We start from the raw sequence: 72,089 nt of genomic DNA, 5'->3' as shown, positions 1-72,089 counted from the left end.
TCTATACGGGATCATATCCGAGTTTTAACCGACAACTCTTGGTTTTATTTATTTATTTATTATTATTATTATTATTATTATTATTATATATATATAGATATTTTTTCTTTTTAAATTATTAGAACAAGTGACACGTTACCCAAATATTTCTTCCAACTTTCACCTAATAAGCTAGATCAGGTCGATTGCCGGTATTGCTGTCCACTTTAAACCCATGCCCCTAATACTTACCGAGGCAAATAAGGCGTGACAATTCTATTAATTTGTATGACTAAGTGGAACCCACACCTAAAAGCCCTGCTGCCACTTCACCAATTCCATTATGGTTTTACCGGGCCGAGCCACCCCAACTTGACTTAAACCTTTTGCCACATGATTAAACGTTTCATTCATTATACAAACTATAAACTCTAGCTCTCTTTCAAGTGCACGCAATTACAAATGCATCTCTTTTATTTCTTTTTCTGCCTTTTGGCTTTTTGCAATTTATTTATTTTTTTACTCATATTACATGGCTTTGCATGAACAGAAACAAATACAAAAGATAAAACAACTAATATATACAGACGATCATGTGACTCGAGGCTTGAGTATGACCCGGCTTTTCATTCCAGTCCTGTCACGAGCTTAGTTAAGCAAACAAAACCCCTAAAATGTTTCCCACTATAGTCAGGCCATTTAAGAGGTTCAATTAGGTCAACAACCAAACCGCCCTTTCATTCTCAAAGGCTGAGCCTACCGACACACGATTACTGAGTCTAAACCGTTCGGTTTCCAAACATTACGTGTGGGTCTAATGGGCACTGTTCTTATTTATTATATATATATATATTTTTTGAAACCACCAAGAAGTTATAAAATAACCACTACTCGGTAATAATATCATCTCCTGTTTAACGTAGAGAAAACAAATTTCAAGGGACTATTTTTTAAAATTTTTCAAATTTTTATTTTATATTTTTTTTAATTATTTATAATTTTTTTTTAAAAAAAAATTTTTTCTACAACTAAGTAAAATAAACCCCATCCTTACACTTAGAACGAAATCGTCCTCGATGAGTATAAGGAAAAGAAATAAAATAAAATTAAAATAAAACAGAAAATAAAAATAAAGTATACAAGACTAAAACAAAGAACGGGTTACTCCCGTGGTTTGTGTGCATAATCTTCAACAGCTGAGTAGTATCCAAACGACCGTATAGCATTTCATTCGCGGCCGCAACCTCGGGAGAACCTGTTCCTAAACGCCACCATAACTACTATGCGCATAATGTAACCTGCAAAACTCAAACTCGCTCGCATGTAGCGGCGTACAACATGGAAAACAAAAACATAAAGAAATAGACATATTTTTGTGTTTTTGGTTTATATATATATATATATATATATATATATATATATATATATATAGGATACTCCTTAAATCGACCGACTCGAATGGAGATTGAGTACGAGCGGTTTCATCTTGGAACAACCTGAAATAGAAAAAACAAAGAAAACAGATAGCATCACACAAATACATAAATACAAACTCTACAACTCGGGCAGTCTCCCAAGTGTGCATCCATCGCGTCTAAGTCTCGGAGAGCGCGTCAAGGTAGAATACCTCAACCGTCTGGTCAGTCACCGACTCGCCAATGTAGTGCTTCAGTCTATGACCGTTCACCTTAAGCTTCCCACCTTTATCCTCTATTTCAACAGTGCCGTACGGGAAGACCTCATTGACCGTGAATGGTCCCGACCATCGGGATCTCAATTTTCCCGGGAATAACCTCAACCGGGAGTTATACAATAAAACCAAATCCCCACACTTGAACTGCTTGTTACCCTTTAGCTTCCTATCATGCAGTTCCTTCGTCCGCTCCTTATACCTGAACGACTGGGCGTAGGCGTGATCTCTCAGCTCCTCTAACTCATGCAACTGGTGGAACCGAGTGGCCTCCGCGGCGGACATATCAATATTGACCATCTGTAGGGCCCAAGAGGCACGGTGCTCCAACTCAACAAGCAGGTGGCAGGCCTTCCTATAAATCATCCGAAACGGTGTGGACCCGGTCGGAGTTTTGTAAGCTGTACGGAAGGCCCACAACGCATTATCTAACTTGTCGGACCAATCCCGACGATTCGAACCAACCGTTTTCTCAAGAATACGTTTGATCCCCCGGTTACTCACTTCTACCTGCCCACTAGTCTATGGGTGGTAGGCGGTTGCAAGCCGATGGGTGACCCCATAGCGACGCAACGCCTTGTCCATCTGCGCATTGCAGAAGTGAGTTCCTCTATCACTGATCAACGCCTTCGGGACACCAAAACGAGCAAAAAGGCTCTTGAGAAAATAGAGTACAACTTGGGCATCATTCGTGGGTAAGGCCTTGGCCTCAACCCACTTCGAAACGTGGTCGACCGCCACGAGTATGTACTTGTTTCCACATGAAGATGGAAATGGTCCCATGAAATCAATGCCCCAAACATCGAAAACCTCACAAACCTGAATAGCATTCTGGGGCATTTCATTTCGCGACGAGATGTTGCCGACCCGCTGGCAACGATCACAACTCCTCACAAACGCGTGCGCATCTTTAAAAATTGAAGGCCAATAAAAACCACAATCAAACACCTTCTTCGCCGTCAAACTCGCACCGTGGTGACCTCTTGTCGGTCCAACATGGCAATGGCTCAGAATCTGCCATCCCTCCTTATCGTCAACACACCTCCTGATCAAATAGTCAGCACCTATACGAAAAAGATACGGGTCGTCCCACAGTTAAAACTTAACATCAGCAAAGAATTTCTTCTTTTGCTGGTAAGACATATTCGGGTAATACCCGTCCGCAAGATAGTTCGCGAAGTCGGCGAACCATGGGAAACCTTCATCCTGAGCCGAAACAAACATATGACTCTCTGTCGGAAAGTGGTCATTAATCCTGACCCCCGGCTATCCTAACTCAGCTCCCTCAAGACGCGAAAGATGATCGGCCGCCACATTCTCGGCCCCCTTTTTATCACGGATTTCAATATCAAACTCTTGAAGCAATAGGATCCATCGGATAAGGCGTGGCTTAGCATCATGTTTGCTAAAGAGATAACGAATGGCAGAATGATCCATGTACACAATCGTCTTGGACAGAACAAGATAGGACCTGAATTTATCGAATGCGAACACCACAGCTAAAAGATCTTTCTCGGTGATGGTGTAACTCTCCTGTTCACCATTCAGGGTCCGACTAGCATAGTAAATCGGATGGAAGTGTTTATCCTTCTGCTGTCCAAGAACTACCCCGACTGCGAAGTCGCTCGCATCACACACAACTCAAAAGGAAGCGACCAGTCGGGAGCAATCATGATCGGGGCGTTAATGAGTTTGTCTTTTAAAAGAACAAACGCCTCGATACACTGCTCAGAAAACACAAATGGGGCATCCTTCTCCAAGAGTTGGTCATGGGTCTCGCAATCTTAGAAAAATCTTTAATGAACCGGCGATAGAACCCAGCATGACCCAGAAAACTCCGGATGGATCTCACGGAAGTGGGCAGGGGAAGATTAGAGATGGTATCGACCTTCGCTCGGTCGACCTGTATCCCCGCACTCGAAATACGATGCCCCAAAACAGTGCCCTCGCGTACCATGAAGTGGCACTTCTCCCAGTTAAGAACTAGGTTGGTGTCAACGCATCGGGCCAACATCCTCTCAAGGTTGGAGAGACACTTATTGAAAGAGCTCCCAAACACAGAAAAATCGTCCATGAACACCTCTATGGAGTCCTCGACCATGTCACGAAATATAGCCACCATGCACCTCTGAAATGTGGATGGAGCTTTACACAGTCCGAACGGCATACGTCGATAGGCAAACGTACCGTATGGCCAGGTAAACGTGGTTTTCTCTTGGTCATCGGGAGCAATAGGAATCTGAAAGTACCCGGAGAAACCATCTAAGAAGCAGTAGTACTGCTGACCTGCCAAACGCTCCAACATCTGATCAATGAAAGGTAGAGGAAAGTGGTCTTTCCTCATGGCATCATTCAGTCTGCGGTAATCGATGCAGACTCTCTAACCGGTCACAGTCCTAATGGGAATGAGTTCGTTCCTCTTATTGGTGACGACAGTCATGCCACCCTTTTTAGGAACCACTTGGACTGGACTAACCCACGAACTATCAGAAATGGGGAAAATGATCCCCGCATCAAGGAGTTTGATGATCTCCTTCTTCACGACCTCCTGCATCTTCGGATGAAGCTGCCGCTGCGGCTGAACAACAGTCCTATAATTATCCTCCATGAGGATTTTATGCGTGCAAAACGAAGGGTTGATACCCTTGATGTCGATAATCTTCCATGCAATGGCCTCCTTGTGCTCTCGAAGCACCCTCAACAGTCTCTCTCTCTCGACCTCCGTCAAAGCATATGCGACAATAACCGGCAACTTCCTCTCCTTGTCCAAAAACGCGTACTCCAGATGGGCAGGTAAATCCTTAAGCTCTAAGGAAGGAGGGGGGCTCTCGACAGAAGGTCGGTCCATCGGGTCGTCACGTACGATCCCAGCAGACACTTCAGACTCAGGGTGATGTGACTCGGCGTCATCTTCCGTTGACTGATCGGTCATGGCAACCATCTCAATCTCCGGAATGTCCCTATCGAGAATCTGAGTGTCGGAGGCGGATCCTCCACAGATCTCGCTGAAAAACTCCCCAACATGCTCCATGATGGTGTCGATAAAGTACAGGGAGTCATCAACAGACTTGGGGTGTTTCAGTGATTGTCGAACGTCAAAGGTGACGTTCTCATCCCCAACTCTCAAAATCAACTTACCCTCGCAGACGTCGATCAACGCCTGTGCAGTGTCAAGGAATGGTCGGCCTAAAATCAGAGGTACGCTATCATCGTCGTTCATGTCCAGAATGACAAAGTCCATCGGGAAGATGAACTTTTCGACACGAACCAGCATGTTCTCGACCACCCCTCGAGGGTATTTCACAGAACGATCAGCAAGCTGGATACTCATCCTGGTGTGCCTCGGTTCGCCTAGACCCAGATTGCGATACACGGAATACGACATGAGATTAATACTGGCACCGAGATCGGCCAGCGCATGAATAACCGTATCATCACTCAAGATGCAGGGAATCGTGAAACTCCCTGGATCGGCCATCTTTTCTGTTAATTTTCTCTGTAAGACAGCAGAACAACTATCACTCAATGGGATGGAAGCGACCTCAGCAAGCTTCTCCTTATTCGAAAGGATATCCTTGAGGAACTTCGCGTGTTTAGGCATCTGAGTCAGTGCCTCAAGGAATGGAATGTTAAGGTGAAGCTGCTTCAAAAGATCAAGAAATTTGGAATTCTGCTCCTCATCTCTATCTCTACGGAGTCTCCCGGGGTATGGTACTCTAGGCTTGTAGACTCTGGGTGGCTCGCTCGGTAGCTGCTGTCTCTCGGCCTGTGCTGAACTCCCTGGGCTGCTCCTCTGATGCACCTGGGCCGGTGGAGACTCCATCTGTATCTCCTCATCCACCTACTCCTCTACAACTACTGCAGGCTCCTCGACGACTCCTCTCTGTTGAATCCCGGGCTCCTCTCGTGCCCCTGCACCGCTCCTCGTTGTCACAGCTTTAGCGAATCCCTTCGGGTTTTGCTCGGTGTTACTTGGTAGTGAACCCTGCGGCCTCTCGTTCAACCTACTTGCTATCTCTCCCATCTGCCACTCGAGACTCTGAATTGACGCTCCCTGATTCCTCATGAACTGCTCGTTCTCGCGAAACTTCTCCTGCGTCTTCTTGTGTCGGGAATCCTCTCGTGACATAAGCTGTGACAGCATCTGTGTTTGTTGCGCCATCATCTCCTCCAAAGTGGGCTTCTTCTCCCCACTGCCCGTTCCCTCACCGGCATCCTAAAATAAACTCTGGCATTGTTGAAAACTGGACTGGTTGCCACTCCTCCAGTTGGAGTTCTGATTTCCCCTCCATCCCGAATTATAAGAATTGAAAGAATTTGGATTTCGGTTTGGATTTCCTACGAAGTCTACGGCCTCCTCTTGGTAACTGACTGGGCACTGAACGGTATCATGCCCACCTCTGCAGATCTCACACAACTTGCTATTCGTCTGCATGTCCTTTACCATCTTCACCAACGCCTCGACGTGTGCCGTCAGTGCGGTGGTGGTGTCCACCGAATGCATGCCTCGTGAGATGGAATCGATGGTCTTACCTCCTCTGGCGGGTGGTCTCTGGTACCCACTCATAGCTAGCCCATTAAATAAAGCGATACACTTATCGGGGTCCTTTGTTGTCAACAGATTTCCTCCCGCTGCCGTGTCGAGCATACTCTGTGTTGCGTACGTCACTCCATTATAGAACTTTTCGACGACCGCGCTATCTTGCAAGCCGTGGGTCGGGCACAACGTTAATAGATTCTTGAATCGCTCCCAGGTCTCGTAAAAGCTCTCTGTGTCCTCTATCTGGAAAGAATGTATCTGGTTACGCAAAAGAGCGGCCTTAGCCGGAGGATCGTATTTTTCAAGAAATTGGGTCTGCATAGCAGCCCGGGTAGCTATAGAGCCCTGTAGGAGGGACTCAAGCCACAGACTCGCTTGATCAGCTAATGAAAACGGAAAAACGCGGAGCTTAACGGCGTCTTCGGAAACGCCCGCAAGATGGAAAGTGTCGCAAATATGCACGATGCGAGTGAGATGAGAGTGCGGGTTCTCATGAAGCAACCCGTGAAACTGAGCAGAATGAGCAATGGTATTTAGAATGTTCGACGAAATCTGCCAGTTCGTAGCAACTCCGATGGCGGGTGGTGCGATGCTGGATCTCGAACCAGCATTGGCCGGTCGGGCCCGGTCCGCAACTATCCTCCTCGGTGGTGGAATGTCGCCCATGATCCTATCCTTATCGTCAGCGTCAATGGATGAAAAAGTGGATGAAGGTGAAACGGGACGACGTCTCTCACGGAACTCTCTTTCTGGCTCGGGAAATGCTTCCGTGTCGGGTGGTCCTAGAGATCGAGTCTGTCGCATAGAACTATAATTAGGAATAATATTATCTAAACTATTCTAACAAATAAGCAAAATAAAACAAAAATAATTACAAGTAGCACAAAAGGTAAGTCCTAACTCGGATTGCTCTCAAAACGCCTAAAATTGTGTCCCCGGCAACGGCGCCAAAAACTTGATGTGTGTCTAATAACTCTATAATAATGACCCTCACAACTAAGCTTTAAAAACGAAAATCCTAAAACCACACACAACCAGCAAGTGTACCGATCGCAAGTAGTATAGACCTAGGAAGTCCGAGTATCGAACACGTGGACACGTAAGACGCTAACGATTACTAACCCTAGACAAGACCTACCTTAGAATAATATTTAATTGATTTTTGATTTTTACTTACTTAACTGGACTAACTAACAAAAGTTACCTAAAATAGAAAACTTAACGGAAAACTAACTGTGTTAACTTAGGATGGAGAAAAACGTCTACCTATGTCTGAATCAAATTGTAGGCCTAACAAGCTAATGGATTGAATGACTTCAAGACACCGGTCCCTAAAGATGACACGAATAAGGATCGCTCGGGCTCAATGGATTACCTCTCGGTCTCACACAACAAGCCTAAACTACTCAAAAATGGCTAAAACGACCAAACCGAGAAATAATTGCTAACGTGTTCTAATGCTAGATCACCTCTCGGTCTCACCAACACTCGACCCTAATGGAAATGAATACTACACAACCAAGGATAGAGGAACAATTCAACTTAAACCAAAAATAGATCAACTAGTCGCTCAAAACACCTAAACCTGACAAGAAACGAACTCGCTCTCGCGCAATCCTTATTCTAGCATGCAAAGGCAATGAGACAACCCTAACTTCCTATCACCTCTCGGTCTCAAGGAAGGTGTTTAACCGCTGTACTTATTCCAATAAATCATGCAACAACACCCTACGGTTGTTCCTGCCGCAAACAAACCCTAAACACCAAGTCTAGAATCAAACAATGCACCGATCAATCAATACAAAACTAATCAATCAACACACGGGGTTTATGCAATGAATCACTAAAATTTTCAGCCACTAAACACAACCTATTTCATGTCTAAATCAAACTTTACAGTAACAATTAAGGTCTATTAATCAAACAATCCATAAAACCTATCAAAACCTAACAATTAACATCATCCCTAGGTAGAACTAACAAGATTAGCCTAGCATATTAATTGAACAGCCATGAACATTGAATAAAACCATTAATAAACTCATACCAATCATCTTAACAATTGTCCAACGATCAAAAAGAATCATAAACACTTCAATCTCTAACACAATTGCAAAACAAATTAACAATTAAGCAAGAAACTAAAAGTGTATGAACAATGAAAAATATGTAAGGATATGGATGTTTCCGGCTGCTCTTGCTGCTGTGAAACTGATGTTAAACGACCACCGAGGCTTGTTCTTGCTTGTTCTTCCTTCCCTAGCCGCCACAAGCTCCAAACCCTAGCACACAAAACTTTTTCTTCTTTTCTTCCCTTGTTGAAACTGCCGATCAGAACTACTGTTGCTAGCTTGGGGTTTTTTAATTTTTTTTTATGTTATAATATAATAGGGTCTTGGGCCTCCATGATGCATACGGGGGCCTTGAGTTGTTTACTTGAAAACGTATGCGTAAAATGCTCGTAAACTGCTCCAAAAGCTCGGTTTCTTTCTTTCTTTCACCCAAAACCTACAAGATTAATAAATGTATGTAAAACCTATCTAAAACGAGTTAAAACATAAAAAATATAATATAATACGTAGATAAAACGTGCGGAAAATACGTGTGTTTTACAACACATCAGTATGTTTGTATGTATGTATGTATGTATGTGTGTATGTATGTATGTATGTATGTACGTATGTATGTATGTATGTATGTAGAAGAATAGGTAACTAATTAATATGTATCTTCGGACGCGTATTAATAAGTAAGTGGATGAAACGTATGTTAATTAACTAGAACTCACTCAGCGTAGCTGACTTTTAGTATGCACGCAGGTGAGTAGAATGAGACAGGTTGCTTAGAGTGGGACACGTGGCAAATAAAAGAAGACTGGCATCATAGAAAAGAAGGGTCACGTGTTATTTATGTTTGATGTTTAGGACGTATGTTATTCCGTGTAAGAAAAAGTACTGATGCTATGTAAGAATGGTTGACTTTTATTCCGCGAAATGTTTTAATTAACTCTGATTTTCCGAATTATGTGAATGAGTAAATCCAACCAGCGAGAAATTAGGGTTCCCGGGATTGGGGCCTTACACTTGATATCTATACCGGTGTGTAGGTGTTACACACAATCTGGTCTCTGATACGCCTATTGTTACGTTGATGTTATGCCAAGTGATCGACACACCCTTCGATGGATGTGTTGTATCATACCCCGTGTATATTTATGTGTTCGGCTTCTATGTGCTTTGAGTTAGCAAGATAGTTGCTCGGAGCTGGTTTGTGGCATCTCATGGAGAATAGTTACTTCTTGTTTATTAAAAACAAGTCTGCTTATTTTTTAATCCTCGCTTAGCTATTGCTAATGTTTTATGATGTTAACATGCAGGTAAACTAATCATGATTAATGGTCGATGAGGTCCAGTCATATGAAACATGAGATGGCATAAATCTGGTGGTGATAAAAGAAGACGCAAAATCTTAATACGCGTGGTCTACGGCAAGTGTGATCAAGTCTTGGGAGAAGGTCAATTTGAGGGAGATTTTATGATGTTGTTTTTATCTATATGCGAAGTTTTCTAAATGGATCAAGTGGACTTACATGTTTGGCAGTTTGAATTTAGAGTATAACTCTAAGGTTGTACTAGCTAAAAGACTGTGTGTAATTGTAATTTTGTGTCAAGTTTCTTTTTAAGTGTCTTGGTCGTTAAACAGGTTATGCTTCGTAACGATTTCCGTGTGTGTAAAGGAGTCATGCCGAAATTTTTATGAAACCTGTGTTTTGAACTATAAGTTAAGAAGGTTTAAATGAGATGAGTAAGCATTCTGATAAACTTAAATTAGTATTAGTTGTTGAAGAGAAAAAATATATAGATTCTGGGCATACTTTGCTACAAAGTGCAAAATATTGTGTTTTAAAACTGTTGAGTGTAACAGCAACGGAATATGCCAATGATCGAACATGGTTCTGAAATAGCCTCTCATCTCTGTACCTATGAAACTCATCCCTGTAACCTCGTAACTCGTCATGCATCTGCAACTGGCGCTAAAAAACGTAGTCTAAGGTCACAGGCTGTGGGTGCTGCTGCTGTGCTGGTGGCGGACTCGGCTGTCGTTGCTGCCTCTGACGTGGTTGGGTAGGTGGCCTCTCCACACGCTGTCGGCCAGAACTACCCTGACGAATACCTCTCACCGCAACCCACTGCAGTGGCTCATCATATGTGCAGATGCCCGCCTTCTAGGCATCATCAAGACCAACAACACCCGTATCAGGCCCCTCATTAAAATACTCCACCAGGTACTTCCTAAACACCCCAAATACAAGCCATTCTTGTGATAATAGGCCCCAAAGGCAACCTCGTCGCAGCCGTGTCAGCCCTGCGACCACCTCTACCAAAAGATGTCAACAACTGTGTGGCCATGTTCACATCCCCACCTCCAACAGTCCCCAATAAACACATGTCCAAATTACTACACTTTTCGTGGCTCGAATGGCGGCCCATGAAAGTGGATGCATTAACATGGTGAATATACCTGTGAACCGGATCACGGATAGCAGAAGAAATGGCACTGCTCGAGTGCTCTCCATCAGCAATAGTACTCCAAAAGTTTCTCCAACAAAAAAGTAGTTGCATGTGATTCATCAAAGTCCCCAATCTTGTGTCGAAACTTCGAATAAAACTCTTAAACTAGTTCTTCATACTGAGTCTCATTAAAATGTAAAACATAAGCCCAACGTGCTCCCAAGTAATTTCTCACTCGCTCCACCTATCCCAGCGTGGCTAACAACCCCCAGACAAAAGTACGGTGTCGCAACAAATCCACATTACAAATCCGGTCATAGATTTCCCTCTCCGGGGTATTCATACAGAACCTCAAAATAATATGTGGATCGTCCTCTCCACCAGTAATGTCATCGACAGCTGCTCCAAAAACGGGGTTCTCCTTGACCTCATAGAAAATTGATGGCCTCGTGTATTGCTAAGAAGAATAATCAAAAGTCTGTTGCTTCTTTGATCGCTTCCTCGACATCTGCAATTAAATTTAAACAATTAGTCGATATCAAGACCAACATCTGGCAACAACCGTATAACATTTCGGTCGCGATTGTCCCCAACAATATTAAAATATACACTAAGAAATAAAATAAATAATAAAAATAAAAATATTTTTGTGATTTTTAATTCTTTTTTTTAGAACAGTGCTTAGACTCGACAAACTTTTTAAGAATTTCCCTCAAAACCGCACGTGCCAAAAACATTGAAAAATCGTTTCCAACCAACAAACAAACAAATCCTATGTCGGTGTAACCCGTCACAATTAAACAAAACAGTACATATAACTTTAAAAATTACCGAACTTCAAAACCCGACACACCGACACGAAAATTCTTTCCACAAACTTTCAAGATTCTTACAAAAATTTCGCCGAAAAATAATTCCGGCGACCCAAAACTCAAAAACAAAGCAATTCTTTTCGAATATCCGGTTCTAAACTCACATTACAACCCAAAACCCGGATAATCCTGACACCAATATTCCCAATAAACACAACAAACCCGTTAACCCGCACCACACGTTTAAACAATCCCACATCAACCAACTGATAACCACTGCAATCAAGCATAAACTAACTGAAATCAAACCCTACCATGCACTAACCAATTTAATTGAAAATACTAGCATGCCTTGGAATTGGAATAGAATGAGATGATGCAAAAAGATAAGGGTTAGTGGTGGTGGCGGCGGCCGGAAGGTGGTTACGGTTGTATACATCAATCTAAAAAGATCAATTGCACACACGAAACAAACACACGTCGTGTAAAACCAACGAAGAAAAGAAAATAAAATAAAAATTTAAACTAATTTAAATTAAACTAAACTAGCACTAAGCACGTTGAGTCCCCGGCAACTGCATCATTTTGACGTAGGCTGTCATGGTTTACTCAAACAATTGATTTTAATGACTTTAATACCTATAACTAGTACGGGTAAGTAAGGTCATCTCCACAGGAACTCAAGGAAAGTGCAAGTTATAGTTTTTAACTAATTAATTAACCTAAGCGGACAAACGATGTTAAGTGGTTTTGAAAGATTGATTATTAAAACGAAAACAATTTAATTGCAAAGTTGTAAAAAATAATAATAAAAGGTATTATTTATAGGTTCAGGTAATCTGATATTCAACTTAATCCCAGATTCACTTGACTTGATTGCGCAGTAATTACTAGACATATTAGTTTGATAAATGATAACTTAACCGGATTGTTGACACAACTGAACTCAATCTACTCAATTACCAATTTATGTTTTATGACAACTAATTGAGTAACAATAACCAATGATTATTAGTCCAATGACACAAGAGCCTAACCATAAGTGTTGATGAACAAAACCAAACAAGTGATGTATTAATTAATAATCGAAAACACAAATTGTTTAAACAATTAAGTAATAATCGAACAAGATCAAATTAATTAAACTTAATCCAATTCTTATTCATTAAGCATAATGAAAATGGTCTTAAGAAAGAATACACAAAACCCTAGCCTAGAATGAACACAAAGGTTTTAGCTGAGCATCAACATTACGTTAAAATCACTTATCTTGATGAACATGCAATCCCAAGATGAACCGGAAGCTTCGGGATGATCGGAAGTTGTCCTAGGGTCTCTCTTCTGCCTCTGGAAGTAATGATATGACGAATGGGAGCTTAGATGTGTTTATATATTGATTAGGCTTAATTTTGTTTGATTTAAGGTGGTTCGTGTCGCGCGTATGGTAAATGGGCCTATCCTTCGTCGGGCGCGATGGAAAAAATAGTTGGGCTAGATTCTGGTTTCTTCGCATCGCACGAAGAATAAGCAACAATCCTTCGTGTTGCGTGAAGGACAAAAACTTCAGCCAAAATATTTTCTTTTCTTTATTCTGCCTCGTGATGCATGCACTCCCATTCCCGCACTTCTAAGCCTTCATTCCAAGCTCGTAAATCAACCCTATTAGCCCCCATAGCGTCCAATGTCCTGAAACACTTAAAGATGCTTGAAGTACCAATGTTCATTCATTTATTTAACTAATTATAACTAATTATATGCTTTTTCCCAACCATCACCGCTAGATTATTTATTTTATTCTTAAAACTAGGGCTTATCGTCGAGATTCCTTGTGGAACTAACTAACTCGCTTTGGGGGCATTATTCATACTAAAAACTAGTATTATATATCATTTCATTCAAACACAATACCCTTATTTGTGTGGTTGTGATATTGCTCAATTAATTGTTGATTGCTATATGATTTATGTGTTACTGCTTTTATGGTTGGTTGGTATTTCATCATCATCCTCATAGTATGATCATACGTCGTCCGAGTAGACAGGTCCAAATCTAGTAGCATGTTTAAAAAGACACACTTATTGGTTGCGAACTTATCTGAATAAACATGTCCGAATCTAGTTGCATGTTAAAAAGACACATCTATTTGTTTTGTTAATTGATGCTATTCACTAACGCAAGGAATTGTTTTTTTCTCAATATTATTATTATTATTATTATTATTATTATTATTATTATTATTATTACACCAAACTTTGAATTACTCACTCAGCATGTGTTGCTGACAAATTATTTTTACGCATATTGTAGGGATGAGCAAAAATCGGTATGGTACCGATTGGTACGAGTACCGAAATCGGTACTGATTAGGTACCGTCGGTACCGAATCAATACCAAGGTTTTGAGTTTTCGGGACCGGTACGGTACCGGTACCGGTACGGTACCGGTATTTCCCGAATTTTACCATAAATATCGGTACTGTCCCGGTACCAAAAATTTGTGATTTTCGGGATTGAGATTTTCGGTACCGGTACTGGTACGGTACCGAGCTCATCCCTAGCATATTGCAGGTTGTTATTTCATATGATTTGAAGTGGAGAAATTAGGTTGGACTTTAGGATAATTAATAAAGATAGAACAATTGTTCTATTTTTCTTTTAATTTGAACACTTTGTTTACTTTAATTTTGAATGAATAAATTTAGGTATTTACACTTTATATTGTTAGTGTATTTGAGCTATGATACAAATATTGTCTTGCCCCGGCATCTTCCGTCGTTAGGTTGGGGTGTGGTAGTTTTTTTATAATTTTGTCCTCATAAGTCACTAGTTTGGCCGCAGCGTGGATCAAATTGAACGAAATGTTATCATACTTCGCTTGCTACTACTCATAAGCACGAGAACAATCAACGTTAAGTAGGTAGAAATCGAAGAAAGGGAGGCCCACCTCGGACAAGCGAATAGCTTCTTCAAAAACCAGCTTTTCTATCAATCTGAGTGACAGCACACAATAACTCTTCTACACGATCGTTGAGCTCTGGTCCACCCTTAACTTGTTCAACAACCTGAGACAGCAAATCTTAACAAGATGAAACCTATACATAAGCTAAGTTAATAAATCAAGGTATACTTACCCGCACACACCATCTGCCATAAGCTAAGTTCGAACCTCTAACAACGCCTTCTCCGCAAGATTGGGCATCTATAACTCCCTGTCTTTACCGGAAACCTTTTGAATGATCATCGCTTTAGGTCCCTAGAATAGATCGATACAAGAGATATCACAAAATCTAAGGGTGCGGAATCCCCTAAGTGTTTGATTACGAATATTAGTAAAAACAAGAACAATAGAACAATAACTGAACCAAAAGTTTACTTGTATTGAATAATAGCATAATATCTTTCAATACACGGTAAAGTACTTCACAAGTTCTTACGGCTGGATTGAAAAACTTATAAACCGTGGTCGAAGATGTGTTTATATACTACCCATTTTCGTCTGTTACATAATAGGCAAAATTATCACAACTTTGCTTAAACCTTAACTTCGCTTCTAAGCAACCGTTTAAACATAAAAAATAAAACAAAACATATTGTTTATTACAGACCATACTAACAATAAACCTATGAAGTACTAACACACTAAAATGCACCAACAGACTGCCCCCTTGGTCGTAGCTTCATTTGTTTCTTGTTTCTATTCAATCTGCAATCCAACTCCATCTTCAAGCGAAGCTTTCAGCATGCACTCCATGTCTCACAAAAACCAAGACAACTCTCTGGTGCTTCTTCCCCTCTAACATCCATGCAGGGAAGTAAAAAATCTTAATATCATTGAGTACCCGCAAATCAGATTTAGAGAGATTTACCAAGTGCATTGGATCATACACTCTCAACAACTCTTGCTCATCCTCATCCTCCATTACCACTTCAACCATCTCACTATCAATACCCCAAAGCTCAATATTCTTCAACACATCTTGAGGCATCTGATTCACTGGTATCTTTTTCAAGCATCGAACAGGTTCGTATTTTACCATCATCTATGGTATCCCGTTATATCTCACTCCCATTTCACCATCCTAAACAAACTTTCCTTACTGAGGCATGAGTAGAGTAATTTTTTTCTCCTTTACTACTTCCTTCCAAATGACCTTCTTGACCCAATCATCAAAATTATCTTTGCCCCGATTGATTAAGTTCATCCTTGCCAAATCCTTTACCACACATTCAGCTAAAGTATTGAACGACTTCAAGAACCTTGGAAAGTACTTAATCCCATCATATCTTTTCAACACAAACAATTTCAGCTTAGCATCATACAACCAACTGATAATACCTTTTTTCGATTCAACAAACCCCGTAATGTTATAATTTTTCTTGAACGAGGGTGGAACCGTCGGTTTCTTTCTCTTCACAAACCATTTAGCACACCCTTCTTCCATCTGGGTTGCTCTTCCCATTCAGACTCGCCTTTTTCTTCTTCAACAAGTTTACAAAACTTGTTCATGTCCACTGACTCAACACCATCAGTCTTAATCTAAATTTGTTTATGAATAGGAGACTATATAACATGCTCTACCCCCTCCTCTGCAATTTCACCTTCTTCCAAGGTATCATTAATCACAATCTTCTCACCAATTTCTTTGATTTGATTTCTCCCTCTTCTAACTCATCTCCTTCATCATACATCACATCAAAATCATCTAAGTCTTGAAGAGCACCAATCTCTTCATCAACAACAACTGTATCATCACCTCCAGCACCAGATCCCTACTTACCTGACTCCCCCTGAGTTGTAGCTTATGTACCAAGAACTTGTGAAGCGATTGGCATCTCACCACCTACACCTTTGGATGTATTAGGATCGTCGTCAGTATCATCACGTCTAACATTCCTCAACACGTCTTCTCTGCAGCTACTCTCCCCCTGAGATGCTAAGAACTTCTTAAGATCATCTATAATCTTGCCTTGCTCAACAATGAGAGCCTATTGGAGCTGATTTTCAGAGATCAGCGATGAATATCCTGATTCTGAACAAAATTAATGCTAGACTGCTTAGCCACCACTCATTCAAGTTCAACAAGTCTCTCATTATCAGAACGACAAGCATCAAATGTAACATGAACCTACGACACTGCATAAGTGTAAGCTAGAGGAAAATCAACACCTATAGACGGAATTGTCAAAGAAGTAGAAGCCGGTGATAGATTAGCAGGAACACCAGTTGTAGCCATAACGGTGGAATCAACAAACAAAGGCACAACTTCCGACGGTGTCAACATAACCTGTGGTAAAGATATAATAACCGGTGCAGCCATCGCTACTGTAGAAATACCACTAGTAACCACCTCAACTGACACATCAGCAACTGAGATACCAGCTACTGATGGAGCCATAGAAATGACTTGAACATAACCAGAACCCTCACCCACGTGAGCTTTCTTAGTACGTTTTACCAACTTGTATTGATACGCCTCTGATTCTTCACCACTATCAACATCAAAATCCGAATCATCATCATCTCCTACTCGATTCTTCTTTTTACCAGCCTGAATCCTCCGTTTTAAAGCCAAGTAACGAGTAGTTTCATCAACCCAATCAGATGAACTATCAAATTAAGTTACCTCAAATGAACGACGCGCAAAGGGTTCAGCGACAGCCCCTGAAGCAACAACGGCTTCTGAAACAATAGGAATATCCATGTCAAGAACAACATGAAGATCAATGTTTTCAAACACCCGAGGATCAGTAAACTCCTGTTGAATAACTGGCTCCTGCGAAGGAGGAACAACTTGCTCTTGAGGTGTTGTTGTGGAGCTGCCTCAGGTTGTGGAGCAACCACATGAGTAGGTGCATCGAGGAAACCATCATTCAGTGGAGGCATAAAGAACGGATGCAAAATAGCCCCAAACAAGGTTGTAGGTTGTGGTCTCAACTCAAGACTACATCTCAAACTTGACATGACATTGAGCATAAATCCTGTTACTAATGCTACCAAAAAAATTAATCGGCCGTCTCTAAGGTAAATTAGGAGCAACAAGATTCATAATCATCTATAAGAATCTAGGATATGACAAAAACCGTTCCCCCATAGTAGCGCTCCTCTAATTGTCAATCTCATAAAAGATCATACGGCTAAAGCTATAAGGCTTTTTATATACCAGCGAAGCCATAGCAGATTGCATAGCCGCCCCATACCATCTGAACCAACCATCCTACTCTACATACAAACAATCAACACATGCATCAAAAACCTCCATGACCCCAAAATAAAACCTTACGCCTCTGAGAATCACCAATAGGACCCGAGTACCCCATTCGCTGAAAAGCCCCATTTCTAAACAAGTTGGAGTATTCAGTAGGACCATTATCCTCAATCATTTTCCCCAATTGCAAGGCAGCACGGATGTCTTTAGCAGAAAAAGCAATATCTTGCTTATTCACCGTATCTCGAAACACCGGTGGTTCAACATGACAATCATAACCAACCGGCTCACAACAAGTTTGTAACTTTGGAACCAGATCAACGAGGAGTTGATGATTTTTGGGTTTAGGCACAAAGGAAGCGGTAGATATGGTACAAAACACTTGGAATCCAACCACCAAAAAACACATGCAAACAACCCAAAATAAAAACTTCACAAATCCAAAATTCCTCCCGCCGAAGGGCTGAAGCAGAAGAAACAAAGGACTAGGAAAACTTGAAGAGGAAGCTTGGCATCAAATTTCACGCACATTACATGTTTCTGGCACAATGGAAGTGGTAGATATATTTTGCTCAAATGAATGCGAAGACAGAGGAAGCCACGCATTCATTCCAAAACAAGAAGCACCTTTCCCTGTAAAAGTCGATTCCTCAACTTCCCTACCTCCTCAACAGGTAACGTACGAAGAGGAAATAACGTTTGAAAAGAATGAAGATTGGACCGGGGTCACCACACAAAAAATGAAACCACATGGCTTACATGAATGTGATGACACCGGGGCAGCCAATGTTCCTATCAAACAACCAATTGCTTCCTTCTACTATCAATAGCATAGTCGAAGGGTGGTGCCCACCCTCGACATGCTGAAACCAATTGTCTCTAACGAATGAAAAGAAGAGGATAGTGGGAATTTAAAGAAAAAGAAAAGAGGTTTAGAGAGAACGTGTGGAAAATGAAGAAGTCAAAAGACTAAATAGCCTATCTATACCCGCAACAGTAAATACAAAGGGTGAAAGTTGTCAACCACAAAGAGGGGGAGACCAATTAGACGATGGCGCAACAGGCGGGGAAAATTATTGTGACGTTTGTCAAAAGCAAGGGGACATCACTCGCCAACAAAGAATAGAAAAAGGGCATACCATGTCTGCCAGCATCACCACTGCACTAGTCAGACATCTTTTCACCGTTCTACCAAGTCATATCTATTGTTAACCAACACCACGTTGGCTAGGAAACATCTCCCGTCAAAGTTCGCACACCAACTCATTCCCGCATAGAACAGGAGAAATCACTTTTACATAAGAAGCAAACTAAAAACCCCCCATCCACTCCAAAAACATCAAGGTCCAAAATTCCACCTGCTAATTAACAACGAGGGAGAAACAATGCACTAGGTACTTAGAAGAGGAATGTCGTCCATGGGCTAACGCTAGTTGCCCACTGGTCAAGGAATGTCGTTTGTGGGTCGATTATAGTCACCCGTGGAGGCATCCTTAATGGATTACAAGAGACCCGCAGGAATCCCTCACTGACAAAAGACATGCCACTCATCAAAGGGACAAACTAATCTTAAACCAATCACAATCCAAGAATCCCCAAAGGACCACGACTGCATGATGAACCAATCATGGGACGCCAACATTGTACTCCCAGGTGGTAGCTGACTCCGTACACCAACTGTCACGTTGAATCATAAACCTTAAACGTGCTCATCCATAAGTATAGAAGGTTCCTCTATAGCACAGCTGGCCCAATCCTTTTAAATCTCTCCGTATATAAATATCTTACTCCACAAAAAGGATTCACACTCTCTCACTCTACATTTAATTTCTTAACACACATACTGATTGACACGTCGGAGGGTGGTTATGAGAAGAACCTCCTCTTCCCCTTCTTTCAACGAGCTCATGATGTTCTCTATTACAAGTTAGATAGACATCAATTCATAGATATTTGATTGCATTTAACCACCGCTGAGATATTAGACTAACCCTCCTAGGTTGGAACTTGTGTTTCTTCAAATATGAAAGGTATGCGTCGGTGTGGTATATCAAGCAAGATGTTTTTGCAAGTGTTAAAAATAAAAACAAAAATTACTAAGGATTTTAAAATATGGGAGCTTGAATACTACAATTAACAACTGATAGATCAGTAAAAAGAAAATAATTGATGTACGCCCACCATTAAAAACTTATGACTAAAATTTTTCTTTTTGATTCCTGTGAAAAAGTCACTGTAATGTACTAAGTTCATATGTCACAAGCAGGTAATGCATGGTATGGGCATTGATTGTCTTTGATCAGTTCGATTCGGTTAATTCGATTATGTGCCACACACCAAAACTAAATCTAAAACCAAACCGAAATTGATCCATAGTTTTCGATTAATCGGTTATGGCTATAATAACCCATTGGTTAACTAAGTTCAGTTATTTTGGTTATTTCTAACCCCTAGCTTAAGATGTAATTTTGCATAAATGTTAATAAAGGATAAGGTTAAAATACAAAGGGCCACAAAAATAAGAAGTGCGAGAAGTAATATAGTCCATTGATCTTATATTTGAATGGTTGTGATTAATTTAAGAGAAAAATTAATGAAAAGAGCATAAAAATAATAATACACATTTGTTGATTCTCTCTCTCTCTCTCTCTCTCTCTCTCTCTCTCTCTCTTCACATGCAAATAACATGTCAATTCCCCAACATTTTCAAATGTCCGTAACTTTTTCGTTCGACAAATTTTATTTTAAAAAATCACCATAATGACAAGTGCTTTTTATCTTTAATATAAATATCATATTGTTACTTAAAAAAAAATTTTAAAAATAGTGGGTTTTTATGCATTATGTTGTTGGTTGGTCATTGTGTTTTCTATTGGGTTTTCTATGCATTATGTTATAGGTTCTAGTCACTGTGTTTTTCAATTGGTGCTCATATTAAAGACAAAAATAAAAATAAAAGTTATGTCATTATGTCTTTTTGTTTATCATTGTGTCTTTCTACACATCATTTTCTTTTTGTTCGTCATTGTGTCTGTCTCCTCATTATTGTGTATTACATTTATTTTCTTTCGTTCAGGATTAACATATGGCATTCACATAATTTGAGAAAAAGAGTAATACATTCGTTAGGTATTACGTTTAGGACATTATATAATATGTATTCACCATTGTGTATTACATTTTAAATCATTGTGTAATATGTAATCACCATTGTGCTTCACGTTTCAAGTTATTGTGTAGTGTTTATTCATCATTCTATTATGTGTATTGATAATTTGTTGTTATTTTAACATTTTATTTACATATTAGGATTACACAATGGTGTTGTTAGTATTAAAAAAAATACACGGTGATGAGTGGAAAAACACAATGACAAATACAATGACGTAATTTTTTTTATTTATTTTTATATAACAAAGTCATACTCATATAAAAATAAAATAACGCTTGTTATTAAGGTGAAATTTTTTTCAAAAAAAATATCATATGAAAGAGTTATAGACGTTATAAAATGATTGCGAAATTGATATGTGCCTTGCATATGAAGAGAGAAAATATATGTTATTACTTTTATATGTTTCTCGTTTTGGTACCCATTTGATACATGTCAATTAATTATGGTTTCTCACACTTGTCATTTTTATAATGCTTTATAGAAAACTCTAACCCTAACCCTTTAATAAAATGTTGGTATATAGGGGGTGTTTGGGATTGCTTATTCTTTTAAAAAGTAATAAGTTGTTTGGGATTGCTTATATTGTGAGAGAAAAAGTTCCATGAGTTACAATTTTATAACTTATTAACTTATTGATAGTTATAAGAAGGTAAAATAAGGAATCCCAAACATCCCGATAGTACGAGATGGCTTCATTGAAAGGAAGCTTTCCAAAACCTAAATTGGATATTAGAAAACGACGACGTGGGATATATCAATTAAGACATTTATTTCAATACTTCTTTCCTGAAAAATTGATGGATGAAAACACGATTTTGACCGAAGAAGATATGGTCATTGGCTTCTTTGCAAGCCATATCTCAGCTATGAAAACCTACAGTAGCCAAGGATAAACGCAAACAATAATTTCCAAATTAACATGAATTCCAAGCGACCACTGATTTGTTTATCCACGTCGTGTCCAATTCATTTCTGGTTTTATGTTCTTTTTATCATTCTAACTTCAACCACCATCTCAGCTGATTCCTCCTCTATCGGGGGAAATGAGACCGATCTCCAAGCGTTGCTCAATATCAAGTCGATGATTCCGGGAGCACTGGCCACTTGGAACAACTCCTTTCATTTCTGTGATTGGACTGGTGTCACATGTGGAAAGCGACATAGAAGAGTGATCAGTGTAAAATTGCAATCACAAGGTCTAGAAGGCTCTTTATCCCCTCATGTTGGGAACCTCACCTTCCTTCGTTTTCTTAATCTCACACACAATAGCCTTGAAGGAGGCATCCCTCAGGAACTCGGTCGTCTTTCCAGGCTACGGTTCCTTTCTCTGTCCTATAACAAGTTCGAAGGGGTCATTCCGGCCAACATATCTGGTTGCTCCAACCTTAAAGAAGTTAGTCTTTCACATAACCAGCTAATCGGAAACATACCCAAGGAAATTAGTTTCATCTCCAAACTTGCTATTGTTCATCTTGGTGATAATAAGTTAACAGGCGGAATACCACCTTTCGTGGGAAATATTACTTCAATGGAAGTGTTGTCTTTTACAAGAAATCCTTTGGGAGGAAGCATTCCAGACACCATAGGTCAACTGAAACTTTTAAGGCAATTACACTGTGCTCAATGTAATTTATATGGAAACATCCCACGTTCCGTATATAACCTTTCACTCCTCAAAAATATTAGTTTGTCTGAGAATCAACTATCTGGTAGTCTTCCATTAGCCATTGGTGCAATGTTCCCTCGTCTTGCCTACTTTCGGTTATGGAGTAACCAACTAACTGGACCTCTTCCACCATCCATTTCTAATTGTTCTAGGTTAGAATTTCTTGATATGGGTGACAACAGTTTTAGTGGGAAGTTGACAATCAACTTTGCCAAACTAAGAGATATTAATTTCATACGCTTAGGCAATAACCTCTTTGGAACCAAAGAAGCTGACGAAATGAAGTTTATTGACTCTTTGCATAATTGCACTAAGTTAAAGGTGTTGCGTCTTTATAAGTGCAGGTTTCAAGGGGTGCTACCTACATCAATAGGTAATCTTTCTAATAACCTCCATTTTTTGGATTTAGATGGAAATCTGTTACATGGTAAGCTACCTAGATCAATAGGTAATCTAGTTGGCTTAGACCGTTTACAATTACAAGGAAACCAATTCACAGGAAGAATCCCCTCAACCATTGGTAAGCTTCAAAAGCTACAATTCGTTGATTTAACAAAAAACCAGCTTTCAGGAACCATTCCTTATGTCATTGGCAACTTATCATTGTTGACCAATCTTTTTTTATCGTCAAACAAGTTAGAAGGGGTCATTCCATCAAACCTTGGAAATTGCCATGGTCTGTTTGAGTTGCACCTTAATGACAATAAGCTTAACGGAAAAATACCTTCACAACTTCTTCAACTTTCATCTCTATCCAAAGAATTGGATCTTTCACGAAACAATCTTTTTGGTTCACTTCCACCTGAGGTTGGAGACCTCAAGGCATTGAGTGCCATGGATTTATCTCATAATAACTTATCAGGAAGCATTCCTAGTAGCCTTAGTGGGTGTGGTAGTCTTCAAAGGTTGTCCCTTAACAACAACAAATTTGAAGGTATGGTACCAACCTCATTAAGTTTGTTGAGAGGATTGGAAGAACTAGATATTTCTCAAAATAATTTAACAGGCAAAATTCCTCTTTACTTAGAGGGGTTTTCGTTAAAATATTTGACCCTTTCTTATAATGATTTTGAGGGTGAGGTGCCAATATGGGGAGTGTTCGCCAATGCAAGTGCATTCTCTATTTTGGGGAATAGTAGGCTTTGTGGTGGTATTGTTGGCCTTGGGTTACACAAATGCAAACATTCGAGACACATTAAAAAGAAGTACTTTGTGCTTGTAATAGTCATTTTGATTGCATTCACACTTTTTTCTATAACATTTTTAGCATGTTTCTGGTGTAAGAAAAAACGAACGAGCCAAGAGTCTCAATCATCAACTAGTGAAGATTTCCTAAGTTTCATACAAACAGCTTCTTGAAGCTACCAATGGGTTCTCTAAATCCAATTTAATTGGAAATGGCGGGGTTAGTTCTGTTTATAAAGGAACCCTTAAAGAAGATATTGGTAGAACTGTTGCAATCAAAGTTCTTCATCTTCAAAATCAAGGAGCTAAAAAAAGCTTTATAAGGGAGTGCGAAGCATGGCGAAATATTCGACATCGGAATCTGTTAAAGATAATATCATCATGTTCTAGTGTTGACTTTCATGGAAATGACTTCAACGCTTTGGTATATGAATTCATGCCTAAAGGGAGTTTATATGATTGGTTACATTAAAGTGGATGTAAACCGAGTCTAAACCTTCTTCAAATATTGAAAATTTTTATGGATATCGCATGTGCACTTGATTATATTCATAATCAGTGCCTACAGATCATTGTTCATGGTGACTTGAAACCTAGCAACATTTTACTCGATGATGATATGGTGGCTCATGTTGGAGATTATGGCTCAGCTCGATTTCTTGGAACTTCATATTCAAATAGCTCCACCGGGATTAGAGGAACAATTGGTTATGTTGCTCCAGGTAAAATAGAATTTCAAAATCTACGTTACTTACATAATTACCTTTTTCCAAAGTGATTATTTGTAAATTGCAGAGTATGGTCTAGGGAGTGAGATGACACGTAGTGGGGATGTCTACAGTTTTGGAATATTAATACTCGAGGTGATGACTAGGAAAAAGCCGACCGATGATATCTTTAGTGAAGGTCTTAGCTTGCATAAATTTGCTTCCATGGCTTTACCCAACCATGTAAGTAATGTTATTGACGTTAATATTCTAAATGCTTATCAAGATAACAAAAAGCAAATAGAGGAATGTGCTGCTTCAATTATTCAGATCGGCGTTTCGTGCTCCATGGATTCCCGAACAAAGCGGATGGATATAAAGGAAGTCGTACATGAGTTGCAACTTCTACTTGATACACTTCAAAAAAGTTGAGGTATGGGTGTTATTATTCTGGTTAAAGCACAACTTATTGACTATGTTTTGAATGGTCTTGTGCACTTCTTCAGGTCTCGCAACAAGCTTCTATGTGCGAGTTAATAAAGATGCGTGCATTTTGGAGATGGTGTGTATCATGTTTTGCCATATACGTTAAATTTCTAAAACATGTTTGTTATTTTCCTTATTTTTGTTTTGACATGAATATATTATAATTTATTGTCTAGTTTAAAAAACATTAGCTGGTTGTAGCGGTATAGGCCCGGGTGCCATTATAACACCCCTGCCGTGATGGGCTATGTCACGTCCAAAGGTAGACCTACGTATATGGTGCGAGGGTCGGCGGTCCCCTGTGAACAAAAAATTATTAGTGCTAATATATTGTTAAAATACTAACTGACCTCTGTGAAATTTTGATGACGACCATTGTGGAATTTCGAAATCCGATGGATGATGAAAGAAAAATAGAAGAAAGAAGGTAGTATTACCAGAAAATTTTATTCCAACTGGTGCTGCGGCGTTTCTTCCCATGTTGTCGTGATGTTTGGACGATATAGATGACGAAGAAAGATATATGGGCGCCCTATTTGTTATTTTAGTAATCTGGGCTTCTTAAAGGCCCAATTAAAAAGCCTACAAGAAAAACTTTTTACTCTTGAGAAAGTATTCGAAGGTGGACTGGTCACTGGTGGCATATTCTATCTTTATTTTCTTTTTTCTTTTTCAAACTTAGAACAAATGTATAAAATATCTAACCAATAGATTATTTGTCTATTATTTTGTTCTATCTACTATAAAACTATAAAATATTTTGGTTCTTTATTGTTTATATTTTATTTATTTCACTTTATCATCTTTTCTTTTTATTAAAGATTACTAGTTTTTATCCCCTGTATTGCAGGGTTCTTTTACATTATTCATTTCTAATATTTATATGTTATTTTGGATTTTTAGTTATATTTATTGTAAGGAGGTTCATAATATACTTGGATTTGATGATGAAAGTGTTTTACAAATAAGTGAGACGTTATAACCCTGTTTAAAAGCTATTTGGGTTTAGTGGGACCCAAGAACCGCTTTTTTTTTACTATAAAATTGTTTATTAGTTATAAATAATATTTTTTCAAAAAAATCATATATTAATTTTTAATGTATCCCTATTTTGTAGGATTTTCACATCATAAATTTGGTGAGATTAATTTTATTAATGAGATGTTATAACCCGTTTAAGGTGTATCTGGGTTTGGTGAGACTAATACCCGTGAATTCGGGTTAAAAGCATGAGAAGTCTCCATTTACAAATAAAGCAATCTGGTGACTTGAGAGAATGTAGCGAGCAATCAGAGAGCTTTTAAAGGTTTCGTTTATATATATTATAGCTATGTCTTTTTTATAAATAACTTTTAATAAAAAAAATCCCTTAAACAAATATTGATCGGTATAAATGTGTAGCCTAGAGTTAGCAACTTAAAATCGGTCAAGTGATTGTATATAAAATAGAAAATTATATATTTTAAGGACATTTATGCAAGTAGGAATTACATTGTAACAACCGGTCATAAAAATTTGGTTCCGCAAATGACAAAGTAAATAATGTTTTGGTTAGGTTGAAAAAATAAAGAACCAGTAGAAACCAATTTTAAATAAATTGTATTTTAAGTATTCATTTCTAATGATATTTTGTTTGATTATGTATATTTTGTTTAGGTGACCCGACCCGGTTCGATCCAACCATATGGTTGAGGCGGATAAAAAAAGTTATATAACGATTTAACCTGACTCGGATGGCTGAACCAAAACAAATTTGTATATAAATAACTGTATACCGACCAAAAATATTTTCGACCCCTGTGTGAAAATTTTCTGGGTCCGCCACTGGTCACGTCCAACATTGTCTATATTATCTAAATGATACTGTTAGGTTTTGATGAGGCCGAAATCAGTTCGAATTAAAAAAATCATTTAAATTCAGTAATTGTGTAAGGCCCCCGATTCGGGTGCCCTACATTTTCTCATGTTGGATTTACTCATTCACATAATTCGGAAATCAGAGTTAATTAAAACAAATTACGAAATATAAATCAATCATTCTTACATAGCATCAGTATTGGTTTAAAACGAACTAACATAAGTCTTAACATTAAACATAAATAGCACGTGAATCTTCTTCATAACGATGTCAGTCTTCATCTTATTGCCACGTGTCTCCATCAAGCAACCTGCCTCATCCTACTCACCTGCGTGCATACTAAAAGTCAGCTACGCTGAGTGAGTTCTAGTTAATCAATTAATCATACATTACATTCACATTCATACTTATACGCGTCTGAAGATACGTATTTCATACTTTACTTACCTTTCCTCATTCATACATACTTTACATACATGCATACGTACTTACGTACTTTCTTTCATACTTTTCCTATGGTATACCGTGAACTATCCTGCTTTTTCTATCTCAGATATTTTTAGGGTCTGGTCCCTCTATCTCAGATATTATCAGGGTCTGGTCCCTACTATCTCAGATATTATTAGGGTCTGGTCCATCCTGACTCGATCTCGGATATTATTAGGGACCGGTCCCTCCTGACTCGATCTCAGATATTAGCAGGGTCTGGTCCCTTCTACCTCAGATATTATTAAGGTCTGGTCCATTTTCCTCGCATAACCATACAACCATTCATGTCTCATCAATTGTCCTTACCTTTATTTCATATGTTTCATATCCTTTAATTGCATATATACTTATATACGCACATTCAAACAACATTCAATAATAACATTCAATAAATAATCATACACATATCATGCACTTATCACTTAGGATAAGTGTATTAACTATCACATAGAAGTATGCACACAGCCCCGAAAAACATCACAGAGAAAGGGGGCTAGAACTCACATGTAGTCGATTCCTTTCCGAATTAATAGTAATGTCTTTCTTCAACTGAGCACGATTAACTGTTAATAACGTACACGTATTAATCCTCTATATTTGTTTGTTATTTAAGTTAACGAAGTTAACTTTTAAGTTAGCCGAACCGAACATATAGCCCTTAAACCAATTGTATTAGTTACTTTATTTTGTTAATGAACCGACTTCATTAGCTTACACCCTTCACGATATATATTATTATATGTATTTAATTACTATTAGTTTACATTCTTAACTTTATTTTAAGTTCTCATATCCATATATGTTTATAAGTTAACCACTTACGTAACGAACCTATAGATTCAAGCATCCTTACGAGCTTCATAGGTTAACGGGTTTTTAAAAGGATCACTTCTCGGGTTAAGTTTATGTTTTTATTTGTTAAGTTTTTATGTCCTTACAATTCATCCACTTATATAACGAGCCCTTATGCTTAAGTACTTCTGAACGGGTCCCACAAGTCATCGGTCTAGTATAAATAGGGTTACGGGTTCTAGACGAGTCGGGTCTCGAGTTCGGGTTTCATTTATTTTCTTATCATTTCATTTATCATTATTGTTTATTATTATTATTATTATTATTATTATTATATAAGCATTCTCACCAACCACCCTTCTTCACTTAACCCACATAACCGCCCCCCACCTCCTTTTACTCTTTTTCTCTCTCTTTGAATCATCAAGACCGCCGCCTCCAATCTCTTATTCCGGCAACCATGACGGTGAACGGGAACTGGGTGGACCAAGTGTATCCATAAATCGATTCACATAAGAGGGCTCAATCGAGTTGCATAAAAAGGGGTTCTCACTAAATCGACTTGCATAAAAGAATTCTCATGAAATCGAGTCGTGCTAATTGTTTGTCTCCAACGAGTCGCATGTCCATCTAATCACATGGAATAGGTTCGCACATTATCGACTTGCACGGAATCGGTTCGCGCGAGTTGTTTTTCAGTTTGGTTCGCACACAGGTTAGTCAGATCTGGTCCTATTTTAGTCTGCAACTCGAGCCGTTAAGGATGCATATTAGCGTAGAACAAGGAATAGGTTGGGGGTCCACTTCGGGTCCGGTGGTCCGAGCCTCAACATCGCAGTTCGGGTTCCTTAGTTTTGGTCGAACCATTTGGGATTCGGGTTCCGTAGCCTCGTTGAAACCCGTTTGCACCAAGCCTTCACTACAACCGTGCCTTCCCTCACCAAAGCCACTTGCATCTCATTGTTATTATTTATTATCATTATTATATTTTTTTTGTTAAATCCCTTATTATGATTATTATTTGATTCGATTGAAGCTCGTCTAAATCGGGTTCATTTATGTCGGTTTCATAAGTTCGTTTTGGTTTCAAACTTTCAAGGTTCATTTATTGATTATCAGATCTAAAAGAAATGAAAACAAAATGAGAATGAACGTAGACAATTCTAATACATTCATACCTTTCGGAATTGCTTAGATCTTGCATATTTGAAATCTTAAACGAATATTTTTAAAATCTTGGATTGAATGTTGTGTACAAGGGGTTTGTATGTATGGGTGTGTGTGTGTGATTATTGGAGAATGATGATGAAATGATGAGGATAAGGATAATTTGGGGTTTTAGGGGTTTAAATAGGCAAGTCCAAAGGCTTTTAGGCCCATATTTATTTATAACTCCAATAACCATGTTAGCCTTATCCTCTCCTACTATTATTAATTAAACTAAATGACGTTACGTAACACGAGACTAAAATAACTCGTATTATTTAATTAAGGTAAATCTCAAAACGAGGATGTTACAAGTCTTCCCTTCTTAAAAAGCTTTCGTCCCTGAAACCTATCTATTACGCAAACAACTTAGAACAGAACTTACACATTTCTTCCTCTGTTTCCTATGTTGCATCAGATCCTTTGCGATGTTTCCTAAACACCTTTACTAATGGAATGACCTTGTGACGAAGTTGCTTATCCTTTCAAACCTCGAGGAGGTTTCTTGCACAACTTCCAAACTACTAATCTCTTTCTGACCAATCTCTCCCCAGCATACAGGAGTTCTACAACGTCTACCATACAACATCTCGAAAGGAGGCATACCAATACTCGAATGGTAGCTGTTGTTGTAGGAGAACTCTGCTAAGTGAAGATGATCATCCCAACTTCCTCCAAATTCTAGCACGCATGCACGTAGCATATCCTCAAAGGTTTGGATAGTCCGCTCAGACTATCCATCTATTTGAGGATGATACGCCGTGCTGATGTTCAATCTCGCTCCCATTGCTTCATGGAACCTCTTCCAAAACCTAGAAGTAAAGCGGGTATATCTGTCGAATACAATCGACAATGGCACCCCATGCTTTGTCACCACTTCTTTAATGAACACATTCACTAACGTTTCTGACGAGATGGCCTCTCGTATAGGCAGAAAGTGAGCACTTTTAGTTAAATGGTCCATAATCACCTAGATGGTATCATGATTCTTAGTTGTACGCGGTAGCTTAGTTATGAAATCCATAGTGATGTATTCCCATTTCCACTCGGGTTTTTCCGATGGCTGCATCTTCCCATAAGGTTTCTGGTGTTCTACTTTAACTTGCAAACAAGTCAAACACTTACTGGCATAATCAACTACTTCATTCTTCATACCCGACACCAATAGTCTTTCTTTAAGTCCTGATACATCTTGGTGGATCCTGGATGAATCGAATATCGAGATTTATGAGCCTCGTCTAGGATCCGACTTTTGAGATTCCCATGCCGTGGAATCCACATCCGATCGAATCTGATCTTCATAAATTCTTTCTTTCTTCATTAACCCCTTCATCTGCAAGCACTTCTGTCTGAACCTTGCTGGTCTCTATAAAGAGATCTGAGTTGAAAATAAGCTTGTAAGACTTTACGTTTGCTATTAATTCTTCATTCTTCCGGCTTAAAGCATCAGCAACTACATTAGCCTTTCCTGGGTAATACTTGATTTCACAGTCATAGTCTTTAATCAACTCCAGCCACCTTATTTGTCTCATATTCAACTCTTTCTGCTCGAAAAAGTATTTCAAACTCTTGTGATACATATAGATAGTACATTTAGTAACATACAAGTAATGTCTCCAGATCTTAGGAGCATGTACTACAGCTGCTAACTCTAAGTCATGCATCGGGTACGTACTTTCATGAACCTTCAATAGTCCAGACGCATAAGCTATAACCCTCCCTCGTTGCATTAACATGAAACCTAACCCTTGATGTGAAGCGTCAGAATAAACTACTAAATCCTCGTTATCGTCAGGCAAAACAAGAATTGGAGCCTGCGTGAGCCTCGTCTTCAATTCTTCAAACGCCTCTTCCTGGAACTTACCCCAATTGAACACCACAGTCTTTTGGGCCATACCGGTCAACGGTGCGGCTATCTCGGAGAAACCTTGAATGAACCTCCTATAATAGCCAGCCAACCCTAAGAAACTGCGTGTCTAAATTGGGTTTTGCAGTGTCTTCCAGTTCTTTATCGCCTCAATCTTTGTCGGGTCCACAGTAATCCCCTCGAGATTGATTATATGATCTAGAAACTACATTTCACACAACCAGAACGCGCATTTCGAGAACTTGGCATATAGTCTCTCATCTTTCAAAACTTCCAATACTTCTCTTAGATGCTTAGAATGATCAGACTCGCTTTTCGAATAAATTAGTATATCTTCAATGAAAACGATAACCGAATTGTCTAACATCGGCCGGCATACCTTATTCATCATGTTATAAATGTTGCGAAAACATCGTTAGACCGAGCGACGTTACGAGGAACTCGTACTGTCCATACTGCGTCTGAAACGTTGTCTTAGGAATGTCTGCCTCTTTCACTTTCAATTGATGATAGCCTGATTTAAGGTCAATTCATGAGAACCAGCTAGCACCTTGTAATTGATCGAGTAGGTCGTCAAACCGTGGGAACGGATATCTGTTCTTTACCGTAAGCTTATTCAGCTCACGATAATCGATACACATTCTCATGCTTCCGTCTTTCTTTTTCACGAACAACACCGGCGCGCCCCACAGGGAAACACTCGGTCATATGAAACCTTTGTCAAGGAGTTCTTGCAGTTGGGACATCAGCTCTCTCATCTCGGACGGTGCTAGTCAGTAAGGTGCTTTCGCGACGGGCTGTGCTCCTGGTACTAACTCAATCTGAAACTCTACCTCTCGTCCTAGTGGCAACCCCGAAAGGTCCTCAGGGGACACTTCAGGATAGTCGCACACTACAGGAATATCTTTCACTTCCTTTACCTCCGCCGAAGCGTCGACAACATACGCCAGGTAGGCACCGCACCCTTGCCTTAACATTTTCTCAGCTGTTATCATCGAAATGACGTTAAGCCCCTTACTTTCCTTATCACTGTAAAACGTCACTGTACCACCATCCGAGGACTTCAACCTTATCAATCTACTCTTACACACTATCTGAGCCTCAAACTCAGATAGCCAATCCGTTCCCAAAACCACATCGAACCCCCCTAAGTTCATTATATAAAGTGTAACAGGGAACTCGTGTCCCTCTAACTCTATCTTACCATTCTTAACCATTCTCATTATCCTAACATAAGTATCGCTAGCCGTTTCTACCATAAAAGTTCCAGGCACACGTCTACATGTCATTTTAGCTAACTTACAGAACGCTACATCTACGAAACTCCTATTCGCACCTGAATCGAATAAAACTGAAGCAGAAATGCCGTTTACTAGAAATGTACCTGTCACAACATCGGGAATCTGCTTGGCCTGCTCCTATGTTAGCATGTAAGCCCTTGTCTTTGGCCTAGTCTTCTCAGCATCTCTCTTTCCACTACCCCCAGCTTCACCTTCAGTACACTCTAGGGGTGTTCTTCAGGTTATTTATTCGGGTTTCGGGTTGTTTGGATCGGGATGTTTGGGTTTGAGCTCAAACAAAATTGACCCAAGAACCGACCCAAATAAGTTCGGTTTGTTCGGGTTTCGGGTTATACGGTTCGGGTAAATTCGGGTTGGGTTTCGGGTTTAACAAATTAAAAAAAAATCCACCTTTAACAATATCATAAATTAAAAAACCATATTCCAAGCCGTTATAAAACCATAATATACAGCCATATTCAACAATAGCATATATTATTTAGCAAAACATGAAATTTATCATACAAGAATGCATTAGATGAGATGGAGTGTTGTAGCCTGTGGATTAATACCTGTATAGATTGAAGAAACATGCTCAATAAATATTGGTTTAAATATTATACTATTTAAGTTTTTGAAGTGAAAATACATTCTCCGCATGCTTTATGGTCATTAATACTTTGGGATGTGATAAATCCAATATTAATTGGAGTATTGAAAACAACCGAACAAGAATACATAAGGTCACTGTCCTACTTCACCGCTAAACTACCCTATAAAATTAGGGATACATGCATCGATGTATTATACTTCGGGTTATTCGGGTTCGAGTTAGGAGTTTAATCGGTTCGGGTGAATTCGGTTTGGGTTATTTGGGTCTCGGGTCGCTTCGATTCGGGTTTGTTATTCGGATACGGTTAAAAACACACCCCTAGTACACTCTCTAGCAAAGTGACCCGTCTTCCCGCACTTGTAACACACGGGTTTAGCAGTACAATCCAGAGCATAATGCCCTACCTTCCCACACTTGTAGCATGCATTCGATCCCAGCCTACACTCTCCCCCATGAGCCTTTCCACACTTATGACAGACATCAGTACCTTTTCCCCACTTACACTCGTCACCGTGCACTTTCCCACACGTCTGGCACGGTTTCTTTTCCCACACCTTACGTTTCTTATCTCTTGAATTCCACAACTGGGTACCCGGGTCGTTTAACAAAAGCAACCCATTTCTTTTCTTTCTTCTCTTCTACCACCACCTCATTCACCGCCAGGTCATCGTAAACCATCTCCACAAGTTCGATCGCGGAATCAAAAGTAGCAGGTCTACTTGCCCTGACCAGTGTGCGGACGTTCGGTGGAAGTCCTCTGACAGAATACTTGATTCTCTTAGCTTCAGTATTCACCATCTCGGGCAAAAGTCTTGACATACGGTTAAACTCAGTAGTTTACTCATGGTGCGTCATCTTTTCCGCTTTCAAGTTCAGGAATCTCATCTCTGCTCTCTCAACCTCAGCGTCAGCACAAAACATGTTCATTAACATCTCTCTCAGATCCTCCCACTTCATATCTTTGATTTCAACAGCATTCTTCCTTTGCTCAACAGTTTCTCGCTAGATAATAGCTTCATCACCAAATGACTGAGTAGCGAAGCCCACAGCTTGATCAGGACGACACTCGCTAATGCGGATAACCTTATTCATTGTGGTTATCCACTGAAGGGTAGCGAACGCATCACCCGTACCAGTCAATTGAGGTGGGTCACAACCTTTGAAGGTTCTAAAGTTGCAACCACCTCGGCTTGTCTTCCCATCATTAACCTTCACCGAACGAACTTCATTTGATGCCTCAATCTCAATCTCAGTATCCTTCTCACTACTCTCCTTAGTCTTCTCAACAGTCTTAGTATGGCTTTCGGTATACTTGTCTGATTAGAGATTCTTCACTACAGCAGCAACTGCTTGAGTAATCGCAGCTTGAATAGCAGCATCAAGCTGATACTCTTCTTCACGTACGGTCATGCTTCTGTCTTAACTAGGCTCAGTAATCGGTTCTTCAGAGGTACTTGGTAAATACAAGGCCTGCCACGACGCCCCATGCGCCCTCCTTGCCCAGCAATAGCCTTAGCACCAGCCATCTGAATTTTAAAGGAAAACACAAACATCATCATGTGAGGAACCAATTAGTACAAGGATGGTAAGGCTATAGGTAATAACAGTGATCAGCTAGGATTAGCTGCTCACGTTACCTTCCGTGTCCTATACACTTCCTTTCATGAGTTTACTTGTGCTTGGTTCTACTTAAAGTGGTTAGATAATCAAACATTTCAAATATAACAAGCAATTCTATCTCTAACATTTCATATGACTTTCTTACTTATCCTTATGTTATACGTAAGGAAATTCACGTATTAGGCTTGCTAGAGTGACACATGGCATTCTCTGACTGGCATCTTCTTTCTTTTCTTCTTTAAGTCCCATTCTCTGTTCGAGTCTAAGCATGAAGGATGCTTATTCTCTCGAACTTATGCTCTGATACCAACCTGTAAGGCCCCCGATCCGAGTGCCCTACTTTTGCTCGGGTTGGATTTACTCATTCACATAATTCGGAAAATCAGAGTTAATTAAAACAAATTGCGGAATATAAAATCAATCATTCTTACATAACATCAGTACTGGTTTCAAACGAACTAACATAAGTCTTAACATTAAACATAACTAACACGTAAATCTTCTTCATAACGACGCCAGTCTTCATCTTATTGTCGCGTGTCTCCATCAAGCAACCTACCTCATCCTACTCACCTACGTGCATACTAAAAGTTAGCTACGCTAAGTGAGTTCTAGTTAATCAATTAATCATACATCACATTCACATTCATACTTATACGCGTCCGAAGATACGTATTTCATACTTTACTTACCGTTCCTCATTCATTCATACTTTACGTACATGCATACGTACTTACATACTTTCGTTCTTACGTTTCCTATGGTATACCATGAACTATCCTGCTTCTTTTATCTCAGATATTTTTAGGATCTGGTCCCTTATCTCAGATATTATCAAGGTCTGGTCCCTACTATCTCAGATATTATTAGGGTTTGGTCCATCCTGACTCGATCTCAGATATTATCAGGGTCTGGTCCCTTCTATCTCATATATTATTAGGGACTGGTCCCCTTGCCTCGCATAACCATACAACCATTCATCTCTCGTCAATTTTCCTTACCTTTATTTCATACGTTTCATATCCTTTAATTGCATATATACTTATATACGCACATTCATACAACATTCAATAATAACATTCAATAAAGAATCATGCACTTATCACTTAGGATAAGTGTATTAACTATCACATAGAATATGCACACAGCCCCAAAAAACGTCATAGAGAAAGGGGCTAGAACTCACCTGTAGTCGATTTCTTTCCGAATTAATAGTAATGCCTTTCTTCAACTGAGCCCGACTAATTGTTAATAACGTACACGTATTAATCCTCTATATTTGTTTGTTATTTAAGTTAACTGAGTTAACTTTTAAGTTAACCGAACCGAACATATAACCTTCTTAAACCAATTGTATTAGTTACTTTATTTTGTTAATGAACCGACTTCATTAGCTTACACCCTTCACGATATTTATTATTATATGTATTTAATTACTATTAGTTTACATTCTTAACTTTATTTTAAGTTCTCATATCCATATATATATTTTTATAAGTTAACCACTTAACAAACCTATACATTCAAGCATCCTTACGAGCTTCATATTTTAACGGATTTTTTAAAAGGATTACTTCTCGGGTTAAGTTTATGTTTTTATTTGTTAAGTTTTTATGTCCTTACAATTCATCCACCTATATAACGAGCCCTTATGCTTAAGTATTTCTGAACGGGTCCCACAAGTCATCGGTCTAGTATAAGTCGGGTTACGGGTTCTAGACGAGTCGGGTCTCGAGTTCGGATTTTGTTTATTTTCTTATCATTTCATTTATCATTATTATTATTATTATATAAGCATTCTCACCAACCACCCTTCTTCACTTAACCCACATAACCGCGCCCCCGCCCCCACCTCCTTTTACTCTCTTTCTCTCTCTTCGAATCATCAAGACCACCATCGCCCATCTCCTATTCCGGCAATCACGACGATGAACTGGAACTGGGTGGACCAAGTGTAGCTCTAAATCGATTCGCATAGGAGGGCTGAATCGAGTCGCATGAAAGGTTCGCATGAAAACGACTCGCATAAAAGAATTCGCATGAAATCGAGTCGCGCGAATTATTTGTCTCCAACGAGTCGCACAGGTTCAACTCGCATGGAAACGAGTCGCATGTCCATCTAATCGCACGGAATCGGTTTGCACATAATCGATTCGTACAAAATCGGTTCGTGCGAGTTGTTTTTCAGTTTGGTTCGCACACAGGTTCAGTCAGATTTGGTCCTATTTTAGCCTGCAACTCAAGTTGTTAAGGATGCATATAAGCATAGAACAGGGAATAGGTTGGGCGTCCACTTTGGATCCGGTGGTCCGAGCCTCAATATCGCAACTGGGTTCGGGTTCCTTAGTTTTGGTCGAACCATTTAGGATCCGGGTTTCGTAGCTTCGTTGAAACCCGTTTGCACCGAGCCTTCGCTACAACCGTGCCTTCCCTCACCAAAGCCACTTGCACCTCATTGTTGTTATTTATTATAATTATTATATTTTTTGTTAAATCCTTTATAATGATTATTATTTGATTCGACTGGTTCATTTATGTCGGTTTCATGAGCTCGTTTTGGTTTCATACTTTCAAGGTTCATTCATTGATTATTAGATCTAAAAGAAATGAAAACGAGATGAGAATGAACATAGACGATTCTAATACATTCATACCTTTCGGAATTTCTTAGATCTTGCTTATTTGAAATTTTAAACAAAACTTTTAAAATCTTGGATTAAATGTTGTGTACAGGGGGTTTGTGTGTATGGGTGTGTGATGATTGGAGAATGATGATGAAATGATGAGGATAAGGATGATTTAGGGTTTTAGGGATTTAAATAGGCAAGCCTAAAGGCTTTTAGGCCCATATTTATTTTTAAGTCCAATAACCATGTTAGCCTTATCCTCTCCTACTATTATTAACTAAACTAAATGACGTTATGCGACACGAGACTAAAATAACTCGTATTATTTAATTAAGGTAAATCTCAAAACGAGGATGTTACATATAGTTAATTTAAAGCTTAAACCTTCAGATTTATAACCAAAATAAGGTTTATCGTGGATAACCAAATTCAACTGAGTATAGTAGTTAGCCAAATTCAACTAGACAATTACAAGTTTATAACATAAAGCATGAGTTTTTGAGCATCCATTTCTATCTATTTAAATAGTATATAAACAAAACGTTGATTTCTTCCAAAACGAAACTAGATAATTCCGAGGCCCCCGACTTCATGATGCATCATTGTTGAGCTTTACCTATGGCCAATAACATCATAAATATGTTAGCAAAACATCACATTATAATAGGCAAACAACTATGTATGTTAGGAAATTAATCGTATAAAAGATTGGCTGGAAAGCAAAATTAAAAAAGAATGCAAAAGTGGGTCGGCACCCCAGGCACTGCGCTTGTCATCTCGACCGTTGAGTGCTGCCATCCCTGGGTGCCCAATACAATGCCTACAGCCAGTGATGGATTTAGTGTAACAGGAGGGGTAGCCTCCGCTACCCCTCAACTTCTCGTCGGTAGTGTAAAAAATATTAGGACGGTTTTCGTGTTTTGTTATCCCTGGAAAAAAAATAACGTTACCCCTATGCGTTTTAAGCCCAACCAATTTAAAATTTTAATCCAAACAAAGGTGTAAATCCCAAGCCAATAAAACCCATTAACCTTCAAAAAATTTAGTTACACTTAAAACAAAATTGTCAGTCCTCAATTAATCAGTCTGTCCTTTTCCTCCTCTGGTCACCTGACCAGGTGACCTCCACTGCTCCACGCTGCAGCTGAGAAGAGGTGGTTCACGGTTCGACCTATAGTTTCTCAATTTAGGTATTCTTCAAATTTAACTAAACTTATAATTGTTTATATAAATTGTCAATATAGAACAATCGTAAGTTTGTTAAAATTATTCCCGAAAGTTGTTGAGGTACTTGCTTTTATTAAAGAAGATGGAGAGAATGTGCAACAACAAACTAATGAGAAAAGTTTTCTTAAGTATTTTTAAGAGTCTTGATTTTGTGTTTTATATACACTTCTTAGACGATATTTTAGGCCTCACAAATTCTTTATCAAAACATCTTCAAAAAAAATCAAGACTTGTTAGATGCGTCTAAGTAGATAAGCGGGACAAACCGAACATTAAACAATCTAAGAGAAAACGGGTTTGACAAGATGTTGGCTAGAGTGACATTTATTTGTGAAAAAAACAAGATTAAGATGTTAGATATGACGGAAAGTTGTGGTAATCAACTAAACTGAAAGAATATCATTACTAATCGACAACATTTTGAGGTTGAAGTTTTTAATACCATTTGGATAAGCAAAGTCAAGAATTTGGAAATAGATTTAGTGAGGTCTCAACTAGTTTGATAGAAAATATGTTTGTTTTAAATCCTTGTGATTCGTTTTCTAAGTTTGGCATATCCAAGATAATGGCATTTTCTGATATGTATCCGAATGACTTTAGTATTGAAGAAAGAGGGTGTATTTCGGGTAATCTTACGACCTTTTATCACACTTTAAAGGAAGATGATAAATTTGTAAAATTGGGTGGAATGGGTGGCCTTGCTCAGGTAATGGTGGAAACCAGAAAAACACGCCACTTATCCTTTGGTTTATCGTATGTTGAAGCTAGCGCTAGTTTCACCAGTTGCAACCGCAACCGTTGAAAGATGTTTTTCTAAAATGAAGCTTATCAAGACGGATTTGCGCAATCGAATGGGTGATAAGTATTTGAACAACGCTTTAATTTGCGCGTCGAAAGAGAAACACTTGATAAAGTAAAAGAGTAGGATGTGATGGCTCGATTTCAAGCTTTCAAAAACCGAATGGGAGAAATATGCAGCCGATATGTTTAAATTTATTTATCATTATGTTTCTGTTTTTGTTCAATTTACATTGTATAAAATATAGTTAATAATTTTTTTTTTAGCGTTACCCCAGACATTTGGTTCTAGATCCGCCGCTTCTACAGCGCCCTAGGCATACTTGAAAAGAAATTGTGATATTATTGAAGAATGAGAGTCTATAATCCATCTACGATGTACATATTTATACAGATAACAAAATTAAGTAACTATCAAAATACAGTTATTTGGGATGGTAAATCTGGTTTTATAATACCCCCCCCCCCCCAGATACACATTACTGTTCATTATACACTATTAACAACATGCTTCAGGATTATGTTAATTAGGTACTTCAGGAACTATGAAATAAAATGATAATACTGTATCAGTTATGCTGCCTCGTTAAAACCCTTACTTTCAATGGGACAAAACTTAGTCAAGGAAAAGAGTACAACATTAATAGTGCTCCCCCTCAATTTAACTAACGTCTTTCAATATTTGAAGTCCAATCATTTGTGATAACTTCTCAAAACTGCTTCTAGGTAAAGATTTTGTGAATAAGTCAGCTAGATTGTCATTTGACTTGATCTGACGAACTTCAGTTTCCCCTTCTTTCTGCAAGTCATATGTTGAGAAGAACTTTGGTGAGATGTGCTTTATCTATCACCTTTGATATAGCCTTCTCTAATTTGAGCTATACAAGCAGCTTTGTCTTCATAGATAATCGTCAGCTCATTCTTGATTTGTTCTAATCCGCGTGCTCCTTGTATGTGATTAATCATTTACCTTAACCTCATGCACTCTCGACCGGCATCATATAGTGCTATCAGTTCCGCATGATTTAAAGATGTTGATGTAAGTGTTCGCTTAGTTAACTTCCATGAAATTGCAGTGCCACCATAAGTAAATACGTAACCTGTTTGAGATCTTGCTTTATGTGGATCCGATAGATAACCAGCATCAGCATACCCAACAAGCTGGGACTTGTCATTCTTTTGATAGAAAAGACCTAAGTCTTATGTCCCGCGAAGATATCGGAATATATGTTTTATTTCAGTCCAGTGTCTGTGTGTTGGATTCGAGCTATATCTTGCTAGTACATGTACCGCGAATGTAGTATCAGGTCGTGTGTTATTTGTAAGATACATATTGTGCTTAAGTATGGTACTTCTGGACCAAGTACTTCTTCTCCCTCTTCCTGAGGGCGGTATGGATCTTTATGTGGATCCAGCAGTCGATGAACCATAGATACGCTAAACGAATGGCCTTTAGTCATATTGAAACGAACTAACATCTTCTGGATGCGGTTTGACTGGTGGACGAATGTGCCATTGCACATATGCTCGAACTGCAGGCCGAGGCATACTTTTGTCAAACCAAGATCTTTCATTTCAAATTCTTTCTTTAATAATTGGGCAGCTTTCTCTATCTCTTCAAGAGATCCTATTATGTTGATATCATCAACATAAACTGCTATTATGGTAAACTTTGAGTATGATCTTTTTATAAAGACACATGGACTGATTACATCAGACTTGTATCCTTCTTTTTCGAGATATTCACTGAGTCGATTGTACCACATTCCAGACTGTTTAAGACCATGCAAAGATCTTTGGAGTTTTATAGCACATATCTCGAGGTCTTGATTTTAATGCTTAAGGAAATTTTAATCCTTTAGGGATTTTCATATAGATGTCATTTTTAAGTGTCCCGTATAAGTATGCGGTGACAACATCCATAAGTCTCATATGAAGTCCTTCAGAGATTGTGAGGCCGATAAGAAACCTAAGGGTTATCACATCCACTACTGGGGAATACATTTCCTCATAGTCAACTCCTGAGATTTGGGAAAACCCTTGTGCTACTAGTCGTGCCTTATATCGTACAATCTCATTCTTTTCATTTCTTTTGATTGCAAATACCCATTTATAACCTACTGGTTTGATGTTTATGGGTGTTCCGACTACAGGTCCGAAAACATGTCGCTTTTCGAGCGAATTTAATTCAATGTTTATGGCTTCTTGCCATTTTGGCCAATCATTTATGTGCATGCACTCTTCAATAGTTTTAGGTACATAATCATTTTCATTGATTACATCCGTTGCTATAGCATATGCGAATATATCAACACATATTGTATTTCGGTTCCACATTGTACTATCTTGTACATAATTAATAGATATCTCATGTTCATTTTAGTACCGATGTTTCTTCTGGAATTTCATTTTCCTCTAGAATTACATTAGTCTCCTCTGGGACATTTACCTCTTCAGTGCTTTAATTTATGGCTTTTTCTGAGCTTTCACCAACTGCATTGTTTTGCTCTTTTCGTTTTCGTGGGTTCTTATCTTTGGAACCGATTGGTCTCCCATGTTTTCTTTGTATTGTAATCGCTTCTAGGATTACTTCAATTCGAGCAAGTGCATTTGATGCTGATATATGTGACTTTGTCACTCTATTTGAATCTATGAATGCATCTTGTAATTCATTGCTATTCGTTGCAAATGTATAATCTTTTGGACTTCATATTCACATTGACCACTTCGGGGGTCAACATTTGATAATGACGGTGCATTCCAGATTAGTTCTTGTGTTACTAGTCTTTCTTTATTGTTATCTCCCCCTAAGACTGGGAACATTGTTTCATTAAAATGATAATCAGCATACCTTGTTGTAAACATGTCTCCTGTCAGTGGTTCTAAATATTTAATTATAGATGAAGAGTTAAAACCAATGTAAATGCGCAATCGTCTTTGGGGTTCCATTTTAGTATGTTGTGGTGACGGTATTGGTACATATACCGCACAACCAAAAATTCTTAGGTGGGATAGACTTGGTTCTCTTCCGGAGACCAGTTGTAATGGGGAATATTCATGATCAGCAGTTGGTCTTAATCTAATTAGTGCAGCCGCATGCAAAATTGCATGGCCCCATGCAGAAGAAGGTAGTTTGCTTCTCATCAGGAGTGGTCTAGCGATTAATTATAATCGTTTAATCAAAGATTCAGCTAAACCGTTTTGTATGTGAACATGAGGCACTGGATGTTCAACATTTATCCCTGTCGACAAACAATAATCGTTAAATGATTGCTATGTAAATTCTCCCGCATTATCCATCCAGATGTTTTTAATTTGATTTTCCGGGAAATGAGCTCTCAAGTGTATGGTTTAAGCTAAAAGTCGGGCAAATGCTACACTTCGAGTAGCTAAAAGACTCACATGTGGCCACCTTGAATATAGCCGGAAATCACAGGTTTTGGCTATACCAAATCGTTAATTGATGTTTCACGCTTTCAATCGTAGCTTTAATTGCATATTCACAGCTAATTAACACCCATATACACGCTAGCTAAACCGCGGCTCTTAGGGGACTCATTTCGCTATAAATACTAAACCAAAATCAAATTAACTGGCCACTCACACTCTTAACAACATTCCGACACTAAACCTTGTGTCAATTGCATCAAATAAGCAGTTATAATACGGTTTTGATTCACGTTTTTAGTCGAAACCCTAGTTTGTCGTTTTCGTTCAATCCTTTATCAAACCAGGTAATTAATTAGTGCATTTGGATTGGATTTCAGTTGTCAACGAAAGCCCTCTGTCAATTTCGATTGACAGAGGGCAATAGATCTTCAGTTTTGGGTTTCATTTGATTAGGGTTTGTTATGGATTTGGGGTTAGCTGGAGGGTCAGATTAAATTATTATTGTTCCATCTCAATTACAAGTTAACAAGCCAGCCCAGTTGGTTGGTGTGCTTTGTAGCAAGTCGCTAAGCAGCCCAAGGACCCGGGTTCAAGTCCCCTTTAGACCGGTTTTGGGTTTTTATTTTTTTAAAACTCCTTTTTAATAGGTTTTGATTATTATATTACATATATATCATTGGATGAACACTACTATGATAAAACCGAACCCCCGGCTTATGTTTTCTTGTCTTTAAACTTTTATTTTTTCCCATTAACCTTTATATATATATATATATATATATATATATATATATAGGGTAAGGTTAAAATAAAAACCCAATTGAGTTGTGAAAACTCTAAAAACTCATTCTCAACCACATGTTTTTAATTAAAGTTTAAATCTTGTGGTCCACAATTAAAGTTAATAAAAAATATAAACATAAATATAACTTTTTCTCTCTCCTGAAAACATATAAAAAAATTAGTAAAAAAATGTTAAAAAATAGCAAAACAATTTTTTTTATGTTTCGATGTTTTGTATTAAATGTTACAACATATATTACGTATGTAACAAAAAAAAACGATGTTACATAGGGTTTTCATGGATTTTCACAACTTAAATAGGTTTTCATTTTATACTTCCCCTATATATATATGTGTGTGTGTGTGTGTGTGTGTTGTGTGTATAACGATGTTAAATGTTCAAAATAAGTCTTCGCTTAACTTTTCGCTACACGTATATATAAATGCAAAATCATATATATTTATAAATTTATATTATCCTCAATTTAAAGACCTAATATAATATTTTTTACTCGCTTAATAAATCGAACTATTAGCTAGTCAAATAAATTTTCGTTCTAACTTTCCCATTATATATATATATAATCATCATATCAACAATAAATATTTATATTATTCATTTGAAAATCAAACCGAAATACAAACAATAATAATAATAATAATAATAATAATAATAATAATAATAATAATAATAATAATGGTTCAAACTCTAAGAGACTCCAGATCATTTTTAAACCCATTATTACCGTTACATCATATTGCTTTATTTTAGTTAGTTTATGCTCTCTAGCTTTTTTATATTATTTACAAATAAATAATAATATTATAATTGAAATTCTTACTTAAACCCTATCAAAACCCAAATCCGTCATAAGTCTTGTAGTTGCAATTATTTTATTATAATTAATTTATATTATCGTTAACAATTAGGAACTTTTGTCGACGTATCCCGAGGAGCCGACCGTTTCTATCTTAATTTTATCGCCATCTCATCTTCATTAATCCACTCGTTAAGGTGAGTTTACATACCCCCCCCCCCTTCCATCTTTTATGTTTTGGGGGTAGCATGTATACCTTATTAAATTTACTCATGTTTTATTCAAAACACAATTCAATTTATGTTTATGCGTGATTATTGCATGCTTTATGATTATGCTCTATGTGCTTAAGTGTTTATTTTATGTTTGATGGTTGGAATCTCATCCTCATTTATTCTCATCTAGTATGATCATACATTAAGTACATTGATTTTGTATCAATATGAACGGGTCCACATCTATTTAGTTGTTTACATTTTCATAGCACTTGTAATGCTCACCATTTACATATAAATTGTGATTTACCTATATATATATATATATATATATACAACTAAAATTTATGTATTCTGACCAACATTCGTGTTGACAAACTTTATTTTCATACATGCTATAGGTACAAGTAATTGATATTGTTCAAGATTGAAAAGATTAGTTTTTGCCTTAGGAGATTTATTATAAATTCAAAATATGTATTTGATTATTGTAATTGTGTACTTGTTTAATGTTAATGAAATTAAATAATTATTGTCGCTTTAATTAGTGTCTTTTGAGCTACTGTCCAATCAATACGTTATGCCCGGCATGTTCTGCCTTTGGTCGGGGTGTGACAGAGTAAATGTATTCCCCAGTAGTGGATGCGATAACCCTTAGGTTTCTTATCAGCCGCACAATCTCTGAAGGACTTCATATGAGACTTATGGATGTTGTCACCACGTACTTATACGGGACACTTAAAATGACATCTACATGAAAATCCCTAAAGGATTAAAATTGCCTTAAGGATTAAAATCAACACCTTTAGATATGTGCCATAAAACTCCAAAGATCTTTGCATGGTCTTAAACAGTCTGGTCATATGTGGTACAATCGACTCAGTGAATATCTCGAAAAAGAAGGATACAAGTCTGATGTAATCAGTCCATGTGTCTTTATAAAAAGATTATACTCAAAGTTTACCATAATAGCAGTTTATGTTGATGATATCAACATAATAGGATCTCTTGAAGAGATAGAGAAAGCTGCCCAATTATTAAATAAAGACTTTGAAATGAGAGATCTTGGTTTGACAAAATTATGCCTCGGCCTGCAGTTCGAGCATATGCGCAATGGCACATTTGTCCACCAGTAAAACTACATCCAGAAGATGTTAGTTCGTTTCAATATGACTAAAGGCCATCCGTTTAGCGTACCTATGGTTCATCGACCGCTTGATCCACATAAAGATCCATACCACCCTCAGGAAGAGGGAGAAGAAGTACTTGGTCCAGAAGTACCATACTTAAGCACAATCGGTCCCCGTATGTATTTTGCAAATAACACGCGACCTGATATTGCATTCGCGGTACATGTACTAGCACGATATAGCTCGAATCCAACATGCAGACACTGGACTGGAATAAAACATATATGCCGATATCTTCGTGGGCATAAGACTTAGGTCTTTTCTATCAAAAGAATGACAAGTCCCAGCTTGTTGGGTATGCTGATGCTGGTTATCTATCGGATCCACATAAAGCAAGATCTCAAACAGGTTACGTATTTACTTATGGTGGCACTGCAATTTCATGGAAGTTAACTAAGCAAACACTTAAGCAACATCTTCAAATCATGCGGAACTAATAGCACTATATGATGTCGGTCGAAAGTGCATGTGGTTAAGGTCAATGATTAATCACATACAAGAAGCATGCGGATTAGAACAAATCAAGAAAGAGCCGACGGTTATCTATGAAGACAAAGCTGCTTGTATAGCTCAAATTAGAGAAGGCTACATCAAAGGTGACAGAACAAAGCACATCTCACCAAAGTTCTTCTCAACATATGACTTGCAGAAAGAAAGAGAAATTGAAGTTCGTCAGATCTAGTCAAGTGACAATCTAGCTGATTTATTCAGAAAATGTTTACGTAGAAGCAATTTTGAGAAGTTATCACAAATTGGACTTCGAAGATTGAAAGACGTTAGTTTAATTGAGGGGGGGGCACTATTCACGCTGTACTCTTTTCCTTGACTAAGTTTTGTCCCATTGGGTTTTCTTAGTAAGGTTTCTAACGAGACAGCATAACTGATCCAGTAGTATCAGTTTATTTTATAGGTCCTGAAATACCTAATTAATATCATCCTGAAGCATGTTGTTAATTGTGTATAATGAACAGTAATGTATATCTGAGGGGGAGTGTTATAAAACCAGACATACCATCCCAAATAACTGTATTTTGATCGTTACTTAATTTTGTTATCTGTATAAATATGTACCCTATAGATGGATTATAGACTCTTATTCTTCAATAATATGACAATTTCTTTTCAATTTTTTTTTAATTAAGAATTTGTTGATGGGTCCTTCTATTATGGTACACATAATAGAAAAACTAAGATAAAAATAAGGTCATAAGGTAATGGCGGCCGATAGTTAGAATCTTAGATTATTTATAGTTGGATTTTTGAAAAATGCCTCAACATTTTAGTTTGATTTAGGCCTCCACAAACGTTGAGATGACTCTGGTTCTATGGGAATTTTGTTCCAAGGATCTCACAGTAACATTGAGCGATCATTTGTTCCTAGGATTATAGTAACGTCGAGCGATCATTTGTTCCAAGGATCTCATAAAAACGTCTTAGTAAATAATTGGACCTTGCGCGTGATTTCTTAAAACAGGAAACAAAGGAAAAGTGAAATTGAACATGTTAAATTTACTCGTATCGTGATTGTGAGTGTGCACCTTAACATCATGTCCATGCCTATATTTAGCAAATTCATATGCCATTGCAATACAACTTTTAAACCACACATTAATGTTTTTATATATGTAATTGATCTTTTTAGTGGGGGATAAATGTAATTCTTCCCAATAAGAAATGAAAAAATTAATGAAGTCATTTGCGAGACAAAAGTTATTTTTTATTCTCCATTAAATCTACTATGTACACCACCACCCTAAATTGATTGTGTAATATATACATGATGGTGAGGTTATTGTCTAAGGAAGGTGATACGGATCACTGGCTCCACTAGGAGACAACTATGGTTGCTTTTATACTTCATTGCTTTTGATTCGTAACTAATAAATAAAAATGAAGTATTGAACAAAACAAAACCTTCAATTGATTTTATTACAGTTATACGGTTAGGGTTTAAGGAAGGAGATACAGATTTAGTGGCTGCATCAAAGACAAATTTAAGTCGGTTTATATACTCTGATCGCTTTTGATCATAGTTTTAAACTATACGTGTAAAAATGAAGGCTAGAATTCAAACTTACCCTTATTACATTACATTACCGCTATATTCATAATCATAATAATGGAAGAGGGTGTTCTGTTCATAGCAGGTAGGGCGTCACAAACGAGTTCTATGAAAGGGACAGAAGAGAGATTAGTCGTCCCTAGTAAAGAAAAGGGCGTTTATGAAGGTGTCGGCGTGGCTTCATCCTGAAGCTCTCTGTTTGGATATGCCCAATTGCCCAAAGGACAAGAAAGTGCTGCAGTACTGCCACTTGTTAATTATCCTATCAAGTGTTTTTATTTAGCTACTGTTTTAAGTTTAAACACATATGATACCTTGAGTACAGCTTTAATTAATGTTTTTAACGTGCTAATGCATGATGGGTCAATTAGCATTGCTAAATGCTAATAAACGATAACCTCAGCAAATGTAAATAAGCATACATAAACAAACACTCACTAATGTAAATGAATGAACAAGACATCAAGTCATGTTCATTCGTCAATAGAATAAACAAGCATAAACAAACTTCCCACCACTAGGCCTATTGTTAAATTTTTGGCAAAGTATTGACCTCTAGATGAATATTAAGATTGTAGAAATATATTATTCTTTGCTAGTGATAGTACATGCTAAGTTAAAGCATATTGGCCAAGTTGAAACATTTTTTTCCTATGGTATGTGGTGCTAACTAAAACAACATGACTAATTTATCATCAACAGAAAGTATTTTAAATGAACATGACCAATTTACAGCAGACATTATCATCAAATCATCAATGTAAAAAATACATTTCACCAACTTTCAAAACAGCATGACTAATTTATCAAATTTTATTTTAATATTCACTATAGAATTGGAATGTAAGTCCTATTAAACATGTAAAGTTGCCATACAATGAACACCAAGTTCGCATCAACTGTCAATATGTGGCGTCAACTTTAGTTATATCTTGTTATCTTAAATGGTTTTCCGCTTATATATTGATTCACAGAGCAAGCATCCTACATCCTCATGTTTACGTCTAACAAACTATACTAAACTAATTAACTATAGTTATGCATATTTGTCACCAGACATGTAATATAGCATTATAACCTTAACCATAATAAAGATATCCAATAATCATAAATGCTAACTGAAAAATGGAGTGAAATCAAGACATTGCAATACCTAAACAAGTGTATGGGTTGGTTTTAAGCCCTAATCTACCCAAAACCAATAATTCTGATTATAGAAACTGCAAAATGATCGGTTTCAGTTATCCGATAGTTCAGTTATCGGTTTTTGAGACCAGATCGGTTCAGTTTTTAGTTAACTGAAATTTTAAGATAAAATTTTTACTTGGGCTTTTCAAACCAATTGACTAAACTTAACAACCAAAGATAGAAATTCATATGCTTTCTATAATCTTTAGCGAGTGGCTGAAAAACCAAAAAGCCAACTAAAACCTTTGACGCAAACTTTGGTTGTTAAACCAAAATTGAAACATACGTGTTTTCAAAAACCCATAGCTAAACCATTGGATAACTAAAACCAATCAGTTTCCAAACTTCTGTAACCGAAAATTTTGATTTTTGTTAGATTAGCATCTAAAACGACCCTATGAATAAGCGAAAACTAAATTAATGCTCCGTTCTTGAAACTGGCGCCTTAATAAAACAAGCCGATCTGGTAATATGCTTCAAATTAACTACCCATGTAATTTATATCTAATTAGGTGCACATGTTATAAACTACAGATGAAATCTCCCAATCAAATATGGTGCAGGATTAACCCTAAAATGTCAACCAAAAACCAAAGATGCTCCGGTTTCAGAAACCGATAGCTGAACCACTCGATAAAAGAAACCAATCAGTTTCCAGACTTGTTTGTATAACCAAATTTTTTCAGTTTTTGTCATATTAGTGATTAAAACCGACCAAAACGACCCATGCATGCCCCTATACCAAGTTGTTTGTTTTCAGAAACCGATAGCTGACCCTAAAATGTCAACCAAAAACCAAAGATGCTCCGGTTTCAGAAACCGATAGCTGAACCACTCGATAAAAGAAACCAATCAGTTTCCAGACTTGTTTGTATAACCAAATTTTTTCAGTTTTTGTCATATTAGTGATTAAAACCGACCAAAACGACCCATGCATGCCCCTATACCAAGTTGTTTGTTTTCCTTTTTTGAAACCGGTGGCTTAACAAAACAAACTGATCTAGCAATATGCTGCCCAAGGTTGCAAAAGTCGCTAAGCGACCCTAGGCAGCTGACTGAAAGTTGGGTGTGCGCAGGCATGGTAAATATAAAGAAAGTTAATTTTTGGATATTATATATATGCCAAATATTATAAGTTTACTAATATTTATAACAAAATATATGAATATCAATATAAATAATAGAAATACATTTATAAATACTTAACTATTCTTAAAAATGCTAATCATTAATTAAAAAAAATGATATTCATTCTTTAATATTATATAAATACGAACTATGTTTAATTTTTTTAAGTCAAAATCGGCCCAAGTTGGCCGACTATCTCTAATTCTAGCAGAAATTGACCGCCTTTGATCGATTGTTAGTAACTAGGCGGAATTAAAGAATGTTGCCTTGTAGACCTACTTTTACAACATTGATGCTGCCAATTAATAACCAAGTAACTTATATCTAATTAGGTGCACAAATTAAAAATTACATATGAAATCTCCCAATCAAATATTGTGCAATATGAAGCCTAAAATGTTTCGTTTAATAATACTTAATAAGCAACAAGAATAGTTAATTGAATTCATATCATGTTATAGGTTTACTGCTGCTTCATATATCTATAGATATTAAGATTCAAAAATTTCCCCAAATCAAAACCCTACAAATGTTTTAACAAAAAACTGAAAGAAGAGTTTAATTAAGTAACTAACTTATAATGATTCTTGTTCAAGTTGTTTTGATTTCTGCTTCTTCTTCTTCTTCTTGTTGAGTTCTTGCTCGTAGTTCCTCAATCGTTCATCCCACTTCTCCTGCAAAATGTCAAATTAAATAATTAGATTTAAAAAAATAACCCTAGATGAGGTTACATATGGAATAGAATAGAATAGAATAGAATAGAATAGAAGGACCTTGTAGCTGATTTCGAGACGGTGCATGACGTAGAAGCCGAGACCGCCGCCGACGATTGTACCGGCCATGATCCTGACGTATCCCCACGCCACCGATCGGCCCATTCTTCTCTTCTGTATCAAGGATCTGTTGTAGTAGTAATAAAGGGGGTTAAACGGATCGTATTAAACGAGTGAAACATGTTAACTCAACCACTACTCTAGTCACATGTTCATTTTCTTTAATATATTATGTCAGTGATGAATTTGGTACTGGTATTGAAAATACTTAGTACGGTACCGGTATTGATGACCAAAATTCGAGAAAATACCGGTATCGATCCCGGAACTTCAAAATATTGATACCGATTTGGTACCGGTGTCATTTGCTCATCTCTATACTAGGCGTGCTGACATTCACCATATCCTCTTAGATTCGTCATATCTTCATGCTCTTTTAACATAACATAACTAGGTATAAGTTCTAACTTGCATAGTTGTATATTTAAAAATCATTGGTCTAAACCTAGCATTTCAAAAATCACTCAACTAAAGGTAAAGAATACATGTCATGAACTTGGGGACTACTTTGGCATTTGCTTTCACAAATAGGGAAGTATGAAATACTAGATGAGTTAAATTGAATGAAACCAAGTGTAACTCTATAAGGCTATCTGTCTTGGGATGACTAGCAAGAGCTAGTTATTACGTCACATCCCAACCACATAGGATGGAGAGTTTTAAATTAACTAGCATGTTGTGGGTTAACTTGGTTTAACATATACCTAAAATAAAAGAAAAAAATAAATAAATGTTTGTGTGTTTGAATATGATTGGTAAACTTGAAGTGGACCCCATCCACCAAGAGGGGATGACGCTGCCGTTGGAATGGCGTAGAAGGGGAAAGGGTGTTAGGCGCCATCTTAATCAATAGGGTGGTGTGGTTTAACGTTGCTATTATGTGGGTGACTAGGTAAACAACGCATTTTTCATGCTCCATAATGGGGAGTCTAATGATTGAATAGTGATATTGTTTTTTGTTAATAAGGCGAAGGTTTAGAACTAAGAAGCATAATTGATCAAATTGTCAATACAATGACAAATACATTTTGATTATTAAAAATCAATTGCGTTTGGCTTTTTGGTGCAGAAAAAGGAAGGGAGAAGTACAGGTGCACAATTCAAGTTAAGCCGAATTGGGTCAGGTTTGAATATGTTTTTGAGAAAAAAAAAAGGTTACGGTTTGTGACTGGTTTGAAAAAGGATGTAACCAGTTTTGGTTGAGTTGAGCAGGTTCTGCCCAGTTTCAATGTCAATAGTAACAACCTGATTTCAGCCTTACCGATTGAGTCGGTTCCAAACGGTTTCTTGCATGTAAACTAATTCTAAGGTTAAGTGAAAGTCTTTGATTTCAGAGCGACACGTCAAAATGCCAGTAAGAAAACCGGTTCAGTTTTCAAAACAAGGTAAACTGGTTAAAACTTACTCGATATGAATTATTGTCACACGACCAAAAACCAAACACATACAATAAGCAGCATAGATGAGTATTCGACCTCCCAAAAGTTCAAAATGGAGGAACAAGAATCTTAAAAGCAACAAAATGTTTCAAAATATTTCTTAAAAAAACATAACCTCAACACATTACCAAATACTGTCTAGTTCATCCTCTGAGCAGCCTCTTTAGCAAGAACTCTCTCCTTTGCCTTGGTCTTTGCCTGCGACTTTGACCCCATTATTCCACCACCCCACTTCTTCCTATACTCATCGTACTTATCATTGAAGTTCGCCTAAAACATCAAAAGAACAAACAGTTGATTCAAAATCACCGATATAATTCTGCAATATGAACTTATATGCTACATAATTAACCATAAGATACCTTAACAGCCTCCAAAATCCTGCTAAATTCCATTTTATCTTCGTTCTTTACTGTAGTCAAACACAAAGCTGAAGCAGTTTTCTGGTGAACAATCTGAAAAATACAAAAAGACATGTTAACTTAAGCAAAACAATAAAAACATAAAATATTAAATACAATATAAAAAACACCTACAGCTCCTAATCGCGATTTCCCCTTAACGATGCAGTATGGGATTTCCATCTTTCTGCAGAGCGCTGGAAGCCAGACAACCAATTCAATTGGATCAACATCATGAGCAATGATCACCAACTGTGCCTTATTCTATAATTAAACATAAAAGAATGTTAGCAGACCCATTCATTAAGCTACCTTAGACATGATGAAATTTTAAATAAAAGATAATAATAAACCTGCTCAATTAAGTAAGTGACATGATTCAGACCATACTTCACAACAATCGGCTTCTTGGTTTCAACCTGTTTCCCTTCTGACTCAGCTTGAGCTCGTTTCACAAGACGTTCTTTCTTTGCAGCTTTGTCTTCCGGTCTGTACTTGAGTAGCATCTTGAACAAAGTAGTTGCTGCATATTACATTTACAATTTCATTTAAAACCTAAATACTTTCAGACCATCAAAGAGAACATCATCCAAATTCTAGTAACAGTGTTGTAAAAATCACTTCTAAGCGAGAATTAATAGCTAATCGCTGAGCTGTCGATATGATTTCATCTAATCGGCCCCTAAAATCATTAATCAGTCAAACTTCGGTCAAAATTGCTCAAAATCTTTAAAGTATCTAAAAAATTATACCTACTAATCCAATCCAATTAATAAGTTTAAAAAATTACATATAAAATTCCAATCCAATTATTCCCAACTAATACCTATTAATCTCAATTATTCACTAGTCACTACCCTGCAGCCCAACTAGCATCACTAGTCACTGCCCTGCAGCCTGACTAGCGCTCAATAGACCTGCAGCCCGACTAGCACCTAGCAAGTTTAAGATAGTCATCATCATCATCATCATCATCATCATCATCATCGTACTCAGTAAATCCCACCAATAACAAAGCTATGGTAGAGTCTGAGTAGGGTAAGATGTAGACAGCCTTACCTCTACTCCATAAGAATAGAGAGACTGCTTCCAATGATACCCCCGGCTCGACAGTAGCTTTGCATCAAGCCTTGGACATAAGGCTCATGACACTCAACCATCAAGACCCCAGCCGATTGGTGCATGCACCCTTGTCTTTCAGCTATCAACGCCACCACATGATGCCTGATTAACCTTCCACCACTTTTAACACTATTTTCACGAAATTAGTAAAATAATGTCATAATTAGTGCAATTTCACTTTTGCCCACCCAATGGTCCACACATATATAGATGCATTTAATTGTTAACAATAACTAAAACTTGCAACTTAAGAACACAATACAAATTAATAAAAATGGAATAAAAACAATACCAAGATTTTTATCAAGTGTCTTAGTGAACTGATTCAACGCGGGCGGAACCTTCAAGCGCTGCTTGAGGATCCTCCTTTTCCTCTGAATTCTGACAACCTGTGGCCATCTGACAAACCTGTGCACATCCTTCTTAGGAGGCAATGCTCCACCGATCCCGAACTGCTTCGGACGCTTCTCGAACAACGGGTTCACTACCTTCTCCTAATCACACCACAACAATTAACATATAATTCAATCCAACATTACAATTAGCATTAAAACACCAATTCCTAAAACGACACCGTTTCTTCAAAAATCACAATAATAATAATAATAATAACAAATTAATACCGTTTTCTTTTTAGCTGCTACAGCCTTGACGCCTTTCTTCGGAGCCTTCAAGTAAATGAAAATTATAATAAGTATATGATTAGCATTATAAGGATTAAATCGAGTAGAAATTGAATTACAGGACTGACCATTGGATTGACGGCGGCAATGAAGAACCCTAAGGGGGTGTTTGGTAGAGAGATTTGAGGGTGGAGAATTAGGTTTCTCTTGTTTGGGAGAATTAGGGGGGAGAATTGGGCGGAGAATTGGTTTTCTCTGAGAATTGGGTGTAGGCAAAAAGTAGAGAAATCCAATTCTCTCCATTTGGAAGAGAAATGGAATTCTCTCTGCTTCTAAATCGCGTCTCTGCTCTACTCCATTCGCGTATGATGATGATGATGCTCCGACCGGCGATGGTGATGATGATGCCGACGTCCGGCACGGCGGCCGACGCCGCAGCCACGTCCGTTCGCGTCTCTGAGCCAAAACGAAACCCTAAATCGCGAGGCGGTGTTGCGAGGCGGAACCCTAAATCGCGGTGTTGATGTTGCGCGGCGATGATGATGACGCTCTACTCCGTTCGCGGTGTTGCGACGCGTCTCTGAGCCACCATTTCTCCACCATGATGATGCCGAGGCGGAACCCTAATCACGTCTCTGCTCCCGTTTCTCCACCCATTTCTCTATTGTACCAAACAAAGGAAATGATTGTCAATTCTCCACCCATTTCTATTTCTCTCAAATTCCATTTCTCTCCCATTTCTATTTCCATTTCTTCCCATTCTTTTTCTCTGTACCAAACACCCCCTAACAGAAATGTAAATGATTTTGCTTTCACTGTCAAGATGAAGATTTAAGTTTTAGGGTTTGGTGGACGGCTTCTAGTTGGGTGGGCTTGTTTGGGCCGGAGTGTTGGGTGGGCTTCGTGGCGGCATGGTTTGATAATAAAGAGGTGCAAATTCGAACCGGTTAACTGAACATAAATTGAAACCGAGATCGAAACCGGCTGTGGAATGCTTTTAAAAGAAAAGCATATGTTACGGACGGGTTAGGAATTGTCTAGCCAAGAGCTGGTTAACCGTACATGGGTTAACACGGTTAGTTTTAATAGCTTATAGTTAATTTTAATAGGTTGTGAATTGTTAACCGGTTAATGACTGAACCAAACTGGTTATACAGGTTATGGATTGAAACCCGCTTATTGAGATTTATCGATTTTGACCGTTTGACTAAAAATGATGAAGCTAATAACCAATAGAACAAAAGCCGGTTTTGTTGATACTACCATGTGAAATTGATATGTCAAACTAGACTCCATGAAAATGACTGGGAGCTCAAATGCTCATTAAAAGCACTTCTGTTGTTATGTGTTTAAATTTATAGTCATCGAGAACCAGGTTTTTCTAAAAGCGGTTAAAGTTTAAAGAATAATTAGCATATTTACTATGTAGGCAAATTTATTTTAATGAATGAATTTATCCATATACTTATGAATGACCATATATTCACATCGATCATCAAATTTAAGAATTTTACCCTCTTTATCAAATGCGGTTTTCATAACATCATATTGCGAATTAAGATTTTTTTTTTTTAGGTTTTTCTCTCTTAAGGCAATTTAGAATTCAAAATGACCGGCTACTAAATTTTACAAAATAATATTGAGTACACTCTCGGAGACTGTCCAACAAACTTATAACTTATTCAAAAAATTGGCCAATTAAAGTATTTGTTTTGCTTTAATCTAGTAAAATGGCTCGGACTCATATGGTCAGCAGGCTTGTACCCGTGCAACACAATTCGGGAATAAATCCTCAAATGAAACATTACATCATGGGATTCGAACTACAAATCTAATGAACAAAAAACCCTCACACTTTTGAGTTAGCAAGTGTTGTTTCCATGGTTTTATGCAAGTCTTGTTTGGTTGGTGTTTACTTGTTAAAAACTCCAAACTATTCTTGAGACTTCAAATAATCCTCCCAGCCAACTTTTTCTAGCTTCTCCGTCTTTTCCAATACCGTATCTCTTGCGTCTTCTTGAAACTGCGCCATCCTGTTTACACAATTTACTCATTTTATTTATGTTTCATTTCAAACAGGAAAATTTAAGGCATAAAACCTTTTATTTGCTTTTTTTAATATATTTAAGACTATATAATAATAATGATGATGCATCTAAAATGGGGGTGCGAGTTGCTCGTTAGCTACTCAAGGTCGGCTCAAAAAAGCTCGATCGACCCGAGCTTAAACGAGCCCAATCTCGAGCCTAAAAGTAAGCTTGTTTAATAAACGAGCCCGAGTTTCACTTATCAAGCTCGAGCGGGCTTGCGAGCCCCTAAACAAGCCTGTCATTAACATAATTTTTATAATATATATTTATTAATTATTAATTAACCTATTTAATATTATGAAAAAAATAACTAAATTATGTATATTATCTTATATATAAAATTATAATTGAAAAACGTATATAAAAAAATAATTATAAATATATAAAAATAAATTAAAAAATAGTAAACGACTAGAGCCTGAGCTGAGCTCGAGCTTGAAAAAATACTCACGAGCCAAGCTCGAGCTTTAGAAATAGAGATCGAAACGAGCAGAGCTCGAGCTCGAGCTCTGTGTAAGTTAAATGAACCGAGCTCGAGCCTGGTTGAGCTCAGGCTCGGCACGCTTGCACCCCTAATTAAATCTAAAACCATAAATAAAAAGTTCATGAGATAACCTTGCTTGGAGGGCAGGATCAGCCACCCCTAACATTCTAACTGCCAACAAGCCTGCATTTGTGGCATTGTTTATTGCAACCGTTGAAACGGGAACACCTCTTGGCATCTAATTCACACGAAAAAATCCCCGTTGATGAATATTGGATTTAAATAATTACTAATAAAGAGCCTATTACTTATGTAGACTTTATCTATATACCTGCACAATGGAGAGAAGAGAGTCGAGGCCATCCAATGTTGAAGCGCGTACAGGAACTCCAATCACGGGTAATGGTGTAAGGGCAGCAACCATACCTAATCACACGTTAGAATATTAATATTACATTTTTAGAACATAATTAATATTATTGTAAATATAGAAATGAAAACTGGAAGCAGAGAATGAAAACCTGGCAAATGGGCTGCACCGCCAGCGCCTGCAATAATAACCTGAATACCTCGTTCTCGAGCTGATGTGGCATAAGAAAACATCAGCTCGGGTGTTCGGTGTGCTGACACTATTCTTACCTGCAGGATGTTTTTAACGCATCAAACCTTCTAATTCATTTCCAACAAAATTTAGATTAATATTAGCTTGAAAAGAAACAAGTCAAACAGGTCAAACACATTCAAAAAGGTTAAAAGTAACCTCGGCAGACACGTCGAACCCGTTCAAAACTCTGGCAGCTTCTTTCATAACTGGAAGATCTGAATCGGATCCCATTATGATTCCAACACGTGGAGCAACTGTGTCATAAAGATGACATCATTATTATTATATTATGAACTAATATAAAAACAACCAAAAAACATTTTTTTAGAAAACAGACCTGGAATCTCCTCTGAACTTTCTTCCTTGAGAAATGATTTAACCCGTGTTTCCACAACGCCCATTGAAGGCCCAACAACAGTGATGTGGCCCATCTTCCGTTGCTTTCGCATATCTTGCAGTTTCATGAATAATAAATTTTTATTTTTTATTTTTAAGCTGATGTCATCAAAGGGGAACATTTGTGAATACATACATACCTGGCTTATCATACCAGTGAATTGTGGCTCCTGGAGTGCACAATGCCCTGTTAATAATCTTATTTGCAATAATAAAGCCTGCTTCTCCCTGCACAAACAATTCCCATAACCTTGCTTATAATGATGACAAATTGACAATGCACGCACGCTAATAATAGATAACAAAATTTAACAATAAGAGAAAGGTTACTTTCTTTAATGTTATATAGAATTAATTACACGGTTGGTTGGTTCACATGTATTACGAATTTGATATGTTTTTTTTTTGAAAACTACACCTTTAGTCAAGTGATTTTCAAAAAAAGTAACGCATTTAGCCCCTGGCCTTGGATGGATGTTACCGATTTTACTGTCAAGTGGTGCAAAATGACTGAAATACCCTTAAGGGTACTTTTTTCATTTTAAAAAAATAACAGAAAAAGATAATCTCATCCAAGTAATAGAACTATGCGTGTTACTTTTTTGAAAATCACTGGACTAAAGGTGTAAATTCGAAAAAGAATGAATCAAATTCGTAATTCACTTAAACCACATAGACCAATCGCGTAATTATTTCATTTATAAAAACTTAAGTAATGATATAATTCTTTTTTACCTCATCTTCACCAAGAATATTGTACATCACGGTGGCTGGAACCTTCATAGACGGGTCACCAAGCGGAAGCCCAACTATGGCCCGTAAATGCTGCTCGTACTGTGATGTATAACACGACTCAATCGTGTGGTGCCCGCTGTTATGAGGTCTAGGAGCAACTTCATTTAGTAAAATCTGTATTTTTTTAAACACATTAAATAGGTATTAACGTTCACATAAATATTAAAATAAATAAATAATGCTAACCTGTCCATCTTTGGTCAAAAACAGTTCAACCGCAAACACACCAGCACCTTCTAATGAAGCAACGGCTCGCGAAGCAACATCAGTTGCAAGTTTCAAAATCTTCCATGATTCATTAGCAGGTGCCTTAACAATGTGACAAATGTTTTCCCTGAATGATATAAAAAAAAATAACATAAAAAAATGTTTATAAACATAACACAACCATTATCAAAACTATAATCTTGCCTGTGTACGGTCTCGACAACAGGATAGCACGATATAGAATTATCTCGTCCTCTTGCAACAATAACCGCAAGCTCCTAAAACAAAAATAAAAAAGTCAATGAAAGTCAAACTTTAAGCAACTATGAGTGTGATTAATGTTTACCTTAACAAAAGGGGCCCATTGTTCAACATACAAACCATGATCAAAACCTCCTAGAGCTGCAAATAAAAAAGTAATTTTAAACTTATAAGTGCTAAACTTTGACACCAAAAAAAGATTAATAAATAATAAATCAAAATACCATTTATTGCAGAAGTGAGTTCTTTTTCAGTTTTAGCAACTGCGTTACCACGACCATCATAAGCCAGCCTTCTACTCTTTATCATGAGCGGATATCCAAAATCTTGACCCGCTCTTTTAGCGCTTTCTTCATCATTTATCTGTTAAAAATTGGGTGAAAAGATTACTTTTTTTAGCAAAGTAAAAAATGTGCATAAAATATTTCTTAAAGGTCCAAACCTGCATAAACTTGGGAAGCGGGATATTGTTCTTCGAAAAGTGTACTTTTTGAAGAAATTTATCCTGTGAAAACAAAAATGTAAAACTTACTGACAATTATTTGAATAACAAGACACCATGACAACAAAACAGGGGAAGACTTTGCTATTAATAGGCTTGTAAATGAACCGAATGTTCAGTTAACCGTTCGGCGTGAAGTTTGTTTATGTTATTTATGTAATATACAAGCAAGCATGAACAGAAACACTTGTTCATTTAGTTAAATTTACGAACATGAACACATGTCTCGTTCATTTATTTATGTTCACGAAAGTTTGTTTATGCCGTTCATTTACGTTCGTGAACCGTTCTTTTATATTGTTAACAAATGAACACAATCATACTCATTTTCTTAAAGAATGAACACAAACAAGAAAACCACATCCGCCTACGTGTCTGTCCTCAATATTTTGTTCAGTTAAAGTTAAATGAGCAAACACAAACATAACAGTTTATAATCTTTTACACATGATTGTTATACCTGTATAATACGAATAGTGGAAGCTTTAGGCTGGCAATCCACCCCTTGTTTTTCAAGTTTCTCCAACGTGTCAGCATCCACATGCTCAATTTCAACCGTCAATATCCCACAACTCTTTGCAAATTCTTCAACTTTTTTACTATCACTATAACTTCCGAGCATATGATGATTAGATATACCACTTGCAGGACAGTTTGTCATGGGATCCAAAATATTAACTTTAATCGCCATTTGAGAAGCCGCTTGACAAAGCATTCGCCCTAACTGCCCTCCACCCAAAACACCGACAACCGTTTCCGAAAGTCCATGACTTGTTGTCACATTATCATTCCTACATTGATTCAAACCCAACCCACATATTGTTTTAATTACTACTATTAACATTAGGATTTAGATTTAACAAATACATAAAATGTTTAACAATAATGTAAAGTATAACCTTAGTGAGACGTCATTTTTGGTGGAAGCTTGGCAAGATATACCGCAAGCTCTTTGTTGCTTGTTCATCAGATACGATGACTTGTTGATTAAGTTCCGGAATGTTCCAAGCCCGAGTAGAGAGAGGCGGTTGGAACAAGCGGGTGATTTGGAACCGAGTTGATGGTTTGGGCTCAGCATCCTGTTAATGTGGTACGAGAATGAGGTTGATTGGAGGGGTTAAGAAAGGATAAAGTGAAGACAACAACTTACAAATACATGAATAGGCTCCTTGGTAACAGGGTTTAGTTAAAGGGTCTGCAACAAATCAAATGATAATGAAGTTATATATAATTAGGGGTATACAACAATGAAACATTAAGAAACCTAAACTTAACAGAAACACCAACAATGAAACCAAATCAAATACAACGAGTAGGCTGGACTCCACAGGTTTTAGATCCGATTTACGAGCGGAGACTTCACATTATGAGTCGGTGGTTAAAATTAACTCGTCGGAGCAGTCTCCGATGATAACGCAGCAGCCGGCCGGAGACGAGATGAGAGCTCAGGATGAATTAGTGAATGGTTGTCTGTCGGCTGAATGTTGGAATAATTGAATATGAAATATATTTAATTTTAGGGTTATAAACATGGAAATTCAAATATAACAAATAAATGAAAAATAATTAAATTTAATAATATATCGGATAGTTCGTATACGGATTATCGGATAATTCGGATGCGGATTCGGATGATTTTGGACACCCCTAGTTATAATCACTAATTCTTGAGCTAGATAACAATATCACCATGCTTTCTTTCTGTCAAAAATAGAATACAATCTTGCAGAAGGTTAATCGATTAATTATTAATATGTATTAAGCAGCGTTAATTACATAAATATTGTTCCGAGCTAGATTTAACCAAAGGATGCATTTTTACTAAACCCAATTCAAAATTTCCATAAAAACATTCAGAATATAGAGATAGAAAAAGAACATTCAAAATTGAACTCCAAAGAACTCAATATTAAGCTCGGTTACCAGCGAAGAAAGACTTGCCAAGTTGCTCGGCGTAGAAAGCACGCAACCGTGACAACAGTCCAGCAGTACTGTCGGGAGGATTGAGCGGCTAGGTTTGAGTTTGATTCAGAGGGTTTTCTTTCTTTTTTCTTTTAACGGCAAACAAAATCTAAATGATATGTTTGTTTGGTTGGAAGGGCGCTATACTTTAAAGGCTTGTTTTATTTTTACCCTTAATTACTCACAAAGATAAAAATAAATAGAAACATCTAGCCACGAAGTATCCTAAAACGTTTTTAGTTAAATTATATATATACTAACTTTTAGCCCATGTGTTACGCGAGTTTATTTGAATTTTATTATCCTATTGTGAATATATAATTTTCATGTGTTTAGATTTCAATTTAAACATAAACTTTGATATACAGATTTTGTAATAAACTCAAAGGTTATATGAAGCAATAAATTGTGTTCTGTTATAGTTGGAGTTTAAGTTTAGTTTGTGGGTGATTTTCACCTTTCTTGTTTATTGGTAGTTTCGCATGTTTTCTGTACTTTAGGATCAGAACAACGAAATTAGAACACTCCATTTGTTGTTTGGGTTAATTATAGTTTTATGTTTGTTCTATTATGTTCGTTTAACTTTGTTTGGATTCCCTTACAATCGAGAACTATTCTATTAGGTTTAAACGAACGAACATGAATATACTTATTTTTTTAATAAATGGGCTATGAACACAAAATTTTGTTAGATTATAATATTATATGTTTATGTTATGATTCGGCTATAGTCAAATGATCGAACACAGATAAGCCACAATTTGTGTTCGCTCGGTTTGTTTACATGCCTAATCAATGCCAATATAATTCACAAAAGATCCTTTAAATTCAACAAAAAGTAACTTTTAGAGCTTATGAGTGATTCTGTGTTCTACATGAGGGCAATTGAATGAAATAAGTCGGGTGTTGTTTAGTCAGGTTTAGGCATGCTTTGGGTAGGGTTTGGTAATTGAGCTCGATTAAGTCAGATGTTGTCTATTTAAGATCCGCAGTGGCGAAGCTTGGGCTTCGCCATGGCGGTGACCAAAGTCATGGACCCAAAAATTTTCGAGTCAGCGATTCGGTTCGTGTCGGTGGTTTAGGCCGTGTCGGTGGTTCGGTTTGGTTCGGGTTAGATCAAACAATATGACATCTATGTATCTAATTTTTTTTTCATTCATTCAAAACGATTGTTCTTACAATTAAAAAAACTAGACCTAAAATATTCATAATATGATAATAATACGGAGCCAAGAGGAGGGTGAGTACCTTAGAAGAAGAATTACAAAGCAGCTCGACGACCTTTTTCATGATTTACCTAATTAAGAAGATTCAATAGGGTAATTTAGGGTAAAATTTCACCATACAATACCAATTACAAGCTTAATCAACTAATTTCCCCAAATCCCCAATTCACAATTACAAACCCTAATTTTATAATCCTTGATTTAACAACACAAAGGTTAAGCAAATAAATTATTACCTTGCGGTGGTGGATGAGCGGGGATGAGCGGTGGCGGTGGGCCGGTGGACGGTGACGAACTCAGAAGGCAGAAGTCAGGGCAGAGGGGAAGCAGCAGGTAGGCTCGATTGTTTTTAAAAAATTCCCTTTTGTGTTTTTTTTATGTTATGTTATGTAACAAATTACAACAAGCCCTTTCAAATTTGAGTATTATTAAAAACTAAGTTTTTTATAATTATTATAACTTTTGTTTATAAAAACCGTCAGGTTTTATAAAAAAAATCAAACAATAGGGTATTATATTTAAAAAAAAATTGGTGGTGACCGGTAGTTTTTTGGAAAAATAAATTGGCAGTGACCGTGCTTAAGAACATTCTCATCCAACCTCTTATATTATGTGATGTGTGTTTTTATAATTTAGAGAGTGATTCAAGTTGTTGTGAGTGAAGAGTTTTTATAATTTAGAAAAAAGAAGTGATTTTTCTGTATATTTGAAAAGTTAATGTTCATCCCCTATAATTTTTATATATATTTTGAAAGTGGTTGTGAGTGAAGGAAAGAGAAAATGTATAAAAAGTATTATCTAATTGAAATAGAGAGAGAAAATAAAGTGAGTTTTAAATATAATTTTTGGTTTGGATATAGGGGGTGGGATGAGAATGCTCTAATACCTATAAAAATTTTCGGGAAAAATCGCAAAATTTACCCTATTAACAGAAAAAACGGTAGTGAACGGGGTCACCCCCGGTCCCTTCTAATCTTCGCCCTGAAGATCCGTGTCATATTTGGAAATCGAGTTCGGGTCGGGTGTTTTCGATAATCGATTAAGGATAAAAAAAATTGGGTTTAAATAAAAACAGAAAAAGAAAAACTCAATTTTTTTCTCGGGTCTTAGAACAAGATACCTCCATATCTTTGTTGACAACAGCATTTGCAAGTATTGAAGCTTCATTCTGATGGAGTCATATCCAAAGATTCTTCAGTCAACAGTTTACCAACCTAAATATTAATTATTAATAAGTTAAAACTTTGGAGTGAAAGTTAAAACTTTTTTATAATAAATGTAATATTAAAGTAACCTAAGAATCACATTCCTTCACAAGATTTGGTGTCATCCTTGTCTTAAAACAAAACCATTGAGACAATTTTTTTACTTTAGATTATGAAATTGTATTACAATACAATAATTCTAGTATTAAAAATGGTAGTCCTCTCAATTCAGAAGATAATGTCACTATAGTATCCAATGGGAGTCCTCAATTCAGAACACAAATCGTAGTCCTCAATCTACATCAAAAGCGTCTTAAATAAGAGCTGCACTAAACATGTAAAATTGAAGATCACATTGTTGTGAGAGTTATCAAACAATCACATACCTAACATCAGTGCCCTATGTTACAATATAATACTCCAGAAAATTAAAGCTCACATGAATATATAGCAATTCATACACACACTTGGCATAATCGACTAATCAAAGAATAGCAAGATAAATCAAAGCTTACAACTGAATCACAACATAAGCATAACGTAAGCGATTAATTAGTTCCGTTAACAGAATTTCAAACCAATAAACAATCTATCAGAAATGATCAACTCGAACGCTAAATAAATACATACATAGATGATTTGTAGCCCGTTGTGGCAGATCAAGCATAGGTAACAACCAAGATACATAGTTACAAATGACTAATGCCAGATGTATATGCATAATTACAAAAGACTATTTATTAAATTCTAAAAACCCAACAGTCCTTTTCTCACTCACGGGCTAACCAAAACCACCATGTCTGCTTTGACTATGGTTCCTAGGCCCACCATTATAAAGTGGAGAATCCTCTCTTGCTGATGTGGGCGAATACCACCTTTTTCCTGGAGGTGAAACAACTATAAATAATTCATAATTATTTACATAAAACCATATAAAAACCAGATATAAGAGAATCAACATACCTGAGTGTAAACAAACTTTTCAATTGTTTCTTGTTGCCCTAACTATAAATACCCATGCTGGTTGTCAAGAGTAATCTTTGTTTATTTTCTTGAAATCTCTTTGCATGTCTAGTTCCATCCTTGTGAAAATGTCTTACTTCAGATTCAATACAACAACAACAAACATACCCAGTAAATCCCACAAATAGCAAAAGCTATTGGTAGGGTCTGGGGAGGATGTGATGTAGGCACACCTTGCCTCTATCTATGACGATAGAGAAGCTGCTTCCCAAAAAGACCCTCGGCTCCAAAGCATGTACTATATAAGCACACACGTACCAATAACAAAACTTACAGTGATAAAGTGTCACAATCAAATACAAGCACATGTGAGATCATAGAATCCCAATATATATACCAACAAAAAACAAATACAGGCAAAATCTGCCTAAAATGTATAAGAGTCTAAAGCTAAACTAAGATACAAATATGATATTCTCTAAAAGTCCTTAATCTTAATCCTACGTCTCCATGAACACCTATCATGGACCATGTCCTCAGAGAGATGTAACTCTAGTAAATCCTGTCTAATCCGCTCCTCCCAAGTCAATTTGGGTATGCCTCTACTCCTCCTTCCTTCTACATTAATGGTTTCCACTGCCCTAATCGGTGATGTTAGTTGTCTTCTCTTCACATGTCCATACCATCTTAATCTCTCCTCCTTTATTTTATCACATATACTAGCAATTCGCAGTCGTTCCCTAAAAACCTCACTTCTTATTCTGTCCAATCTTGTGTGCCCACACATCCACCTCAGCATCCTCATATCTGCCACCTCCATCTTACGTGCTTGTGTTTTCTTGAAGCAATTTGTTCCATATAACAAAGCCGGTCTAACAGCAATCCTATAATTCCCTTTTTAGTTGGGAACCTCCTATCGCACAAAACCCCCGTAGCTGCTCTTCACCTACACCAACCCACTTGAATGTGGTGTGTTACGTCACTATCCATCTCCCCATTACTTTGTACAAAGGATCCTAGATATTTGAACTTAGTAGCTTGGGGAACCACTTCACCTCCGATGGTGATCTGAGAGTCCCTGACGTCTCCAGCTCCAGCCCCACTGAAATCACAATGTAGATACTCGGTCTTCGAGTGACTAATCCTTAGTCCTTTGTCCTCTAGCGCTGCACGCCATTCTTCTAACCTTGCATTAAGGCTATGTTTAGTTTCAGCAACTAACACAATGTCATCTGCAAAAAGCATTCACCACGGGACCGTCTCTTGAATCGAATTTGATAACTCATCCATGACGATCGCAAATAGAAAAGGGCTCAACGCTGACCCCTGGTGGAGTCCTACTTCCACGGGGAAGAAATCAGCATCTCCTACAGGCGCTCTCACAGTAGTTTTTGTCCGATCATACATATCTCTGATTATATCTATGTACCTCCCAGGGACCCCTCTACTTTCTAAACTATCCCAGATCAGTCTACGAGGAACATTATCATATGCATTTTCAAGATCAATGAAGATCATATGTAGATCCCGCTTTTTCTCCCTATACTTTTCCATAATCTCCTTAAGATGTGGATTGCTTTCATAGTTGATCTCCCAGGAATGAAGCCAAATTGGTTTACCGTAACTTGGGTTTCTATTCTAATTCTTGTCTCGATTACTCTTTCCCATAATTTCATAGTATGACTTAGCAACTTAATCCCTCTATAGTTCCCACAACATTGGGCGTCTCCTTTGTTCTTGTATATTGGCACTATGAAACTACTTTTCCACTAATCTGGCATTTTTCTTGATTTGAAGATAAGGTTGAACAGAGTAGTTAGCCATCGGACTCCTTTATCTCCCAAACATTTCCACGCCTTAATCGGTACATTGTCTATACCCACTGCCTTAGCCCTTCCCATCTTCCTAAGAGCTGTCCTCACTTCACCCTATGTGATACTTCGACAGTAACAATTATTCTATTGTATCCCTTGAGTAGTGTTGTTGATGTTTCGTTGTTGATAAGTTCTCTCTCCGTTGAACAGATTGTGGAAATAGGTTTGCCATCTCAACTTAATGTCAGTATCCTTGTGTAGAACTCGTCCATCCTCTCTTTTTATAAACTTCACCATTCCTAGGTCATGTCTCTTACGCTCCCTAGCTTTGACAATCTTAAACATAGCATGCCCCCCCCCTTTGTTTCTAAACTTTCATACACAGGTAAATCCATGTTCTTCATCGTCAACTTTGTATCCATTAACAAAGCATCAATACCCAGAAAAGTGAAGCATAAGTTAATGCAAAAGCATGGGTGGCTTCCATTTTACTGAACTCAACCAAATTTCTACCAACAATAGATCCTATATGCAACTAAAATGATTCAGGTGAATAACGCAATCGCCTTATTTTTCTTCGCAATTCTCATAATATTGCACTAAAAGCATAACATAGTTCAGAATAGGACTATAAACCCATAAACATCCTAACCGCCATGCACTATCATTTCCTCTCTATGATTATCCGAACATATTATAACCAAAAGAAACAATTGCAATCAAATGTAATGTACTTTTACTTCCTTTTCATATAACCTAAATGAAGACAAAACTGGTGCGGACTCTAAATACTCCAAAAGTTGAGTACCAATTCCTGCATATGATCATTTAATTTATTATGTGAGAATATTCAACAGCATTCTTGTAAGGCCCCGAACCCCGGGAATTTTGCCCAAAACCAACATAATTATCTTTAAATAAAAATTTTAAAAATAAATGTTTAATAATAAATCTTCAAATCCCGTATGCCCTTCACCGTCCAAGTAGCTTCGTGCACGTCCAACCGATAAGACATCCTCTTCCTAATCTGAAACTAACACTAACATGCACACAAAGTCAGCTTAAGCTGAGTGAGTTCAAGTTTTAAATAAGTAACAAAAAAGTCTTAATAATCATTCCAACGGTTTTAAAACTGTAAACGGAATTACATCAGTTAGGTCATCACATTCAATAAATAATCATCCTTACGCATAAACATCTCTATACGTACATTCCTATATATATATATGAATATATATATATATATATATAACATTCAATAATAACATTTAGGGTCGAGCAAACGCACAACCCAAACACGTAACATTCAGCGCATGCAAACACAAAGTAGGCATACGCAACATTCAGTAGTCGAGACGACTACAACATTCGCCAAATACTGGCCATTCTAATATATATATATATATATATATATACATACACACGTTCTTTAACATTCCAAGGCCTACCAATACTAGCAAGCCTATGTAAAATCGTTTAAAACATTTCATCAAGCAAAATCGCTTAGGTGTGCATGCTAGCCCAAAACTTAAAAAGAGTTAAACAGGGCATCAAGAACTCACCTGACACAAGAGGCGGATTCACCACGAGCTATAGAATCCCTAAGAAATCCCAAACACTCAAACACCTAAGTGGCATCTTAGGTACCAGTCTCTAAGTCTTCCTGGACACCTAGCCAAGAATCTTTTGATGACGACATCAATTTCGTAGTACTGTAGTTCAGCTGCACACCATGTATGCATTTCTACAATTCTTTTACGCCATTGTAATGGGGGAATGTCATCAAAGGTGAACTTTATGTTGGAGTCCGATCTTGGGGTGTTTGGTTTGTTCAGGGTTTCTGTCTGTGAAGCGGCATCTTCAACATCTGAATCGATATCGTTTATGACTGTGGTTTCTTGTTCATTCATGAACAAGTGCTCGAATGCTTCACTTGGGTTGGGTATTTCTTCATCCTCTGACTTGTCAGATTCATTGTCGGAGGTAACAATCATGTTGGAGGCAATGCATGGCAGTACTCTTGGAGAGTCTCTTTTGGCTAGGTTTTGTAGTAGGGTTGTGATGGGGTCTTCTTTTGGGATCGGCAGATCCTTTGGAGCAACTGATGAGGCCATCATCATGGGTGTGTTTTCTGAATGTTTCTTTGGCTTTTGATGATGAAGGTTTGCTGGAAGAGGTACTCGTGGTTCTGGGTGGGGATCTTCTTTGTGGCCTGCTTCTTTGGTTAGACCATAGGCTTAGTGATGGTGAGGATTGTGATAATGGAGCCTTGGCTAAAGGTTGTGGGTCAAAGCTAGGTTTTGCAAACGGGGAGGTTGGTAATCTGCATTGATCATCAACCATTGTTGAGACCTTCTGTTGCTTGTGTTGTCTTTCAAGGTATGCTAGCTGAGCCTTGAGAAACTTCATCTCTGACTCCTTGTGGGAGAGAGTCATTGATGCCTGCATCGCATGAGTGTTACTAACCATTTTCATCAGCTCTTGGTGGAGGTTTAGAATCTTTGTTTTAACTTCATAGATGATGTTTTCTATGCCTTGAAGTCTGTTGACCAGGACCTTTTGGGTTCTGCTGAAGTTGTCCTGTTGAGCTAGGATGGTTGTGAGAACTTTATTCTGGGCAACAACATTTTCACTTTGCCAGTTTAAAGTTGCTTCTGCCATAGTGGTGGGGTTTGAGGGACCACTTGGTGTCATGATGGAAGAGTTTTGTATCTTCCATGAGTGTTTGGCTTTCTGGTCAGGTTTCTCAAACGGGGTTAATGGTGGGAATTCTGCTTGGTAGTCTAATGATGAGAAGGACGCGTTATTCATTGATGTTGATTCCAACGCCATGCCAACCTGCACATATGTTCCAAAACAGTTATCCAAAGAAGAGTTGATAAAGCTGCTACCAGAAAAATGGATAACAAATTATGAACAAATCCACCAAACCCCTGTTTAGACAACCACAACCCCAGAGTTTGTCAAGCATCAAGATGGAATGGTTGAGATAAAGTTCTCAAGCCAAGAACGAAGAAACATATTCCCAACAATAAACATGATGCGAACCATACCACCACCTACAAAAACTCAACACACGGGACACGTTTGTTATGATGTATGCAACTGTCCATCCTGCGTAGAAAAAGCTTTCAGAGTTGAGTATAACGAAGAAAAACCAAAAAAAAAGAAGAACTCCCAATGCTCTCTAAAGAAAAGGTATGAAGATGGAGACCCCAACGTTGGTCTACTAGGTGAACTATCAGGCAAGTTTGACTACTGTGTCCTTTATGGTAGCTCAACGCAGAGGCGAAATTCAAAACCAGAACCCTGCAAACCATCACCTCCCCCAAGCATGCCTCCTAGCAATCTAGAAAGTTGTTTTGTAATCACCCCATCCACCTCATAATCAGATTACCAAGCAGAATTCCCACCATTAACCCCGTTTGAGAAACCTGACCAGAAAGCCAAACACTTATGGAAGATACAAAACTCTTCCATTATGACACCAAGTGGTCCCTCAAACCCCACCACTGTAGCAGAAGCAACTTTAAACTGGCAAAGTGAAAATGTTGTTGCCCAGAATAAAGTTCTCACAACCATCCTAGCTCAACAGGACAACTTCAGCAGAACCCAAAAGGTCCTGGTCAACAGACTTCAAGGCATAGAAAACATCATCTATAAAGTTAAAACAAAGATTCTAAACCTCCACCAAGAGCTGATGGAAATGGTTAGTAACACTTCTGCGATGCATGCATCAATGACTCTCTCCCATAAGGAGTCAGAGATGAAGTTTCTCAAGGCTCAGCTAGCAGACCTTGAAAGACAACACAAGCAACAGAAGGTCTCAACAATGGTTGATGATCAATGGAGATTACCAACCTCCCCGTTTGCAAAACCTAGATTTGACCCACAACCTTTAGCCAAGGCTCCATTCTCACAATCCTCACCATCACTAAGCCTATGGTCTAACCAAAGAAGCAGGCCACAAAGAAGATCCCCACCCAGAACCACGGGTACCTCTTCCAGCAAACCTTCATCATCAAAAGCCAAAGAAACATTCAGAAAACACACCCATGATGATGGCCTCATTAGTTGCTCCAGAGGATCTGCCAATCCCAAAAGAAGACCCCATCACAACCCTACTACAAAACCTAGCCAAAAGAGACTCTCCAAGAGTACTGCCATGCATTGCCTCCAACATGATTGTTACCTCTGACAATGAATCTGACAAGTCAGAGGATGAAGAAATACCCAACCCAAGTGAAGCATTCGAGCACTTGTTCATGAATGAACAAGAAACCACAGTCATAAACGATATCGATTCAGATGTTGAAGATGCCGCTTCACAGACAGAAACCCTGAACAAACCAAACACCCCAAGATCGGACTCCAACATAAAGTTCACCTTTGATGACATTCCCCCATCACAATGGCGTGAAAGAATTGTGATGCCGTCATCAAAAGATTCTTGGCCAGGTGTCAAGGAAGACTTAGGAGACTGGTACCTAAGTCTTGGTGAATACAGACAAATACAGCTGCAACATCTCCGATCACTAGAAGAACTTATACACGTGATACATAATGAATTCATTGGGAATACCCTTGATCATAAGGTTCACGCACGTGATGAATTCTTAAAGATGAAGTGCTGTTCGTTCCACCCAAAACATCTCGAAAAGCATTATAACCGTATGTCTGAACGGTTTTACTGTCTAAATGGTGTAGACGACGCCATTCTCAAGCAGATATTCCTACAGTCTTTTCTAGAATCCATGTGCAACGAAGCATTTAGAACTCTAGAAAGCAGGAACGTGACATGCGCACAAGCGTTGCTAAGAGAGCTATACCAGCTTATTACAAACGCTCTTGCTAAGCTTTGTAATCAGATCAGATTCCTAAGTGACTATGAAAAGACGAGCAGTCGTCTTGGCTCAGCATGCAATGATAGTCATCTAAAGATCAAGTGCAAAGATGAGTCGTCCTACAGCTGTTCGAAAAAATCCCACTTCCCGAAGAGACACAACAAGCATTATTCATCAAGAAGAAGATTTTCGAATAAGAAGTGGAAGTTCC

The 72,089-nt window shown here is 37.7% G+C and overlaps 3 protein-coding genes and 1 pseudogene across 3 annotated transcripts; 1 reads left to right on the top strand and 3 right to left on the bottom strand.

The window, feature by feature from the left end:
- Positions 1-21,831: 21,831 nt before the first annotated feature.
- LOC143545999 (LRR receptor-like serine/threonine-protein kinase EFR) lies at positions 21,832-24,902 on the top strand (annotated as a pseudogene).
- A 27,455-nt stretch (positions 24,903-52,357) lies between these two features.
- Positions 52,358-54,376, bottom strand: LOC143545557 (large ribosomal subunit protein eL8z). Its single transcript, XM_077037428.1, has 5 exons — positions 54,195-54,376; positions 53,134-53,303; positions 52,916-53,044; positions 52,742-52,834; positions 52,358-52,649 (listed from the first exon to the last, which is right to left on the bottom strand). The coding sequence occupies exons 2-5, from the start codon at positions 53,284-53,286 to the stop codon at positions 52,518-52,520; spliced, it is 507 nt and encodes a 168-aa protein (XP_076893543.1). The 5' UTR covers positions 53,287-53,303; positions 54,195-54,376; the 3' UTR covers positions 52,358-52,517.
- A 1,855-nt stretch (positions 54,377-56,231) lies between these two features.
- Positions 56,232-60,653, bottom strand: LOC143545545 (phosphoribosylaminoimidazole carboxylase, chloroplastic-like). Its single transcript, XM_077037421.1, has 14 exons — positions 60,325-60,653; positions 59,805-59,867; positions 59,587-59,725; positions 59,448-59,503; positions 59,306-59,379; positions 59,081-59,228; positions 58,835-59,008; positions 58,240-58,327; positions 58,041-58,154; positions 57,860-57,957; positions 57,621-57,738; positions 57,431-57,525; positions 57,231-57,337; positions 56,232-56,558 (listed from the first exon to the last, which is right to left on the bottom strand). The coding sequence occupies exons 1-14, from the start codon at positions 60,577-60,579 to the stop codon at positions 56,459-56,461; spliced, it is 1,629 nt and encodes a 542-aa protein (XP_076893536.1). The 5' UTR covers positions 60,580-60,653; the 3' UTR covers positions 56,232-56,458.
- Positions 60,654-65,698: 5,045 nt separating this feature from the next.
- On the bottom strand, positions 65,699-66,040 carry LOC143545988 (uncharacterized). The gene has a single exon (XM_077037750.1). The coding sequence runs from the start codon at positions 66,038-66,040 to the stop codon at positions 65,699-65,701; it is 342 nt and encodes a 113-aa protein (XP_076893865.1).
- Between the last annotated feature and the right edge of the window lie 6,049 nt (positions 66,041-72,089).

This window comes from Bidens hawaiensis, unplaced genomic scaffold (genome assembly GCF_021521415.1).
Source record: "Bidens hawaiensis isolate Kalapana, Puna unplaced genomic scaffold, B.hawaiensis_p1.1 tig00000904_1, whole genome shotgun sequence".
NCBI lineage: Eukaryota > Viridiplantae > Streptophyta > Magnoliopsida > Asterales > Asteraceae > Bidens > Bidens hawaiensis.
The sequence above is the reverse complement of the archived record's forward strand: the minus strand, read 5'-3'. Positions and strand labels throughout refer to the sequence as shown.

What these genes read in the sequence shown, in the direction of transcription:
- LOC143545557 (XM_077037428.1), bottom strand. Translation starts at nt 53,286, where the DNA reads ATGCTACTCAAGTACAGACCGGAAGACAAAGCTGCAAAGAAAGAACGT. An exon ending in TCACTTACTTAATTGAGCAG is followed by an intron (nt 53,045 to 53,133) that starts GTTTATTATTAT and finishes GTTTAATTATAG; the next exon opens with AATAAGGCACAGTTGGTGAT. An exon ending in GGATTTTGGAGGCTGTTAAG is followed by an intron (nt 52,650 to 52,741) that starts GTATCTTATGGT and finishes TTGATGTTTTAG; the next exon opens with GCGAACTTCAATGATAAGTA.
- LOC143545545 (XM_077037421.1), bottom strand. Translation starts at nt 60,579, where the DNA reads ATGCTTTGTCAAGCGGCTTCTCAAATGGCGATTAAAGTTAATATTTTG. An exon ending in ATATTCTTGGTGAAGATGAG is followed by an intron (nt 58,328 to 58,834) that starts GTAAAAAAGAAT and finishes TTGTTTGTGCAG; the next exon opens with GGAGAAGCAGGCTTTATTAT. An exon ending in AAGTTCAGAGGAGATTCCAG is followed by an intron (nt 57,958 to 58,040) that starts GTCTGTTTTCTA and finishes TTTATGACACAG; the next exon opens with TTGCTCCACGTGTTGGAATC.
- LOC143545988 (XM_077037750.1), bottom strand. Translation starts at nt 66,040, where the DNA reads ATGGAGGTGGCAGATATGAGGATGCTGAGGTGGATGTGTGGGCACACA.